Here is a 71,388-nt window from a genome sequence, read left to right on the forward strand (position 1 = left end):
CTCCAAACTTTTGTCATTGCACCAACAATGACTTGGAATCCCTAAACATTTAGAAACCCAAAGATTTGAAGTTTAGAGGTTTAAGTATCAATATTTGAAGGTAAACTTCAACCTAAACTCCAATTTAATGTTCCTTAACCATTTATCCTTATTTTCATCATGAAAACTACCCTTAAATATATATAAATATATTCTAAAGGGTTAAGAGTGGTTAAGGAAACTAAAAATAACTTAAAGTGTTGAAATTAGACTTTTTCAACCAAAATCAGCCTTTTCAATCAATTGGGTTGGGACTCAATCGATTGCCGCTTGCTCAATCAATCCACTGATCGATTCAGCGAGGTGTTGTTCGCGAAAAAAGTGCTTGAATTGATCAACTGATTGATTCAGTCGAGGTTGAATCAATCAGCTGATCGATTCAGCGAGCTTCTGCTCATAGCAATTCCCTTCTCAATCGATTGGCTGATCGATTGAGCATGCCCAATCAATCGGCTGATCGATTGGGTTTATGAATTTCTGAAATACACTTTCAGCCGAAATTCAGAAATACTCTAAAAATTCTATAAAATATGAAACTTCTTGTAGACATTATTTAAGGCATATACTATCACGGAAAAATAGTTTTCTAAGAAAATACTTCCTTTGTTTTCAAAGATTGACACAAATTTGAAAACTTTTGAAAACTTCAATGTTTTCTTCTAGTTTGTGTCTAACTTTTCAATGATGATTACTATCAAAAGATAGCCTTCACCAAGGTTTCCAAAAGTATTTTGAAATCATTTTCAAAACCAATTTCCAACCATATTCTTTGGGCTCAATGCACATGACTTGTACATTAGCTTTCTCAATGATTGGAATACTCATAACTATGTGTTTTGAAGAAATCAAAACTTAAATAGATGCACTAAATCAATATCTTAACTCTTGTTCATCATCCTAACATCTCACTTGTATCTAATGTGTACTAAAACACATACAAGTCAACTTATAGTCTTTATGATATGTAGATTTTGATTTTTCCTTAAACTAGGAATCATGCATATCTATCTAGGCATTTTAGGAATTAAGAACATACACCTAAGATGTCACTTGTTAGTAAATGTCATTGTCCTTAATTACAAGGAAATTAAAATAATACATGATGAGTTATGACATACCTCAAAAAGAAATAATTTTCAAAAGAAAATATACTATTGCTACATGATGTATGTATGACATGACATGGTATTTTTTTTTATTTTTCATAGTAAGCATAAATGCAAAGTATGATGGCATGACATATGATGAGCAAACAAGGCATGTCAATTTAGCATAATTAAAATATACCTAGATATTCTATCTAAGTATCTTTAATCCTTAGCTAAACCTAAAATTGATCCTAGATTTGCCCTGATTTTCTCAATAAAATGTCAAACCCCAACTTGACATTTCTTTTACTCTTGATTTGTTGTGCCAATTACAATTAAGTCCAATTCCTCAAATTTTAGCACCTTTTACTCTTCCAAAGAGTAAGTAATTAATCCTTTTCATTTTCAAAGGTTAACACAAATCTTTAAAATTCCTCCAAGTGTCAACTTTATCAAGGTTAGGTTAACCACCCTTCCCATTTAGAGTTGACACTTGCTAAACCCATCTAGGGTGTAGAGAATATGCTCTTCGGAACCCAGAACCTATTGGTGCTCCTTGGATACTCTAGGTATTCGTTAGGGATAACTTCTCTAGATACATTCTTAATGACCTTTCTAGGCTTCTTAAAAACCTTGGTCACTTCCTTTAGGTTAACTCTAGGGAAAGCTTCCCTTGTGACATTCTTGGTGACTTTCTTTGACTTCTTAGAAGTCTTAGTCACATTGGTCTTGGCAAAAATACTCCTAGGGATATTTCTTTGACTTTTTAGAAGTCTTAGTCATGTTGGTCTTGGCAAAAATACTTCTTGTCTAACTCTCTCTAGGTTGTTATGCTCATTTTGACCCTTAATAACATTTTCTATTTTCTTTAGGGTATTTTCTAATTTATCAAGACTTGACCTCAAGGCTTGGTTTTCCAACCTTAAATCCTTAGATTTTGATTTTCCTTTATTTCTATGAGCATTTCTATTTTTAGGCGTATAACTAAAATTCTTAGAGTTATTGCCTAATATGTCTACCTTCCTAGCCTTAGGTGTGGTAGTCTTAGCATGATAGGCCACATAATTTTCCTTAATTCTATCATGCTTCCTATTTTCATGATAAATAACATTAAAATGATATAAATTATTTCTAGCATGCTTTTTATCATGGGGCAAAGGAATAAGTTCAATGAATGATACCTCAGATTTTGCCTTAGAATCTCCCCCTTGACTTGCGCTTCCTCCTTTGACTTTGGTCGGCTTATTCCGTTTAGGGCATTGACTCCTATAATGTCCTATTTGATTGCAAGAGAAGCACACAATGTGCTCCTTATCCTTGCGTTCCATGGGATCGACTCTCTTGGGCTTCTCCTTGCCCTGGGGTGCCACTTGGCCCTTCTTCTTGGCCAATTTTGGACACTTACTCTTATAGTGTCCTTTTTCCCTACACTCAAAGAAAATAATGTGATTTTTATTATTTAAACTTGGAATTGTTATACCTTTGCTTGTAGGAGTAGCACATGATCCTCCATTTGATTTTTTTTTTAATTTGTGGAGGTGACACCATCTTCTTCTTCTTCATTTGACCCGGAAGTGGAAGCCTCTTTTTGCTCCGATGTCAATACATGACGCTCCCCCTCAATCCTAGAGGTAGAGGCTTCTTTATCTTCATCCTCTTGCTCATTGAACAAAGAATATGCTCCCTCTTTGCCCTTTTCCATTGAGGATGAAGCTTCTTGTTCTTCTCCTTCGGAAGTTGAGCATCTCTCAACTTCGAAGTCATCTTCCTCTTGATCTTGATCCAATGACTCGCCCTCTTTGGATTCTTCTTGATTTGGTACAGTGAAGGGGACCTCATGGAGTTTAGCCAATTTACTCCATAGCTCCTTGACATCTTCAAATTCTCTTATTTGCTTCAAAATGATGCTCAACAATATGTTGACCAATACTTTGGTCACTTTGTCATTGACCTTGCTTCTTTGAATTTTCTCTTGGCTCCACTTGCTCTTCTTGAGAATTTTTCCTTTTGAATTTGTTGGAGCTTGGAAACCTTCCATTAGAGAAAACTATTGCTCTATGTTCACCATGAAGAAATTTTTCAATCATTGATTTCCAAAGATCGAAACTTGTTGATGTGTACGGTGGAGGCACCCTCGTGTCGAATTCGAATCCATCTCAGAATTCCATTTGAAGTTGAGCCTTGATGAAATTTTTGACTTGTTGAATTTGTTGCTTCAACTTCTTCTCCCTCTAGCTTGTTGCCCTTTCCGGCGACGATTCTGGTGAAGAGCGACCTCGCTCTGATACCACTTGTTAGGGTTGATTGATGCTAGAGGGGGGTGAATAGCTCGTCGTGCTCCGTTGGCTTGCTTCTGTGTTGTTGATATGCAACAGAAAGAACTCGAAACAAGACTCACAATGCTAACACGTAGATTTACTTGGTATCCACCTCAAGAAGAGGTGACTAATCCAATGATCCACACATGACACACTCTACTAATAAAAATGCTCCTTCTTGGTGACTACCGGAAGTGGAGAAACCTCGTACAAGACTCACACAACAAGATATACAAGAAGAACAAAATATAAGCTAATACAATAGCAAATCTTACAAGATTTACAATGTAGAAACCCTAGCTTGCTCTTCTTATAACTTGAATATACCTCTCAACTTGTTTGGAAGTGCAACAACATTCCTCTCTAAACCTCCAAGATCTGGTGTGTGTGTGTGTATATATGTAAGCTCAGTGGAGAAGAATGCCTGAATATCAGGATGGAGCTGGCGAAGAAGTAACGAAGAAATCGCTTGCCAACGACTTTAATCTACACAACAATCAGATCCCAATCGATTGACTAATCGATTCGGGAGACTTGAATCGATCGGTTGATCAATTTAGAGCGCCTCTGTGCTCTGCTGGAAAAGTCCTGAATCGATCGCTAGATCGATTCAGCCTTTATCGCATCGCGCACGATTTCCAGCTGTCAATCGATCGGTCGATCAATTAGCGGTGCCCAATTGATCAACCGATCGATTGGGGAGGCTTCTGTGTGTGTGATATAAGCTCCCAATCGATCGGCTAATCAATTGGGTTGTTGTTTATCGCAGCACTCTCCCAATTGATCGGCTGATCGATTGAGTTTCGATTCAATAGATCGGCTGATCGATTGACCAGTCTTGACTTGCTTAACTTAATCTCAAGGGCTCCCAATTCCAACATCCGGTCAACTGTGACCTGTTGGAAATCCTCATGTCTAACATCCGGTCAGCATTGACCTGCTAGGACTTTTTCATCAAGTGTCCGGTCAATCCTTTGACTCACTTGGACTTTTCTCCTTGTGCCAAGTGTCCGGTCAACCTTGACCCACTTGGACTTACCGTCTCATGCCAAGTGTCCGGTCATCCAAGACTCACTTGGACTTCCTCCCACCAAATGTCCGGTCACCCTTAACCCATTTGGATTTCCTTGTGCTAAGTATTCGGTCACTCCTTTGACCTACTTGGACTTCCCAACATCATGTGTTCGGTCAATCTTAACCCACCTAGATTTTCACTTGTCTGGCTTCACTCATCAGGTCTTTACATCTACTTAGCTTCACTCACTAGGACTTTCTATCTGCCCGGTTTCACTCACCAGGACTTTTTATCTGCCTAGCTTCACTCACCAGGACTTTCTTACTGCTTGGCTTCACTCACCAGGACTTTCCTTCTGCCTAGCTTCACTCACTAGGGCTTTTCATCTGCCTGGCTTTACTCACTATGACTTTTCATCTACCTGGTTTTCACTCACCGGGACTTTTCATCTGCCTGACTTCACTCACCAGTACTTTCACACTGTCTGGCTTCACTCACAAGATTTTCAACTGCCTAACCTTCAGTTAGGACTTTCTTAGTCAAGAATTCGGTCACTTTTTTGACCTACTTGACTCTTCTTCACATAAACCTAGTCAGCCCTTAACCAGAGGGGAATTGCATCAACAATCTCCCCAATCGGACGATTGCTCCTGTAATCTCCATATATTATCAAACATCAAAACTCAAACATCGAGACTCAAACTTGAGCCAACCTAAGCTTAGTCAACCTTGATCCAGGTGATATTGCACCAATAATTATTAGACACCCTAAATATATACCCCGTGAGTACTTATTTTTTTTTAGTTTTATTTTTTTTTAGCTTGAATGTTGTAACTTAATCCATAAATCCTAAAGACAAAATCTAATTGACTTAACCGGAGATAAAAAAAAATAAACAAAAAATATATATTGTATTGAATTAAGGCACCTGGATTTGATCCAGATGCTTAAAAAAAATTGACGAAGGAGCCTCCAATACATTTTGGAGACGCCTCGAGTTAGGTTCGGAAGAGTCTACAGCAGAAGATCCACAACATAACAACTATATATATATATATATATATATATATATACATGGACTTGTCCGGACTTCACTCGGAGCGCCTGGAATTAATCCAGGCACCCATGAGTGAACTTGTACAGGTATCTATATTCATCTCAGTATTTTCTTTTTTGTTTTTTAATTTTTTTAGGATATATTATATATATTTAAGGTTCAAAATTTTAAAATTTAAGAGTTGAGTTATAATGAGTTTGAGCTAATAAGATTTTTGTTTAGGGTTCAGACTTCCCTTTTGGTTATAATGTTTAAAATTAAAAATTTTAGATGTTCACGGATATATTATATATATTTAGAATTTAAGATTTTAAGATTTAAGGATTGAATTATAATAAATTTAAATTAATAAGATTTTTTGTTTGTTTTTTTTTATAGTTAATCATGGGATAATATATATATATATATATATATATATATATAGAGGATATTTTAAATAATTATATATATATATATATATATATATATATATAGAGGATATTTTAAATAATTATATATATATATATATATATATATATATATATATATATTTAGGATATTTTAAATAATTTTTGTTTTTAAAAATGTAAAAAAATAAAAAAAAAATTAAGGTGCCTGGTAAATCCAGACATCCTTGACTAAATTTTTTTTAAAAAAATTCCTATGCGGCGAATGCCGTTTTCTTTGAAACCAATCATTACTTGATAATAAGCACCAACAATTAAGAGTTTGATCGTTTTTTTTGTTTTATGCTCTGTTCTGTTCTGTTCTGTTCCCAGTGAGCGTAACTCTCACACGCCTCTCACGTCCACTGTTCTACTCGCTCGTCCGTGCCCTACCCTACCCTGGTGCCGAGGGAGCAGCAGCCTCATCGGCTCGATCCCCGTCTCCAGAGAACCCAAGGAAACTCTAGAAGACGTTCTCCCCCTCCCCGATCCATCATCTTCCCTTCCAAAGCGGCGTCTGCGTCGCCTTCCACCTCGCCTCCGATGCGCGCCTGCGAGGGGGAGATCTCAGTGTACTCGATTGAGCCGCGGCAACCTGGGAGTCCGGGATCTTCCCCTCGGTGAGCCATGGGTTGCGCCTGGGGCAAGCCCTTACCCGTCGAGGACAGCCGAAGGAGGAGCCCACCGGAGAGGTCGCCCCTCCCACCTCTGCCGGCGGCGGGGGCCTTGCAGGTTGATGCGCCGGCCAAGAGGACGGCAGTGACTGCTTTAGCCGCTTCGTCCTTGAGGCGCGAGGAGGCGATCTATGTCAGAACAGAGGCGGGCGTGGAGGTGGCGGCGGCGGCGGCGGGGAAGAAGGTAGTGAATAAGCCGGCTCGGGCTAATTGGCCAGATGCGGAGAGGAGGAGAGTCGCAGAGAGACAGGCGCAACGGAAACATCCGATGCAGGTGTTCGGGAGTGTTCCCAAGGCTGTCGAAGGAGAGCAAGTGGCGGCTGGGTGGCCGGCGTGGTTGGCTACGGTGGCTGGAGAGGCCATTATGGGTTGGGTGCCACGAAAGGCAGATTCCTTTGAGAAGCTCGATAAAGTAAGTTCTATAATTTGACCCTGGCATCTCTTCCCGTTGCTATTTTCGGGCGGCCTGGGTGATAACTGCTCATGTTTGACTTTCGAATATAATAGTCATTCATCAATTTTTGTTACTGGAGTTAAGTTGCAAGGCAGTCTGGAAGCTTGAATATGTGCAACAATTGACTATGATCTGATGGAGTTACTTTGGTTGAATGTTGTAGTATGTTCTTTACTGACTTGGAATCTGCTGAGGTCGTACTTCAATAATTAGTTGATTGCTTAGTTGTCCAAGTCAAAGTGGAGCTCCTTTAAAATTGTAGGAGGATTAATTTGATGTATCAATAGTTCGATAACTAAATGAATGCAAGTTCAATCATATATTACAAATTTATATGATTTATTTCAACAAGAGATATACTATATCCTGCACATTGCCCTGCTTTGCTTTTAAATGGAGTTATGGTCTTATGGAGATGATTTCAGATGTCATTTTTGTCACCCACTTCTATTGTATTGGATATTCTTGTCATTGTATGACTTGTCAAAATTAAAGAAAAAGCATCACGATCGATGGAGGGAAAGGAATGCATATAAAATAGATAATTATCAAGCCGGCATACTTGTTAATCCTTTTCATATTGTGTTCAAGAAGACCATCTGGTTTTGCTTGTAACTTGTCATGAGTAGTTTAGTTCTACCTGTTTCATTCTTCAAACAATCAACATTTGTATTCTAACCTTACATTTTTGGGAAGTCTCATCTCTCCTCTACATAATCATAGATATCAAGCAGCCAGTTAACTGAAAAATTATGCAAAATGCCTTGTTGCTTTCTATTCACCATCTGGGCATTGGGCCCATTCTACCCTCAAAGAAGATGATGGCTTATGTTACTGACACATGAAACTTGGACTCACGAGATCTAGAGTCAAAATTAGGACAGAATCATGGTGACATCACTCCTTGAAGATTCATCACAATGTAGGACTTTAACCTTTATTTCGTCTTGTGATCCTAGACTTCCAAACACCAAGCATTAAATCACGTAGATCACTTCATTCCCCATGTCATCATCGGTACAGTAGTCACTCCATTTTAGTGCATATGACTTAATTAATTCCACTTGGAGGAGTTTTATTTTTTTATTTCTTATATTTTAATATTTATTTTTTACGAGTTTGGTTCTTTCTACTACATGTTTATGGTTATGATCATAATTCTAGAAGGTTTTTCTTGTTCTTGACTGAAAATAATTCTAACAAGTATGTGAACCCTGCAAATTGTTCTATAATTCATGCGCTTCCATAAATTTGATAATCATATATGTCTAGCACATTGTATAAATTACTTGCTAGTATTTGCCAATAGCAAGATACCATGTTGGTTGAGAATCAACTTCATTAGACACCAAAGTTGAGTCATCAGTAACGACTATGATAATTAGAGTATTCCATGTGGAATAGAGACACATAATGAAATGATAATGATAGTATAATATGAGGGATGAACTACCATGTATCTCTGACAACAGAAATGATGTAGCCAACTTATGCTGTCTCAAAGCCTATAAATGCTTTCTCAAATAGATGGGAATTGGTTATACTTGGCGGCAACTGGTCCATCGACATCTCTACTACTTCATATGTTTGAAGGCCATTATAACACTTCCATGAGACCTGGAGACGTTTCAGGAATTCTATGAGGATCTAGAAGTTAGAACATTTTGACCCTTCATCCTGACAATCTAGTTTTCTTTGGCTTAGATTCCTTTCAATAAAACTCACCTTTGATCCTTTCAAGCAGATCCATTTGACAATTTGACTGTTGTTTTAATTCCACAACAATGCAATTGAATTTAAGTATCTGATTTTTTGAGGCTTATGTTATAAATAATATGCTAAATTTACTGACTATTCGTGTTGACTAAGGCTTTAAGTTGGGTTGGGTTTGAAGTTATGCTATTTACTGACCAAGTAATTAATATTGTTAAGACCACAATGCACCATAGTTTGTCTTTTTCATGGCTGCTATCTAATCTAATGAGGTTGAGAAATCTTATAGAGTAACATTAATACAAGTGGAACTTAAGGAAATTGGTGGTGTGGAATTTTGACATCTTTGTACTATGTATGCTTAAGCACAAATTTGCTAAAGGTATATTAGGTACTGCTAGATATACACTGCGCCTGAAGTGTAGTGCAGAGTTGCGGTAGTTAATTTTGGAATTTCCTTTGTCAACGCATTTCAGATTAAGAGAAAAAAGCTGTCTTCAAACTTAAGATTTACTGCATGTTGTAAAGAGGAAATGGACTTGGCAAAATTCAGTAAAATCATTTTGATTATAAAGTTGGACTAGTAAAGTCGGCTTGGCTTAGTTTTCCCACTAACTTTGAATGTTTATCCAACTATTTCAGTGAACAGAAAAGGTGAATGATAAATATATTTTTACTTTCCTTTTCAAGCTCATTGCAAGTTTTCCCACTAACTTTGGATGTTTATCCAACTATTTCAGTGAACAGAAAAGGTGAATGATAAATATATTTTTACTTTCCTTTTCAAGCTCATTGCATTTCAAACAATGACAATGACAGTTTAAAGACTGGGAATTTCCTTTTCCTACCAAGCGCCATGCATGCACGTCAAATGATGGAAAATACTTTGATTTTTTTTGTGATTACTTGGAATAGGGTGAACATAGATTTAGTTTATGTGCAGTTGTATGGTTATTCGACGGAATCAGTTGTTGATTATCAAATCTGTGTGTGCTTGTTAGCTGTAAGATGAATCAGTATGAGGATCTGGTTTCCAGATATCTTTCTTAAATGGTATTGGTTCTTTTGATTTATTTTTTCTGAAAAAATTCAATATGTCATTTGTTAATCTTAACTTCTAAAAATACATGCTGGATGCTGGGAGCCATTTTTTTTACCATACAACACATCTTATTTCAGTGAGAAAGAGTATCCAGCTGTGCTTCAACTTTAAGAAGATTGAAAGCTTAACAAGAGAAACAAAAGATAAGAGTGCTCCATGTTATCACACCATTCATTCTATTTATGGTTGATGCCAGTTAAAGAAATCAATGTGTATGATTAATGCTCTCTACTGATAAACCATTAAACTGAAACTGCTTGTTTTATCTGGTGTAATATTAATCTTTGGGTTATTAGGTTGGTAAAGTGACAATCTTTTCCTTCCTGTTTAAGTTCCTCAAATTGACAAGCATTGGCTTCTACTTTTTCTCTTGCTCTTTTGTACTGGTTTGATCTACCAATGGGCATCTTAGTTCCCTCAGCTATTGGCCTCAACATCCTCTCACTGGATATTAGGGATACTGATGATGATGAACTTTATATTTCCAATTCTAGATTCCTCATATTACAACTCTTGGTAACTTGCCGAGTTCCCCTCTTAGGAATTGGTCAAGGTGCCTACATTTTTCCTATACTCTTCACACTTTTGTTTTCCTTTCTTTCAGATCTTTCACACTCTTGTTTACATTTTTCCTATATCCTTCACACTTTGTTTTTCTTTCTTTCCGATATTTCACACAAAACATGTGTGCCTGTCATAAACTGGATTTCCTTGTATTGTAATACTTAACTGTTTCTTTGGTTGATTCCCTTGGGTACAATATGATGTTATAACGCAAATGGAAGTGTCGCTATCTAGCCATTTGTGAGTCATTTTAGCTTATTTTTTTTCCTACAGGGAAGGAAAATAGCTGTAGAAAACAGGCAGGTAAGGGAAAAAATTGACATTAATGGATAGGTAAAGAATCCCGCTGTTTGTTATTCTATGGAAGGAAAGAAAAAGAATGAAAGTTTTAATTTTTTTAATAAGATATTTAAAAATATAAGAAAAATCATTTTTTATCCTGAAACTATTTTTTTTCATATGGATGTTGACCAGAATTTCCAGTCAAACTTGTGCAAAGCAGTTCTTTCACCTGATTTGGGCTGAAGCAAAATGTGGATTGGCACAAATATTGGAGATCGAAGATCTTATACATTATAAATTAGTATGTAAAAGCGAAAAATATTAACAACATATGGCAAAACACGTCCATTGAATTTCTTGAGGACAGCATCCCATTTCCACCATTCTGACATTCTACATGCAATTTATGTTGATTAAGCAGCCATGTGTACATTAACATTGCTCATAACAAACTTCCAACCATAGATTGATTGTCTGAGTGATATTGTTTATAAGTTAATGATATCATATTATTTGGTTAAGTTGATTTTCAGATTTGTATACTTGTACCTTTTAAGTTTATTACCTTGACACAGCATTGTTAGAACTTCTTTGATATTTTCCACAAAAATGAGTATCAGTGGATGTAAACTTGTCTGTCTATCAACCCCATGCGAGCTATGTGATAAAAGAAGCCATGACTGAGAAATAACAGGCTAATTACACAGGAATAAACTATGATTGACCTTTATTATTATGTATTTTTATTTCTGTTTAGTTGTTTGACTACTTTATTATTGGATAGTTGTGACGTCTTATTATTGTTGCAGTGTCATACTATCCTATCTTATTAACTGATGATTTTGGTCTCATATGTTTTATATTTGTAGCAATGATGCATTTCACTGTTGTAGATTGGCCAAGGAACATACAGCAGTGTATACAGAGCACGGGATCTTGACAATAAAAAGATTGTTGCTTTAAAGAAAGTGCGTTTTGACAATTTGGAGCCTGAAAGTGTAAAGTTTATGGCTAGGGAGATTCTCATTTTGCGCAGACTTGATCATCCAAATATAGTGAAGCTGGAAGGTTTGGTAACATCGCGTATGTCTTGCAGTTTATACCTTGTTTTTGAGTATATGGAACATGACCTTGCTGGCCTGGCTTCTTCCCCTGGGCTGAAGTTCAGTGAACCCCAGGTGACTCAGAGTTAATTTATTATCTATTAGATACTTGATTTGGATGTGTGCAATGAAGTGTTAATGTTCGGTCAGTCAATCTATTTAGTTCATCAATATGTGAATATTAAAAGTACATACAAAAGAATATCTCAATCTAAGGTCATATCATTTGGCTGTTTGAAACTTGCTAGTCATTCTCATTTTCTTTTGTTTATTCCAGGTTAAATGTTACATGCAGCAACTTTTACATGGTCTTGGTCATTGTCACAATCGTGAAATTCTGCATCGGGATATCAAGGGTTCCAATCTCTTAATAGACGACAGTGGCATTTTAAAGATTGCAGATTTTGGCTTGGCAAGTTTCTTTGATCCTGAGCAACGACTTCCATTAACTAGTCGTGTAGTTACCCTTTGGTATAGACCACCAGAACTTTTGCTAGGAGCGACTAATTATGGGGTTTCTGTTGACTTATGGAGTGCTGGATGCATTCTTGCAGAATTATATGCAGGCAAACCTATAATGCCAGGACGAACAGAGGCAAGTAACTTTGTGGCTCATTCTGCCTTAATAGCTGAGTTATTATGTTGTCATCCTCCTAGCCTAATGAAACTGGATTTTTTTTGGATAATTATTCTGTCTTCCATGATACTCTACTACTGCATTATTGTCAAACACCATTATTATGTGCTGTTTGGCAAAGAAAAATATTCCTTCTTGCTCTTTTGTGAATTGTGGTAAATATGCCTCAACATACAAACATTGTTTTAAAAGCCAGGCGCTTAGATTGCCTATGTGGTTTTGGCAATGAACTGCCTCGTGTAGTTGCTAAGCAATTTCTATTTTGCAACCCTTTTAATAAACGGCCTATGTTCTCCCGCCCGCCTAGATGATCCTAACATGTCTAAGGAAAAAATTAGTTTTTTTTTTTAATTTTCTAGATTGTTGGGTCATTTGATATTAGAAAGTAATCCCACCTAATGCTAACACCCCTTGTTCACTTGAACCTCCCAACCCATGTGACTTCTACCTCCCTTATTGTCTCTGGCTTGCATTGATTTTTTTACCATTTTAAAGCTTCTTTTCTTCTTTCTCTTGGTATGTTCTCCCTTTTCTCTTGTCTCTTTTTCTAATTCATTGTTAATATTTTTATCATTTAATCTCAAGAGGTTTTTGTTTTTCTAGATTGTGGGATTGTTTTATGAAATGTTTAGGTGTTGTTACTTGTATAGTTCGTACTTATATTAAAGATATAGTTGTTTACTTGTATTAAAGATATAGTTGTTATATATAGATCCATTAATATTAGTTATTCTTAGTGTAATATATTTCCCTTTCTTATTTTAATATTATTTTAATGCCAACTATCTAGGCTCCAACCTAGGCACTTGGTAGTGGGTACAGCACCTACTGCTTGAAATCATGATTAAATACATTGCTGAGAAACTAAAGGCTTTTAAAAAAATAGAATAAAAACTGAATGTACAAAATATAATTTTTATCTACAGAAAGAACATTGATGGAATAATTGAAATGGATGGACATAAAATTCCTATAATTACTTTAGGGCTTTTAGATCTATTATTCAATAAGAAGGAAATATTGACCAAGAATTTCCTATACTACTTGAATTGAAGCTCTACTTCTACCATAAGAGGTTATAAAAAAAGTTCCATGTTGTTAACTCTAACTCATCAGTAGCTGAGAATAGATGAAAAGTTCATTAGGGGGCAATATGAATACAATAACTAGCTCCAATAAATGATAAAATTATAAAAAATAAATTGAGTTGACATGAACATGTTCGAAGATGTTGACTGCATTATCATCAGATGAGTTGAATATATTAGATTAGGTGTACGAAATAGAGAGAGATCCATGAAATAATTAGTCAATATAGGTATTGAGATTGCCTAAAATGGAGCTTCATAGATGTATAAGATTCATGTAGCCGAATTTGAATTGGTGGGACAGACACAGCTTGCTGCTGTTGCTGGTTCGTCTTTTATATCAGACATAAGTTCTTCCTACTTTCTAGTGAAGTTAGACTTGACAAAAAAACTCATAAACTTGATAGCAAACTTAGAACATTTCAAACTCATCCAACCAACTTAAAGCATGTTGCTTGCTTCGATTACATACCTGTAACATGGTTCACTACAAAATATATTGTCTTTATACCTGAGAATAGTTAGACTTAGCAAACTTGATAAGAATTTCCATTGAGGATGTAACATGCATCTTCTTGATTTGCTATAACTTAATCTGATTGGCCAAAACATGGTCAAGTAATGGTGGTGGTTGGTTAGATGGACTGCATGTTTGCTTGGATACATTTTAATAATTACAAATCTGAAGGTTTTTTAGGGAAATCACCACTAGTCACCATGGTCAATTCTATGGTGGAAAGACATGATACAGGTTTCTCATAGATCCAAGAAAAAAACAAGGCAACCCGGTGCACGAAGCTCCTGCTATGCGGGGTCCCGGGGAAGGATCCATTGTACGCAGCCTTACCCCGCTTTTTGCAAGAGGCTGTTTCTCGGATTCGAACCGGTGACCTTTTACCAAATCAAAATGATGCTTCCTTTCTCCCATAAACAAGTTACAGCAACTTAAGCGAAAGATCCAAACATTCCAGAATTCACTACCATTTGCTAACTTTGCAAAACTTCAATCTGGTTTGCAAGCAATTCTTGATGAATAGAGTCAAATATTTGCAATTTCATTTAGCAAAAGAAAGAATGAAAAGCTTGAAGTGTTCAAAGGAGGAGGGGATTGAAATCAGTGCAGATCTCTATATACTATCAAGATAATGCAAGCCATGACACTATAAACAGTGGATCTATTACACAACCTCATTGGTTATATTGTTCATGAAAATCTTACTTGATTTATCACATTTGTGGAAGAAATGCTCTTGTTAAAGTTCTGAACACCTGAAAGTCTAGCTTGTTATGTGATAGGTGATGAGGATAGACATCCTTTTCCTTATTCTTATATATAATGTTTCCAAGATATATTTTTCTTGAAAAATTATGTTCTGCAAAACATTTTCTGTGAATCAGGAGCTATACCTGATGTTATATGATCAGGATGAAATAATAGGAATATAGCTGTCAGTGTCTTGAGTTTTGTTAGATCATCTTAAATTAAACATTGACCTGTTGATTAAAAAACCAAGAGTATAACATGGTCCTTTAGTATTTTCTTAGCATTAGAGAGTCCTAACTGAATGAAAGAAAATATCTTATTTGATCAGCAAGGTGTCAACTTCAATTCCCTATATATCTAGTACCTTTGCTAAAGAGAGCACATAGTTAAACCAAATTATATATTGCAGCGGCACCTAACATCAGCTGCTGTATAAGCGTGTATTTTTGCCTGATAATTGGATCCTTTTTGCTATTTGATAGAAAACTTCTTTATCCATGAAATCTTCGTGTTAAATGATAATTGCATTTTCCTGAAGAGTTTTAATTTGTTCTGACATATTGATTTTAAAGTTGCTGTGGGTTTTAATTGATCATTTCTTGTAGGTAGAACAGTTGCACAAAATATTTAAACTTTGTGGTTCACCTTCTGAAGAGTATTGGAGGAAATCTAGATTGCCCCATGCTACCATTTTTAAACCACAACAACCTTATAGACGATGTGTTGCTGAAGCATTTAAGGACTTTCCTCCATCAGCTCTTACATTACTTGAAGTTCTTCTTTCAGTGGATCCTGCAGACCGTGGAACTGCAGCTTCTGCCCTAAAGAATGAGGTACTTTGTCACTCAAAAGGATTTGTCATTAAGTATGGTATTGTTTAGAACAAGTTAGTATTTATTATTTTGATTTTAGTTTTTTTTTAAAAAAAAATTGTTTACACATTACAACTATTTGGTTAATGTAGATTCTTTCATAAATCATCCTCTTCTGGATTTTAGATTGCATGGATGTAGTTTTTTTTTTTTTTGCAACATACCCTGAATTGTCATGGGAATTGAGTGCCTTTCTTTGTCGGACCACGCACACTTCAAAAAGTTGTCCTTGCAATTCATGTAGCCATGGGTTTGGAGTTTGTCAAATGTTTATGATCGGTCTAATTGAGGGACATGTAAGTCATATAGTTGTATATTATTTGACTACACTCTTGCCCAACCTGAACCCATATGGCTAAAGTTTAAAGTATCATTTTTGCCCTTCAATTGAGAAGGTGCATTTTTGGTATTATGGCGTTCTGATAAGCATGCTTTAACTTGCTTCAAAGTGTGTAGAGATTGACTCATGAGTTAGTTTTAATCTTATAATACCCTTTCACTTAGCTTCTTTACCTCTAAATATAAGCCTATAATAATTATGAAGTTAATTGAATAAAAAATTTAAAGCAATAAATTATAAAAAAAACTAACATAATCAGTACACTTTAGTATAAAAATTCAACTCTTGTAAGATCATATGGAGATCAACTCTAGATTTTTCCAAGTTTAAGATTAAATAATGCTTCTAAGACATCTGATATTAGAACTTGGTTCTCTGCTTCTGTAAATGTATCTTGGTTAAATACTCCAGTTGGACATGGGCAGATAACTGACATTGGAGCATGTGCTACTACATGATATGTATACATCTTGGCTTCTTTGATTCCAACGTCACTCCTCTTTGCTATTGTTGGTGCGGTGTTTGTTACTTCCTCTCTTCCTCCCTGTTAAAGTGTTTCATATCCCTGTGATCAACAAACGGAATTAAAGAAATAAGCATGGAAAGAGAATCTTAACGCATTGTTTGGTTTTTGAAGGTACCAATAAAGATAGACCTATCTCGACATTTATTCATGGTGACATATACATTGCTGGCTCACTGACTGATATGATTGACACTTGAAACTATGCATATCACAAATGTAGATAATTTTGAAAGGAGATAGGAAATACTTGCTTTTCATAGGACAGGACTATATTGATTGTTGTTGATAGAATATACGGGGTAATAGTATTGTATTTGATATCTTGGAAAATGATACATCAAGCCTATTTTATAGGAGTGATAATATAATGATAATGATAGAAAATGCAAAAGGCTAATAAGTATTTGATAGGAAATAATGTGCTAGGATAGTAACATATAACAACCAATATAGGAGGTAGCAAGGTCAATTATTAAGAAATAAGGGGAGAATTTGTGCAAATCAGATAATGAGATCAAAGGATAATCTCCTTTAAAAAGCTCAAACAAAAGGTGTTGATGCAAGTATCTTCAGTTTGTACCAAATAAGATGATGATGATCAGACATTACAGGTGTACTAATTATTGACAGAAATTGATTGGATGATACGCTTAGCACAAAGAATGGTCTACATAAGCTTTGAGTTGATGGAATATCTACAACACATCCAATACTGGAATTCTTGATTATTGCCTAATGCCAAATTAATCGACGCACCTAAACTTATTGATAAGCTGCACCTTGATGATGGGATGGCTACCAAGAATTGTCTAATGATGCGGTTGATAATGTGCATTGCTTTAGTTTGAGAGGAGCAATGATGACATGGCAGATTGATGGCTAAATGATGTTGAATCCAAAATCTGCAAAGAAACAGATTTCTAAATCAGATCATTCTACTAGATCAATTTTGAATGGCTTGCTCCTTATTCATGGTGATCTTCTGCTAGATCAGGTTGTGCACCTCCTTGTGCAAAATAGGGATTAGAGGTTGGGGTGGGGTAGCTCTCCCAGCAGTGAGCTTGGTGCATTCAAGTAGGCTTCTCCTGGACAAAGTTGTTCGAAGGAGAAGGCTTTCAGTCAAAGAGCTTTGGTGGATCATAGGTGAGTAGGATTTATCGTTCTAAGCAGATGACATAAGACGAGAGAGGTGGACGACTCTATGGAGGAGGATGGCACTGACAGTGATTTGCCTTGGTGCGGATATTTGGATTTTGGAGGAGTTCAACCTCAAAAACTTGGAAGTAGGAGTTACAAATCTGTGGAGTGCTAGCATGGTGAAATTTTGGCACTTGATTTTAGGGAGGAGGATAGTTTGTGAGCGGAAGGGCAAGTTGTGGTACATGCAAATTGAAGTCTGCAGTTCGATGGCCAACCAAGAGTCAGATGTGATCGTTTCTGTTGAATGTAGCAATGTAGGGTTTTCCCAACTAAGATATCTAATTGAATCACTTTGATTTCTGGGGAAGGGGGTTGGTCAGATTTGTGAACTTCTATATGGAATAAATGTGGCATAGATCTTGTTGGCTAGAGTTGTGGCATTACAAGGGATGAGATCATGGGTGGCTCATCATGGTGAGGGACCATGATGGACAACAGAATGTACTGAGAAGGAGATGACAAGACTGAGGAAGGTCTGGTGGGAGGAACCAAGGTCAAAGAGCACCATTGGAGGAGCAACTGTAGTCAATTTAGAGTTGAGAGAATGGAGAAGTGAATGGTAAAATCAGTATCAAGCGAAATCAATGTTGGCAACAAGGAAGCTAGGTCACAATCTCCATGGAAGTGCCCCTCCTTGAGCTTAGGAACAACTCCAGGATCAAAGAGATATTGGGGAATTAGTGCTCTATTATTTTCTTAGACAATGATACTTTAGCCCTATTTTACAGGGATGATAACAAAACAATAATGGTAGAAAACAGAAAAGGAAAAGACATCTGGTAGAAAATAATTCGATAATATGGTAACATATCACGGAGAATACTGAAGATAGTGAAGGTCAATCCAAAAGAGATCAGGGGTAAATCTGTGTGAATCGTGTAGGAGATCAAGTGATAATATTCTTCATTTACATTTTCTATGATAGATTTTTATTTTGTGGTATGCATGTTGGGAATAACCTACTAGTTACAATACCACTTATCAAACTTGAAAAATAGATTTTGTGGATAAGTGTGTTAATATTTTTCTCTTATTTTTTTTTTGGAATTGGTGCTGGTGGTTAGAGAGCACAGATCTGTATGCACTTTCCAATGGCAACACTTTTATTTTCCATTCTGAGTGATTGTTGCATAAATTTCCTTTTACTTGCTAGGTGCATTATTTTCTCAAATGTTAATTCTGATATCTGAATGAATTGTTGCATAAACTCTGTGTTGCTAGGTGTATTATTTTCTTGAATGATGTCTATAAGCTCATAATATCTTTTTGTAGTCAATTTGTATTATGCAAGTTTGTTATGGAGGGATAAGATCCATGTAGTTAGGCCAAATAGTTTGGAGTAATGCATTGATGATGTTGCTGCTTGTTTTGCAGTTTTTTACAAGGAAGCCTCTTGCTTGTGATCCTTCAAGCTTGCCCAAATATCCTCCAAGTAAAGAGTTTGATTCAAAAAGAAGGGAGGAGGAAGCTCGAAGGTCTGTACCCCTTGCTGATATAGATCTTATATGTTGCCATATTCTTTTGATATTTACACCTTGACTTTTGCACTATTTAATCTCTTAGTAAGTTTGTATAATTTGAGTCTGAAAGAGACTGCCCACGTCCAGAATTTCAATAGGTGGAAAGTTGGGTGATGGAAAGTGCTGTAAACGAACTGTGATTAAATTAGACCTTTCAATACTACTGTACGTCTGCATCTAATATCTTGATACAGTTAGCAGCTTACTTATGGTGTAAGATTTTCATATGATATTTGCAATATACAACACTGCTGATACTTTTATATGGAGTGAGGGGTATGCTAGGGCTTTGGGATGATAGTTAGGTCCATACGGTATGAAATAATAAACTTCAGGTATACATGTACTTTTAGAAGGGTTTTACTTGTACAGTATATATAGATAATGTCTCCTCTTGTATTATATGGTTTTATATTGTACAAGCTGCATGAGTCCTTTCTCTCTTCACCACCCTATTTTTAGTATGTGCACGTGGTGAATTATATTTTTGATTAATTTTGTTCCTTATCCTCACTGTCATAATTGCATTTTGTTTTGCCACATATTGTCTTCTAATTCTTAGCCAATCATGTTCAACATGGATAATTTAAGACAATGATTTCCTGATTCCCTTTCCTGCCCATTTCAATATGACTAAGATAGTAGTAGTATGTCCTGAAGATATTCTATCTGTGATTCTGTATTAGTTATATCATATATATGAACTCTTGATATGTGTTTTACTAATATTGATTTTATTAGGGTTGCATAAGTAACTGGTCTAATATTGGTGAGTGCTTTTATTTGGCAGTTCTCAGGTTCTGCATTACTTAGTATTATATTTAAATGCAAAATTCCTTCGGTATTTGTTGACAAGATGCAAGTTCATGTAGTTATACGCTAAGTTTTGAATCCTTCAATTTTACATTTGTCAATTATCCCACATTCCACCTTCAACTCTCTGAGTCAGACACTAGCATCCTCATTGATCTTATGCAATTTATTATTATTTTATTTTAATAAAATGGAGGCATCGGCCAGATTCCTATCTATTAGATATATAGAGTGTGAATAATATATGATATTCCCCTTCCTTTGTCTTTGAAAGCTCATGGCTTCTCTTTGCAGGCAAGGTGCTACTGGGGGCAATGTACATAAACTTGTTGCTGAAAAGGGTGTCCAGAGGGAGTCCAAAGCTATTCCTGCTCCCGATGCCAATGCTGAATTAACAACATCACTGCAGGTTCACTCTTAAGCTCTCTTTATGTTAACATTAAACAGTTATTCTTCATAGCAAGCGTTATTCTACCTGATGTCTCTTTCCCACTTCCTGGATGCAAGATATTGGATTTGGATTTAGGTTTACTGGGTCTGTTCCAAGGTTTTTTCCTTTCCCTTTTCTGTTGTATCTTCTATTTTTTAGTTTTCCCATTTCTTTATGGGTAATCACTAGCAACTTCTCAATAACTTTTATGCTCTCATGTGAGGTTATGATCTTTCATGAAATAGGTATTCTCAATATATAAAAATCTTCGGATTTTTCAAGCTTATTTCTTATAGATCATTATTTTCATTTCATGTTTCTTTTGTCCATTTCAGTCAGTGTCGTAGATATGTTCATTTTTACCCCTATGAGATTGGTTGTGTTGCGGCCTGTGACAATTCTATTGAATTTATTGTATTCTTCCCTAACACTGTTGGTTTATGGGAATAGCTATTTTGTTTCCCATTGAGTAACTGTTTTGTATTGAGTTGTAAAAGTGATCATGAATACCTATTTGAATATTCCCATAAATAGTTATTCCATATTGATAAGAAATGATTATTGAATATTTCTTGTCTATTCCATAGTCCAATCGCTCTTACTAGGCTGGTAGTAGGTGGGCTGGTCTTTCTGTAATGATCAGTTCTGTTGAGCCGGACATCCTAGTTGGACTCTTCGGGATGCTCGAGTGGGTCAGTCCAATCATGCCTATTGACATCTTGGTTGGACTGGTCAGTATGTTCATGCAGGTCAGTTTGATTAGGCTTGTTGGGCCACATGGACCATGGGGAATCTGGCAGGTCAGTCCGAACAAGATGGCCAAGTCGGTTGGTTTGGACAAGTAGAATGGATTTGTTGTGCCAGTCTAGTTAGATGAATTGGCAGTTGATTGCCCTGGTCGGTTTTGACAGGTTGGTCATGCTTGTTATCCTAAACTGACAGGTCACTCCGGTTGATTGATTTGGCTGTGCGGTCTGGTTTGGTTAGGCAAGACAAACTGGACAGCCTATGCAGGTTAGGTTGGCCTGATGAGTTGATTGAGCTGGACAGACAGAATAGTGCAAGTTGTTCGGCCAGATGGGCTTTTCGTGCATATCATGCTAGTTTGATGAGTTAAAAAAATTGTGTAGGAATATATTTTTGCTAGTTTGATGAGTTAGAAAAATTCTGTTTAGGAATATATTTTTGCATTGTGGCCTTGTGTATTTCTTATAGCATTCCTACTGACAAAAGATATGACTAATTATTCTGTCTATTTCATTTAGTGAAAGAAACTAAGGAATATTTATTCCTTATGTGTTCTTTGTCAATTTAATTATTTAGAAATAATTATTTTATTCCTTATCTATTCTATTTTATGAACCAAACACCCAATGTATGTGAAATGGTTTGTTTTGTAATGTGTGATTACTTAAGTGATCATTATTTTCTAACAGACACTGGCCCAATTTTTTCCCCGTAGTTCTTTGGGCCTTTTATGTATTTTGTGTTTTAAAAGCAACTTAAACAGTTTCTCCAAGATTATGTCCTAGACTCCTAGTGAGGCCTATTTTTGTGAATATGATTCTGTAAGTAGTCCTTATGTAAAGCATCATAAATGGAGGAATTGTGTAGCATGTGTTTAATGCAGGTTCATCTGTCTGCTTTAGAATTCAATTAGTGAATACTGATGCTTTCAACCACTAGAATTTCATTGCATGGGAATATATCATGAATTTATGTTTCTTGTGGCATTAGCTATGATTGGCAATATCTGCATTAGTTTGGGTATTGAATGTTCCATAAAATTAGGTATTGGTATCATATCAGTAGGATCAAACTTGACAAGACAAAATTTTAAAATAGAGTAAAAATGTTTAAAATAATAATAATAATAGCAAATATTCTTTTAAATAATTTGATATTTTATAGATTGACAAGTACTTGTGACATGTATATATATTGTGTATATGATTGATATGTGTTAATATAGGACACAATTCATTCTTACACATTAATTTCTAAATGTTTCGCATTTCTATCTTATTAGCAGCCGACTTCTCAAAAAGGTTGCATATTTAGTTTATTTAAATTCTGATTTATTACTTAATTATACCAGAAGAGACAAGCCCAAGCTAATTCCAGAAGTCGAAGTGAGAAGTTCGATCCACGTCAGGAAGATATTGCTTCTGGTTTTCCAATCGAACCTCCTCAAGTAGCTCCAGTGCTGGAAGTAGCTGAAGAACCTCAGAAACAACTTTGTAATAGGTCCTTCCATTCAGGGCCTCTGGTTCATCGTAGTCAATTGCCAAAAGCGTGGAAAAATGCGGAAAATCTACCTAAGATTTTTGCTGCTGCAGACTTATCAGGGTTGCCAGAACCAGCAACTGGAAGGAGGAAAGTTTTATCAGATGATGGTGATAATGATCTGATCACTCATTTAGGAGGTTCTCCAGCAGGTAGGTTATCTGAATCTGGTAATAAATCTTCAAATAATAGAAAGCGTGATCAGATTTATCATCAGAGAGAGGATGAGAGCAGCTACAAGATAGATCAACAAACTGTAAGTATCTAATGTGCTTCACTAAGATCCAAGTATTTCATCTATTTCTATTCAAATACATTTTTGACAAAGCAGTTCGTTTGCATAGTATAATTGCTTAGCGAGTTGATAGAATATTAGAGGGTTCTAAATTAAAATAGTTTATTCTGAGTTCATTGTGTTTGTAATTATAGAATTAATGAAGGGCTAGCTGTTAATATCTGATGATTGATCCTTTTAACTGCCGTGATTCAAGTTCTTTCTACAAATAGATCATATGTCTTAGATAACTGATGGTCCAGCAAGTAATTATTTCTACTATAGTGATTTATCCCAGAAGCTGATTACTTTTACTATCACAGCTCTACACTGCCCAATACATATTAAGTAAAACACCATCTTTTTGTTGGATATTCTCCATTCTAATTGGATGCTTGATAGTTGGATGCATCTTTAATCAAGGATAAATTGTGAAGACAAAGATTAAAAAGTGCATATCAACAATATTCGGACAATCAATTGCATAGTTGGTGCATATGCGTAATGTTGGAATAAATGCGGTTAATATTAGAAAATAAAAATATGTAATAAAAAAAAGGGCAGCCGGTGCACGAAGCTCCCGCCATGCGGGGTCCCGGGGAAACGGTAAAGTTGTTGTCATATGATCAAAAGGTCACGGGTTCGAATCCTGGAAACAGCCTCTTGCAAAAAGTAAGGTAAGACTGCATACAATGAATCCTTCCCCAGAAAATAAAAATATGTAACTGATAAAAATGATTTGAGATATATACAGAGTATATAAATCAATATATCCAATTTATACATCATGATCACCTTCATCAAGCCATGGTCCCTTCGTGTGTGAGTATACTTGACTATTCAAACTCAATGAATGAATTGGTGGGACAATGCAGCAAATCAGATGATTAGCTAACAATTTATTTCAAAAGCTCTAGTGGTTAGAATAGAAATCAATTTATACATTTAAATTCTTGATAGCCAGCAAAAGAGATTATTAGACGAAATGTCTAGTAAAATATAAATGTCATTGTAGCTGTGAACTACCTGTTTAACACTATGACTATAACTAGCTGTGCACAACTGATTTTCGTTCTTTATACAAGATAGGTTGTAGACAATATGTTGGTGAATGAATTTTCACTTCAAACTCCTTTGTTTACTATGATCATTAATTCGAAGATATTTTGAAAAAAAAAAACATCTACAGCAGCAGGGTTACAGGCCAAAAGGAAACAAGATACATTACTCTGGGCCGCTGCTGCGCCCATCCGGGAATGTTGATCAGATGCTCAAGGATCATGACCGTCAAATTCAAGAGGTATTCCGACGCTCTCGAATTAACAAGACAAAGATCAGGAAACATCAAGGTGACGGAAACCAGTTTGGAGTGAAGCCTGATGATTTCATTCCCATGCCATTATATCCTTCTACCCGTGGCTCATCCATTCCGGTTTTCACATCAAGCCATGGATCTGCACGGTAAAATCTCACTGAGAAGGCACTATGGAAACGAGTAATTGGTTGGCAAGTTGGAACACACCCGTCTATTTTTTTATTGCTTCTGGATATTCTGTATTATTCTGTTTTGGTGGATGGGGTTTGGTGATACATTCTGACCCAATAGTTAGGAAGAATACAAGATTTATGATGTAGATGAGGACGACAATGATGAGGTTAGGTGATGTGTAGATTTCTTTGTATTGCTCGTAGGTACAAGAACTGAGCTGTTGATTGAGTCGACGACCCATTGTAGTGCAGATCTTGTAAACTTATGAGCTTCCCAAAGTTTCCATTATTGGCCGCCCACCACATGACTCTCTGACTTGATACAGATTAGAATGCCTACAATGTGCAAATGCTGTGGTTGCGCATTGAACGCCTTGTGGCTTGCCATGTCAGAGCTGATGAATGTGAGACTGATGAGTGCACCAGGAGGGTACCTCAAAATTGGGTGACATAAATATCGTATTTATCTTGTCAATTGCATTTTCTTTGGTAATCATCTAAAGCAATTATGTTTCACTTTTAACTTTTGTTTGTTTATTTTGTTATTTATGGCAGCAGCTATTTTTTTTTTTTACTTTTAGCAAGAGTGTCAAGAAACCTAAGCAGCATCAAACTTGGGAAGAATACCAAAATCTTCCACGTTGTTGCACTTATTTATGCTTTAAAAAGAGGAGTTAAAAAAACTACTAAATTCTAGATCATGCTGTTAGATTCTCTTGATGACAAGGGGCAACTAAATTCTAGATCGGACTAAACAGAAGTAGACAGATGTGATTTCTATATCATTGAAATGGATAAAGTTTTTTAAGTAGCTGTTGACTGATAAAGTTTGATGGCTTCACCTTATCATCATCATTATTATTGTTATTATTATTTTCTAGGTGATCACTTAGCCTAGCTTGTTGGTATAAACATGGCATAGATTCGTCCTTTTTGTTTTTTTAGGCAACATTGATCTTCAGAATCGTTTTGTTATAGACCATCCATTTGTTGATAAAAAGCAAACAAAAAGAATTAAAGAAGAAGATACATAATATAAGACTACATTTTCCCTTAGCATTATAAGGTTGATGACCCCTGTATATGTGCGATCCGAGGGGAGGAGATCAAGGTCGAGAAAGGTGGTGGCTGTGGTGGGGTTGGAGGAGACCCCGCTTGATCAAGGTCGAGTGCCACATTCATGGAGCCTCGGATGGTAAATGAACCGAATGTTCGATATTTGATTTGGTAAGAGCTTGTTTATATTCACTTAATACATATAATATGGTAGCAGACTTGTTACAATGGGGTAATGAATTAATTTCTGACGGGTAGGATTATAAATAAACTAAGCGTTCACGAACAAACTTGATGTTCAGCTTAGTAAGAGTTTATTTATGTTCGTTTAATGTAAACAAGATCAATTAAATAAATAAGCTTGAACAGCTCATTAAACTAAACAAACAAGTTTGAACACATATGTGTTCAACTCGTTAACGTTCGTAAATAATGTTCATGAACTATATTTATTAATAAAACTCTTATCAATATACTAAATAAACAATAAAATAAATATATAAGTTTGAATTATCAAGCTTAATAACCAATTAAACAACTAAAAGTTTCAAACAAGCTTAAATTGAAAGCTCGATAACACCTAAACGAACCAAGTTTAAGTCAAGCTTGAATTGAGAGCTTGATAACATCTAAATGAACAAGCTTAAACCAAGCTCTAAACAAGTTCAAGCTCATAAAAAATAAACTAAGTCAAATTTGAACAATCATTTCAAAAGTTTTGTTCATTTTAAGCTAGACTCAGTTACCTTATCAAACAAGCTCGAGCACTCTAAAGCTCAACTTGGCTCGGCTCATTTATAGCCCTACTGGTGGGCATATGTCCTTGGGAAAAAAACTACTCCTAGCCCCTAGCTAACTTGACAGTCGATTATAAGTTGATCTCGTGATTTACCTTCCTTCACATAACTTGGGAACTAAGGGGCACTTAGGATGAGTGTAATTATCTTTTATTATATTACAGAATATCAATTAAATGAATAATTTATTAAACTAAATGAATAAATTTGAATATATGTGTTAAATTTGTTAGTGTTTGTGTTAGGTTTGTTCGAGTTCGTGAATAATATTTATTAATAAATTTTTTATTAATATATTAAATAAATAACTAAAAATCTTTAAAATGAATAAATAAATTTATATTATTAAACTCAACAATCAAACTTAAAATATAAATATTTTAAATAATCAAATAATATCATCTAAATGAATAAAATTCAAATTAAATTTAAGTTTATAAAAAGAAATCCAGTTAAACTTAAGTAATCATTCTAACTGCTTTAAATTCGGATTTGATTTCACTAGATTATTTTATCAAACTCGAACACCTTAACTCATTTACCGCCCCATTTGGAATCATACGACGCTTGTGAGTGAAGCCACCGCCACCTTTCAGCAAAGTGAAACTGCCCAGGCTACCAGAAGACGATAATTTAAATATATGGAATGTGATTATATATCAGTTTAATAGTTTAAATTTTAGTATTTGAAATTAATTTATTGCACATTTAACATTCACAAATAAAGTTGATATTTGGCTTGTCTCAGCTAGCCATCAATGTCATTTATTCTATAGTTAAAAAATTTATCAACTAAATAAGTTTGAATATTAATGAGTTCAATTCGTTTTGTACAAAATTTATGACAATTTATAAATATTTTTATTGATTAACTTGCTTAAAATTTTAATAATAATTTTTATATATATTAAAACACACAAACACTATATAGTCAATCCACTACTAAGTTCTCATGACAAGCGCGGAATATGGATCAAGAATCAACCGCGGAAGGCAGAGCTAATGACAAATTTTAAAAAAAAAATTGAGAAGAGCAAGAGAGTACTCGACAAGGATAGCTGAACCCAACGCTAAAATTTAAGTTGTTCAGATGTTTTTGATAAGATAATCGAGCAAAATCAAACTGAATCTAAAATGAATAAAACTGACTCCACCACAAGAGAGGGAGATCGATAGTCTAGAAAGATGGTATTCTCTAAAAGAAAAGTTTTTGGCTCAGGAAAAATTGTACAAAAGGTTTTTGCCACTCTGATTAATCATCATTCAAGATAATAACCAAGGGGCCTTGTTTTCATAAATGGATGATGATGACGACGACCCATCTTTAAAACTTGTCTGTGGAACTTGCTCATTGATTCGTACTCAATTTGTGGAGCCTTTTGAAGCATCTAAAGAGGGACAAAGGCACCGGTTTTGTCACCTTCCTATTTTTCTTCGATAGCGAGTGAATTGCTGGGAGGAGGATGATTTGCATCGTTCTCTCGTCCGGTTTGTGTAATTGTTGTGCAAGTGTCACACGCATCAACCTTCTCCCTATCGTTTCAATTTTATCGGATGTCGATGTTTTTAAAGAGACCGATCGATCATATGGTTCCTTTTCTTTCTTTCTTTCTTTTGCAAAGATATATAGGTTGCTTCTTTATTGGATATTCAAAATTGAGCTGAAAGAAAAAGCTAAGTTTATGAATCTTAAACAGAGTTCCAAGAATTTGGATTGCCCGCCATTTTCTCAGGCAATGCTGCAGATAATTCAGAGCTGAAATCAGTGGCAAACACTTGGAACATTGAGAGAAGGCCAGAAGTTTTAGAAATCGAAGAAGCATGTACTGATCGTTTGATGCTCAATCTATACCTCAAAACTCTGCCAAAAATCAAAGAAATAAAACAAGAACAAAATTCGAGATGCGAGGAATTAAAAAGGAGGCCTTATTTCATCGGAGAGCAGGTTTGCCTCCTCCCTTCCTCCTTAATTTACAGGCCAGGCAGGCGCAGCAGGTGGCGGTGCGGCGCGCTGTGCCCTCTGTTGCTAGGGCCCGACGGCGGGACGCGCCTAGTGGCAAACACATGGTAGGCAGCAGCTGCCTTGCCCTCGAGTGGCTGAGCCCGAACAGCTTGTCCAGCAGGGAAGGAGGAAGCGGGGTGTGGCCTGCTGGAGGAGACACCGCCGGTACTGATCAGGACAAAGAGGAGGAGCAGGGCCAGTTTGGTGGTGGCCATGTCATGACCGTGGCTTGAAGGAAAGGCAGGCCTGCGAGAGGAGAGGGGCGATGAATGGCCGTGCAGTGCACCGCCCCGAGGCTTAAATACGAGAGGGGGAGGGAGATCTCTAGCCAACAATTTGAATACAACTAGCATCGGTCAAATATCAAGGGGGGCGTTAGGTCCGATCACATCGTGACTAATTCCTAATCATCACAAACAATTAGATTCTATCTATCTCTAAAGAATTAGAGAATTGGAAGGAAGACCCGCTGGTCAATTCATGGAGCTATCAACACGATTAATTGCCAAGTTCTTTCATTGGACAACATAAGTCAAAACCATGTTTTTCTCGAGTTAAAATTATGAACCTTCCGGTGGGCTTTACAGCAGAACACGAGAGAAGTGCTCGAGTGGGCGTGGCTCTTCGCCAAGCCACTCTGAGGTCCATACGCAGCGGGAACTATTGAATGGTTGGTTCGAACATGAATATCGAAAATAATCTTCTAAAACTTAATATTCCACAAATTGGACTCAACTACATTCTCTCTTAGTCCTAATTAAGTTGCAGGCTAGCTGCATCTCCATATCCATCTAAAGCCAAATGACAATGCATTAGGAAGGCTAAAGTCGATCGGTCGGTCACAAGCTTATCGATGATCGTTCGCCGTCGTCGTCGTTGCTGACGCTGCTGCTTACTAGTCACCACTTCAGCGTGGCCGTGGCCGGCCAGGTCGTCGTCCGACGCTTTACGACTTTCAGATAACCCATCACCCGTCATTACCACCCCATCACACAACTGGTCCACATCAACCAATTGTGAGTGAACAAAACTATATAAACAAATGGCGATCCAACTAAAAGATATTCCACTAGCAAAATAAGTGGATAAAGGAGCCCCAGAAATGCAGCATAGCTTGGTTCGATTGGGTTGCGTTGCGACCCAAAGCTCGCCTAATATTTTTGTGGACAAGGACCAGAAAACTCGACAGCAACGCGGCCAAAAGTTGCATGGGATAGTGGAGTGCATTGTTGAGCAGCCTGTAAATCGCATGGATAAGTGCTGTGCAATATTGAAACCCAAAGCAATTGATATTTATATATGATATACATAGTAGATCATCTAATCCTATGCAAACGGTCGTTATGCTAAATAAATTTTTCATAATTTATCTCCCTTCTAAATCGTATGAAATAACAATCTCCGAGATAAGAATTATCATCTTTTGCTTAAAAAAACAAAAAGGTGAGGATGGATGAGAAAAGTCTTTACGTTGACGATTGGAGCAAGCTATACGCGTCTCATCTTATCTTTGCTTTTCGAAATGGAGACTTCTGCCACAAATAATGTAATGGTTCATTATTTCGAAGCTTGGTTTTAAAATGTTTTGCTCTTCTTTTTTAGTTTTTCTTTTCTTTTGAGTTTGCTGTCGTTTGGTATCTTTTTCTGCTTTTTCTTTTTAGGATAATGCAGTCGAAAGGATTTTTATACGCTAACGCTGTCATGACTCACCATTGATGGAACACTTCGCCCTCTGTTCGCACAGTGCTGAATTGAGAGGAGTGAAACAACGGCCCTCGTTGGTATGATGAAGACGAGTCCAAGCAGCCATCCTCAATTTCAATATAATTTATGATTTTCTTTATATGTAGTGTACTTGTTGCCCTTTGTTTGGATGGAAAAGATTTTATTTTAAAGCTCAATATAATTTATGATTTTCTTTATATGTAGTGTACTTGTTGGCCTTTGTTTGGAGGGAAAAGATGAAGAATCCATTTCATGTACCTGATGCTGATGGGACTTTATGCCGCACTGTCATGGCTGTTTAAGGCCACTGCAACAAGACAATCCCAGTTTGGATCTTTGATTTTTGGCTAAAGGTGCGGTAGTGAATGCTTCAATCCTGGGGCATGCAAACAACAGCAAAAGTATTCCAAGTGAGACACCACTTTACAATATAGCACCGTCCAAATGCTGCTTTTTAACAACAGATGTGGAACTGAAGGCTCCTCGCACAACTGGTGTCAACTCGGCTAAAGGTTAGGGCTCACTGTCGCCCTTGTTTGAAACTTGTCTCTGCACAATTAGTAAACAACCAAGAACATTACTCCATTAAACCAGCTATGATGCTGTTTGCACATGCTATATGAGTTGTGTTTACTGAAAAACTAATCATCAGTTGTTAGTGTTCCGATAACATGTGTTTTCAATAGAGGATGGAATTCGCCATCTTACACAAATTTGTAGATTCAAATATAATGTCTATTGAATGCATAAGAACCTCCACCACAAGTCTACAGAATGAAATATTTATCTCCCTTGAGAACAACAGAAGCACAAAGATGAATTATTTTGTGGTTTATAGACTTGCATCCACGGAGAGAATCTAAATCTATTTAGTTTAAGACAAAATTATATTTGAAATCCATACTATGCATAATATATCTCAAGCTAATTTGTATTCTTTTCTTTCTCAGCACCAATAGAGGAAAGTAGAAAATCTCTTTGTAAAAAGAAAGCTCTCTTATCTACAAGCATGTTATTTTTTTTAAATCTCCAAATGGACCCACAAAATCTTGTATGCTTTTGAATACTCCGGTGAAAATTCCTAACACTAAGAAGTCAAGCTAACACAGCCGAAAATCTGATAGAATCAAATCAGATTTTCCCATCCACACTGCAACTGGTCCAATACCAAGCGACTAAACTTAGACACACAGTGGCGGTGGTGCAGCATCCCATCCACTATCTCATTGACCTACAAATCTCTGTCTCAGTGAGATGTTGCTCCACTATCCATCTGACAATCCAAGGTCAAACTACAACGTAGTTCTCCTTTGTAGACTTGCTCCACAAATATGCACGAGTCAAAGTAAGCTAATCAATATTTCTAACTTCATCTTAGTAAACCCATGCATAGTTGACCTGATAGAGGTGACTACAAAAGGAGATCCTCTAGATGCCTCCACTTACAAATGACAGAAAAATCTACTCTTTTGCCAATCTAATATCTTGAAATGCATCACACAATCTAAATGTCTCTAAATGACATAGGTCTTTTTGTAACTTTATTATGTGTATCCAGAACTCCACTACTAGCTGGCTAGTAGTCATATTCCTATGAAGTTGACCAGCTCAAGCAATCAGATTTTTTTTTCCCCCCTAGCGCTTCTAGGTTATCTGTTATCTCCAAAACTTATAGTTTTAGTCATACTTACATCAAATATGTCAAATAACTTCCTCCTAGTACAGTATCATACAAGTTAGACTTGAACCTATAGACTATAGAAGGAGCATGTTTTCCCTTAACATGATAAAAACAACAACAACAACAACATCTTCTTCCTCTATTATTTGCACACTCCTTCAAGTTTCTACCTTTCTCTTTGGATAATGCCTTTTGATGTGACCATATGTTTTCACCTGTAATATGAATTTAGTCCCTTCCTACTCCTACTTTAAGCAATTAGTGCATCATTCAAATCTAAAATAGCAACTATAACCTTCCTTTGGTTGGCATATGCAATAGACACCAGCCACACACAAAAAAAAAAATCAGATGAATCAAATTGTGAAGAAATGAATGTCTATGTCAAGTTACCATTTAAGAAGTTCTCGACCTTGGTTAACTCATCCATAAGGCGACCAAGAGATGGAAGCAAGATTTAAAACTTTGACCCGTGCTGAGGCTTCGGTCCCTGACCGGAACGATACGGTTTCAGTATCGTATCTTGCCGTGCCGATACAGTTTTGATTTTTTTTATTTATATATAATAATTATTAGATAAATATGTTTATTGTGTATAATTTAAAAATAAGTTGTATATTGATTTTATATAAGTTGTTTGAACTGTTAGAAAAAATAATTAAATATAGTTTTCTTTAAAGATGTATTAATTACTCGAATTAAAATTGATACATCATAATTATATAAATTAATTGTTTATTCATTTAATTAATTATTAGTTTAAATCTTATATATTTAAAATAGTAAAAAAATCAAAATATCAATTAAATAGCAAATAAAATAAAATAATAATAATAAAATTATCAGAATATAAATATGATTTATTAGAAATTTTTATTTTTTTAGAATTTTTAAATAAATTAACCGTAAAAAAGAATTTTTTTATAATATCAATTAATAATTTTTAAAAAAAAAATTAAATATATTTTTATATATTTTATAGGAATAATTTAATTAGAGTTTATAAAAGCTTATTCAAAATATCACACTCTAGTTGGGAATTATTTAATTAATTAAATCTTTTTTCTTTTGCAACAGTGATCTCGTGATCCTGCTAGTCGCAAGTCCCACGAGCAACACTCGTGCGACACTTCCGTCGGCGGCGGAGGCGTCACGCGATGTTTTTGGAGGGTCGTGGGACGCTTTTGGAGGGTCGTGGGACGCTTCTGGAGGGTCGCGATGCCTCCGCCACCACCGGAAGCGTCTTGCGATGCTTCCGGCGGCACAGAGGCGTCGATCACGGGCGGATGACGAAGGCGAAATTTGTCCACCTATTGTGCCGGTTTCGCTTCCTCACCGGAACGATCAATTTCGACAGTTTTGGGCGGCACGGCTTGGCACTTCAAAACCTGGATGGGAGAGGAGGGGAATAAGGCGATGGAGAGATTGAAGAATGTGTGATGCTGAGGCTGAAGGCGAGACATGCTCTTGCAACAAAATTGCAACATCCAAGACATTTTTTAAATAATATAGTGAAATAATACTGGTATGTAAATTCATATAATGCATGAGAATTCAATTTATATCCAATTTACATTTCTTCTGAATCAAGTTTATTCAACATAGAATCACACAAGTAAAAATACATCTAAAATTATGAATTAAAGATGCACAGGATTGTTTGGGTCCATTCTCTTTCAATCTTTCTTGTGCACAAACATGCAAATTAATCTTCATGATGAAAGAAGGTTCAATTAAACTCAACTAAATTATCTTGAGCCCAAATGAAAAGCCTTCCTCCAGGCCCAATTTTAGAGGATTTAAGACTCTCTCCATCTCTTAGTCCACCTGACCAGAAGCAAGATTTTGAAGCAATCTCTGTCAAATTTAACCTACACAATCAAGGTGGAAGAGGCCGAGGGCAAGGATGAGTACGAGATTGAGAATGTTGTCAAATTTATTTGAGGCCGAGGTTGTTGTCAAATTTATTTTCTCTGCAAGACATTTTGCCTATGAATGCCGCAAGAGGTATGACTAAAATTTTAATGGTGGTTTAGCATACTCGTCTTGACCTTCACTCTCCCCCTCATGGCAATAGATTACTACAACAACTTATCTGGGAACACTCTTTGTCATAATCACCCTTTATATATAGGGCCCTAGAGTCCTCAACTACAGAAGGTACTAAAATTTTGGAACTACAACTCTATAGAAGCAATGGCTTACAACAAGTCTGGCGTTATACAAATAGATAATGTCTTAGATTTACAAATAAACACATAGTTCTATTCATCCAATCAAACTTTTTGACACACATAGTACTCTTTATATCTTTTCTATTACTAAAAAATTTACTCTGGATTAGTCAATTTGCCATTTATAATGATATTTTTTTTAATTCCACTGACATCATCTTATAAAAGATTGTGCAACATGAACTACTCTGCTCCAAGAAGAAACTATATGTGGTTTTTATTATCTTCAATCTTCTCCAGTACAACTCACATTAGTGAATGCACAAATAAATTTTTTTAGCATGCTCAATTTGGTTATCCCTCTCCATGCCTTGTTTAGGTGGTCATTAATTATTTTTGTTTACTTTTCTTCATCTGTCTCTTCCTCTCGTTATGTCAAGAATGTGTGACATGGTTAGACCCTCCAATGGATAACCAAGGTATCTAAGGTTCGAGTCTTAACTAAGGATTTTCCCTCCGGTGAGAAGCGGATCTAAGAATGCTAGCCATTTGAATCAGCTTCCATAAATGCTTCCTGATTTACCATATTGGTCACTAGTCATCTATCCGTCCCACTACTATATAAAAAATATCCTATGGAAGCCTCATGACAATGGTGCAGCGGTAGGACGCTTCCCCAATTTTAGACATCTAAGAATCGAGTCCTAACTTTGACGAATTATTAATTAGAAAAAATGACTGAAACTTTGTCTCCGTCGTTGTATTGTAGTCGCCAACATCTCATCGACAAAGAAAACGACGACCCACCCACCAAAAAAACAATGTGCTAATTAATTAATTCATCTAATTCAGACCATAATTATTACTTACCTTCGCACGCTCCTCCGCCACCGATGCCACTAATTCCCTCCACGATGGAGGACGCCGCCGCGCACGTGCTCCACCTCCTCGATCTCTACTGGTTCCGCCAACAAATCCTCCTCCCACCTCCTCCTCCGCCGCCGCCTCCGCCACCGGCAGATCCGCGGCCTCGTCAGCCTCTCCGCCTCCGCCGCACTCTCAGCCACGAGTCCGCCCCCGCCCCTTCCGCCTCCCTCGCCATCCAACCGCCCCAGCTGAGGGCCATCCTGTCCAGGAAGGAGGCCCCGCCGGAGGCCCTCTTCCCCGCGCCCCCTGCCGCCCACGCGAAGGGCAACGGCGACCGGAGGCAGAAGAGGAGGAGGTTGAGGAGGACGAAGAGCAAGAGCTTGACGGACCTGGAGTTCGAGGAGCTCAAGGGGCTCATCGATCTGGGCTTCGCCTTCTCCCACGAGGAGGCCGACCCCCGGTTGCTGGAGATCGTGCCGGGGCTCCGGAGGAACAAGGCTGGGGACGCACCGGGCTCCGTCTCCGTCGCCAGGCCCTACCTATCGGAGGCGTGGGAGACGAGACCGGAGGCGGATCTCCTGAACAATTGGCGGTTCCAAGCCGCCGCCGCCGGCGGCGGGGTGAACTTGAAGGACCAGCTGAAGAGTTGGGCGCACGCGGTCGCATCCGCCATCGTACGATGAAAGTTCTCTAGCCATCAGGACCGTTCAAATTCAGTTCGGATCTATTCCTCCATGTCCGTACCGCCGCAAGTTTTGAAATTGGAATAAGAAATTGAGATAATATTGTAATTAAGAATCAAGTGTGCATAATGCTGGATTTTATTCTCTTCCCTTGTTAATTAATAATTGTAGGGTTTTCGGAATTATTAATAACTGTGTTAGCAAATGCAGGTCGCATAGTTTAATTTAATTAGTTTGCAAGTTGATCCGGTTGAGATCAAGGGTTGGATCTCAAGAGGATTGAAACAAAACACCGCTAGTAGGTTAGATATGAGTTGAGTGAGCTCCTATCGGATCGGCTCCGGTTAGATCGACTTCAGTTGGATAGGCTCTTGTTGGGTTGGCTCCTAGAGGTCGAGCAATGAGGAACCTTGGGGGATCCCGCTAAAAATCATGTCCGGTTTCGATGAAGATGGTAGGCAATGACAAATACATTAAGAAAATTATGAACATCGAAAAGAATTAAAAGGGAGGTTAAGATGAACTTTGACGTAACTTCTCCAACATGCAAGTCAATCCTTGAGAAAAAGAAGAAGATGATGAAAAGAAATGAGTTAGCCTAGTCAAGTCTCCTATCGAACTTAATTCGGATCAGATTGGAGTTGCATGCCTCCACTTTTTAGGTCAATCGGTTTAATCTGAACTCAATTCTGAGTTTGATTGATCTGACTCTATGTTGATCGAGTTAAGTGACGTCTCTGCCACATCATATGTTAATCTTTTTTGGCCATTAAAAGATTAGATATTGCTTATTTAGTTGGATTTGTAAAGAGCATCTTAATTATCAGCTCTTACATATTGGCCTAGTTAGTACATGTATGGTAGTTGCTAGCATCTCCAATAATTAAATATTTCCATAAATATTTTTGTAATTTCTAATATATCATACCAATGTCACATCAAAAATTTAAAAATTATTATTCTCTTCATAATTAAAAAAAACCTAAGTACAATTTTTTTAATGAGTTCTACGTATATTTTTATTTATTATTTTTTTATTTAATATCTCTATATAATTTCTACTTAAAATTAAAATTAATTTTGATCTTTAATTTAATTTATAATTTTTATTTATATTTAATTATAAATTTTAATTTAATTATAGTATTTGTATTTTTTTAACTTATGGATATTTTTTCCAAATATAACTTTCACTATTAACTAAAATATTTTAATTATTTAAAAAGTCAAACATATAATATTATTTTTTTAATGATTAATAACTCCATCTTTCAAAAAAAAAAAAAAATCTCAAAACTCATTTTCACACTCATTAAAGTTTTTTTATTGAGCATTCTTAATTTTACAAACCTTTAAAAATACAAGCTTGTATTGGAGATATTCTCATAGATCTTGAGATGAATTTTTAATAGGTATAAAATACATTATTAGTTATTTGATCTCTCTCTTGCAAAGGCCAGCTACATTAGGATAAATCTCCCATTATTTATCCTCTTTCAAAAAAAAAATAAATAAATAAATAAATATTGGCCCACCCTCAAGGCGTCACTTTTTTGCTCCAATTAATTACCACGTCGAGGAATTTGGAAGATGATAATTAAATCATTTAAATGTAGATTTAGATGATCAAAGATCTATCTTATCTATTTGTTCGGTGACACTTGTTTTTCGATGCAGTAAGAAGTAAGATTCAGGAGACGTTTGGTTCTTTCTTAGGAATATGAATCGAAATGAGAATTATAGTATTGTGGAATGGAATGAGTATGAATATGGATATCACTCTTAGAAGTAATGTTTGGTTAGTTGAATATTTTCTATCGGAATAAATCAAATTTTTTTACCCTTAAAAGAAAATAAAAGAAAAAATTAAATGTGAAAGAAAAATATGATGAGAGAGAAAGTATGATCAAAGAGAAAGTGTGATGAGAAAAAATGAAGAGAAGGAAAGTGTGATGAGAAAAATGAGAAAAAAGAGTGTAATGAGAGACAACATGATGAGAGAAGATAGAGAGAAAATATAATGAAAGAGAAAGTATGATGGGAGAGGATGAAGAGAGAGAAAGTGTAATGAGAAAAAATGAGGAGAAAGAGTATGATAGAAAAGATTGAGGGGAAAAAGTATGATGAGAGAGAAAATATGATGAGAGAGAAAGTGTGATGAGAAAAAAGGAAGCGAGTGCGATGGGAGAGATTGATGAGAGAGAAAGTGTGTTAAGAAAAAAGAAGAGAGTGTGATAGGAGAGATTGAGGAGAAAGAAAGTATGATGAAAGAGAAAGCATGATGAGAGAAAGTGCGATGAGAAAAAAAGAAAAAAAGAGAGTCTGATTGGAGAGATTGAGGGAAGAGAAACTATGATGAGAAAAAAAGTGTAATGAGAAAAAAAGGATGAAAGAGAGTGTGATGGAAGAGATTGAGGAGAGAGAAAGTATGCGATAAAATAAGGAGAGAGAAAATATGATGAGAGAGAACAAGAAGAGAGAAAATGATATGAAAGATGATCCTGTTCGAGAATCGGGGCGATGGACGCTGGGGGGCGTGGCGCTCTTGTTGACTCTTAACGGACTCCGAGTTGAAGGAACCTACAACCACAGCAACGTCAGTGTCAAGCTAGGGTGGGGTTCCTCGGCGATGGCTCTCCGACGCTCAAGTCAGTCTCCGGCAGTGTATAAGCGAGGAAACAAAGAAGCAGAATAACAGTAGCTACAGTAAAGTGTGCATCATTGTTATATACTGTTACTCTGCTTCTTTGTTTCATCGCTTATACATCATCGGAGACTGACTTGAGCATCGGAAGGCTATCGCCGGGGAATCCCACCCTGGCTCGACACTGACGCTGCTGTGGTTGCAGGTTCCTTCAATTCGGAGTCCGTCAAGAGTCAACAAGAATGTCACGTCCCCAGCTTTCATCGCCTCGATTCTCGAATAGAATCAAAAGATAAATTAAATAAATATATTTTGATATTTGATATTAATGGGAAATTTTAATTTTAGGTCAAGGCTATTTTTACAATAAGAGAATATTTTGATTGTTGAAAATAGAGTAATGACTCATTGAAGGAGGCATGAGAATGAGTCATTATCCAATTATAAGGATTCATTTCCTTATTTATATTTCCATTCATATAATCCAAATATTAACAATGACAATCAATAATTACTATTCTCATTCAACATTCTTATTTCCCTAAATCAAACACCCCTCGATCTCTCTTTCAATCACCAACGTTGATCATGATCAAATTCCTTCACCTGTGAATCGAGAATGCAGTTGACCCACGCAAGTGGTCTATGAGGTAGTGCCAATATTCTTCATTATGCCATCCAATTTGTCATGCACAAGAAAAACAATTCATCCCTCAAATAATCTTTTTAATAAATAAATAAAAGTTCAGTGATTTTGTAGTTGTCAAGCACCAGAAGGCCTAGCTATCAAGGTTTCCCATTAATTACTTCCACGCTAAGTGTGCTCTCTCTTGACAGAGTGCTATATAGCTGGGATTCATCTTTCCGGTTGCTTTCTTGATTTGATCGGTTGCTTGAGAAAATCACTTTCCGTCTAATGCCTCTAATTATCTGTTCCAAAACTCTACCTGCTGTTAGATTTCCTCTCTTAGCATGATGATCCTCTGGATCGATAGAATGTATTTATTACTACTGTTTGAAATCGGACAAGTTGACGTACTCACTAGGTGACTTTGAGATTGACCACAGGAAGACTCCAAGCATGAGGAATCTCGTGCCATGTGCAAGCATGTGTGTTAAGAAGAATGAAAAAGGGAGAAAACGTTACTAACTGTATCAGCGAGTGATCCTGACGCGGACACTCTGATACTCTAAGTCAGATAAGGAGTTACATAAGAGAATGAAAAATGGTGATGATAAACAGTGAATTCTGATAACATTGCCCTCTCTTGCACATGTAGATGGAGACCTCTTATTAGAGGGTGTAAATGAATCAAACCGCATGATCTCGTCAGGAAACTGAGTCAGACGGACCGTCGGGTGAGGTGGTGAGAATATTGACGAAGTCGCGACGTCCCGGAGGGGGTGTGCTGAGATGGTTTCTGTATTGACCAAGTATTCAAAAGTCCTCTGGTCAACACTACCTGCAGCCAGCGACCGGATTGACCCGGCCCCCGGTACCCCAATAGTCGAGGCAGATCCAACGAATATATGAGTACCAGACTAAGCCATAAAATAATGAAATGTGCATAGAATATGAACAGAAAACGTACCCTGGCCCAGGGGGCGCCCTCGGATGGGAGGCGGCTAGAATTGTCGTGACCTGGAAGAGTAGATGATTCTGAGCAGGCTGGCGAACTGGATCTGACGACGAGAAGTCGGACACGGCATGAGACCGGAAGACGAGCTGCAGGTCGTGATAAAACACCGCCACGCAGGTCGGGAGATATTAGCGGCACGTAGGCCGGGACATGAAATCGGCACGCAGACCGGGACACAAGATCAGCACACAGGCGGGGACATGAATTCGACACGCAGGGCGGGACACGAGATTGGCACGCAGGCCGGGATAAGACACTGATACTCAGACCGGGATAAGACACTTGTACGTAGACCGGGATAAGACATCGACACGCAGACCGGGAAACGAGACAGGCACGCAAGCCAGGATATGAAATCAGCACAGACCGAGAAACGAGATCGGCACGCAGGTCAGGACAAAAATATCAGCACGTGAGCCGAGATACAATGGCGGCACGAAGGTCGGAACATAAAAGCATCACACCAGTCCAATCAGAACATAATGACAAGGGCTCAGGCCCCAATCGACATCGGAGGCTTACGACACTGTGGGTCAAGCGTCGGAAAACTAGAACGACCGATCTGAGGTGCCGACAACAGCGCCGACGGTCGGTGAAGAGGCGGCCAGTGACGAGGCGACAGCGAGATGGCGTCAAGCGATGGTCGATGCGAGGAGGACGTGGTTGTCATTCGCAAGGCTGTTCGGTAGCTACATCGCGAGGAGAGGAAAAGAGGTGGCAGCCGGCGGTGAGGGAGAAGGCAGCAGCAGCGCCTATCTTGTCCAGCGACGGCATCACGACGAGGACGAGGGGAGCAGATGGCGGCAAACCGCCCAGTGGCCGCGTTGCAAGGCGAAGGGGGACAAGAAGGCTATCGTTGCTGCGAGGAGGAGGAAGAAGCGCTGCGAGGAGGAGGAAGAAGAGAGGGTTGTCGTCGCTATGGCCGGCGCTGCGAGGAGGAAGAAGGAGCGCTGCGAGGACGAGAAAGAAGAGAGGGTTGTCGCCGGCGTTGTGAGGGTGAAGAAGAAGAGGTGCGTCGGCTCGAAGAAAATGAAGCGTCCAGAGCTCGGCGGGAAGGGGAATCAGGGCATGCCTCATCGGCGGTGATGGTTGGTCGCTGCGACAAGGAGGCAAGTAGGAGTGTGGTCGGAGCGCAGCTGTGTATGCTGGTGTCGGTCCCTCGCGCTGGCAGCGTGCTCCCGTGCGATGGCAGCAACACAGGAGGTGGAGAGAAGGGAGGACGAGTGACTAGAGAAGAAAAGGGGAGCAGCCGGAGCCTAGCCTCTCATCGGCGAGGAGCGTCCCCCGGGAAGAAGAAGTCCTTGGCGGCTGGGTCTAAACGCTCGAAGAGAGCCCCTCCTCATGTTGTGAACAGTATCCTAAAAATGGGTTGCTACAGTAAATTGACCAAAATACCCCTACTCTCCATTAATCACTCCTCTGCCCTTGATACCTATCCACATCACCGCATATGAGCTATTTGAAGCTTGATTTGATAAAAACTTGTTTGAGCTCGTTTAATGAGACTCGTTAAGATAAATAAATCAAGTTCAAGCTTTATAATACTCGCTCATTAGCTCGTGAATATGTTTATTAGTAAGTTCAATCAATTTTTAAATAAAAAAATAATAATTTTGATATTAAATTTATAAATTTTACACTCTATTTATGAAAAATATAGATAATTATATTAAATTTATTTATTAGAATAAAATTTTAATAAAGATAATTATCTTAAATTTATTTATTAGAATAAAATTATAAATTTTAATAAGAATATTAATTTTCTCTAAATACATAATTTATTTTTTAATCAATATTTAAATTTATAATTTATATTTATTAATCTTGTTTAGACTCGATAAAAGCTCGTGAGCTATGAATATATTCGTTGAATAAAGTTCTAACTCGACTTGATTATAAATTAATCAAATTCAAGCATTCAAGAGTTCGGCTTAGTTCGGTTCGATTATACTCCTACCCGTTATATAATGTTGTTTTCTCTATGTATGAATATCAATGCATTCTAAAATAGGACCAATCAATCTAGCATACCGTGGTTTTTTTATAAATTATGTTTGTCACCTCTGTGTCTACATGATGGAAACTTTCGTTGTACAAATCATACAGGGAATATTTCAATGATTTTTTGACAACTGCCATGCAAGACGACAAAATAAGATATTGGGCTATTGGTTGATATACTTTAACGATGGTCCAGCTTAGTTTCTTCTATTCTTCGATCGAGCGTCATTCCTTAACGAGGTCTGATCGACTACGGAAGGTTAGACATCTTGGGGATTCGACATTCGATCGAATAAGGAGTCTAGTGCGGGTGGGTTGTAGATCTAGAGGGTCCAATTAACCCAGGAGGAATTGAGATCCGATTGGATGAGGGGTTCGATCAGATAAAATATTTGATCGTGCCCTGAGACTTGTGATAGCTTATCCAGGACAAACGTCCGTTCAGAATCCGTCAGCCGACCTTATCCTATTTTTATGGGAGGACTCAGATAACATGATTACCTCTTATTATTGACTAATGCGGTGATGAGGGATCCACCTTAAGAAATGTCTCCGTCATAATGGAGGTCAAAGTCAAGACGGTCAACACCCCATTATCACTGGTCGGGCGGGCGAGTGATTCTCCCACCGAGATATAAAAGGTCCGATCCGACATCATCACTAGCTCGGGCACCAATTGAGCTAAGACGCTCAAGACAGGAATGCGCGCCAAGTGTTCGCGGAAGCATGCCGAGTGGCCACCCCACTCGACCTTACAACAATACTCAGAACATCAACAGAATAGAGTCATAACCAAGCAGACCACATACGAACAACACTACTAAAGCCGAGCGCCTACCCCGCTCAGTCAAGGTACACGTGCAGGCAATTAGACAGTGAAAGTATTGGCCGAACAGCTATCCTGTTCAGTCAAGTAGTAGATTCATCAGCTAGATAACGGAGACTCTAGCCGAGTGACCATCCCGTTCGGCCCAGTAACGGACGACACTAGGATAGGGAACTCTCAGCCGAGCGGTCACCCCGTTCGGCTGAGCAACAGACACTGCAGGATATCCTTCGACATCCTTTTGGGAGTTAGTGTCGCACGGGCGGCATGGTCAGACAGAAGATCGTACAACGGAAGCTTCCATTATCACTTCAGATATATGCTCGACTCGTTAAGGTACTGTGTCAGGGGCACTTCATTGACATGTCTCTTAAAGAAGGTTTAGTGCAGCATGCCCGTTTTGAGAAGCATGCACACATGTTACAGGAGCCTTATATATCCAAGCATCGGCGGATGTATGTTTTTCTCGCGATCTCTACTATTGCGCTACAGTTCTTTGCTTCTTACTTCGCCGGAGACTTGACTTGAGCGTCGGAGGGTTATCGCCGGAGATCCCTTCCCTGATCCGGCACTGACGTTGCTTATGTTATGGGCAAGAGCGAAGTTCATCGAAGGTCAACAGGAGTGTCACGTCTCCAACACCCGTCTCCTCAACTTTCAGATAAGATCATTGACTATTTTTTAATTTTAACCATTGTATCAATCGACCTTCTTCACTTCGACCCTTAACTCTGGATCCTATCTTATTTATTAGAAGATTCATCGACATTGTATCTGATCGACTACGAAAGGTTAGATATCTTGAGGATTCGATATTCGATCGAATAAAGAGTCCAATCCGATCGGGTTGTAGATCTAGAGGGTCTAATTAATCTAGGAGGAATTGAGATCCATCGGATGAGGGATTCAATCGGAAAAAACATTCGATCGTGTCTTGAGACTTATGATAGCTGATGCAGGACAAACGTCCGCTCGGAGTCAGATAACATGATTACCTCTTATTATTGATTATTTCTTAACTTTAACCATTGTATCAATCGACCTTCTCCACTTCGATCCTTAACTCTGGATCCTATCTTATTTTTTAGCCGTATCATTTATAATGAGACAAACTTGAAGAAAAACTATCTTCAAATGAAGGCCACCGCCTCTGCTTGACCACCGTCTCCGGCTCTTCGTACTAAGCAGTCAATTAAGGGAACAAAACGACGTCTACGAACACATCGAATCCGTAGCCACCTTTAATTAATTACTGTCATTTTCGCTAATTCATCATCTTCATCACGTGGACCGATCGCCTCCATTCAACGCGTGAACTGAGGATTTCGGCAACTCTTAGTAATTATCTATTCATTCGGCGGATTAATCGGAATAGATCTGGTGGTCGTCGGTCCTCACGTGGCGATGGCGTTAGGCGGCCGTGTCCATTTCTTTTATAACTAAAACCGCTTTGAGCTGTTCTATCTTGTGCGTTGTCACGACGCTAGATATAAAGCAAGCAGAGCCGCACTGCGCTAGACACTTCACGATCATGTCATCCCGGGCCGCCGCCGCCTTCCTCGTCCTCCTAGTCGTCTCCGCGGCCGCCGCCGCCTCCCGGCTCTCCCATAAATACTACTCCACCTCCTGCCCCGGCCTTCAACCCCTCGTCCGCCGCATCGTGGACCAAGCGCTGTCTCAGGATCCGGCGTTGGGCGCCGCTCTGCTTCGCCTCTTCTTCCATGATTGCTTCGTGAATGTGCATTTCTTTCCTTGAGTCGCCGTTGGTTTTGTTGGCAAACGAGAGATAGATATCAAAGAAGAAAAAAAAAACGGTGATTGATTAATATAATGAATTCAGGGCTGCGACGCTTCGGTTCTCCTCGACGACACCGCGAGCTTCACCGGCGAGAAGAACGCCGCCCCCAACGTGAACTCCCTCCGGGGATTCGAGGTCATCGACGCCATCAAATCCAGCGTCGAAGCAAAGTGCAGCCGGACCGTGTCTTGCGCCGATATCGTCGCCCTCGCCGCTAGAGACAGCGTTGCCGTGGTAATTAAATTGATTAATTAGTTCGTCACATGGTTAGATTTTTGGTTGGATTCTTTTTGATCAAATCGCAGCTGGGAGGCCCATACTGGGCGGTGTACCTGGGCCGGCGGGATGCGCGGACGGCTAGCCAGAGGGCGGCGGTGGAGAACCTGCCGCCGCCCGGCGCGAGCCTTTCGACTCTGTTGTCTTCCTTTGGGGCGAAGGGGCTGGCGGCGGGGGACATGATCGCGCTCTCCGGGGCCCACACCATCGGCCAGGCGCGCTGCGCCAACTTCCGCCAGCACATCTACAACGACACCGACGTCGACCCCGGGTTCGCCGCAGTCCGCCAGCTGGGCTGCGAGGCCTCCGGCGGCGACTCCTTAACGGCGCCGCTGGACGTGAGGACGCCGCTGGTCTTCGACAACGAGTACTACCGGAACCTGGTGGCGCGCAAGGGGCTGCTGCACTCCGACCAGCAGCTGTTCGACGGCTGCCAGTACGACTACCTGGTGCGCCGCTACAGCGTCAGCCAGACGGCCTTCTTCACCGACTTCGCCGCCGCCATGGTCAAGATGGGCGACATGAGCCCCCTCACCGGCTCCAGTGGAGAGATCAGGACGAACTGCCGGAGGTGGAACTGATCGATTCCTTCATCCACCTTGAGATGAGATCTTACGCTGCTTACTTTGGGATCGGGAATTGGGTTCGGATTTAATTTAATTTTGTATAATTCAATCAAAAATAGATCAGATTCATCATTTTGGCAAGGCTGAAACTCTCGAAGCAACTAATTAAATAATGCTGAGAATATTAAAAGTGATCAAACTTTATAGAAATACGATGGAGGAATAAAGGGAGTGTAATGAGAATAAAATGCTTCGCTCTCAATCAAAGATGATTTCTTCGAGTTCTTTTGATATATTTTTTTGGAAGTTAAAAAGGAAAGCAGTATAGTAAGATTTCTACTCTTTTTGCTTCCTTAACTATCAAGAATCTATGGAAATAATATATTAAAAGAAATTTTAAATAAAAGGATTTTTGACAATTTACTAAAGGACGCACGTGGAAATCTAAATTTATCAAAAGGCGTATATTACTTTGATATTTGTCAAAGAGGGCACTTTTTAAAAGCATTTCCTATTTTACCCTCCTGATAATTTGACTTTTCTACTATTTTTCTTTTCTTCACTATATTTCTCTCTCTTCTCTCTCTTCTCTGTCGTAGAAGATAGGAATAACATTAGTCAATTTTTAATCACATTTTAATACATTTGAAGAAGGAAAATAAATAATGGACACCATATTTGGACTCCTTGGAATTTTAGAAATCCACAGGAATTGAAATGGGTGCAATCGGAGCTTTCTAGGTCGATCCGTGGGTTTCGGTCAAAACCCACTGATGGACCTAGAGAACTCCGATTGCACTCATTTCAGTTCCTATGGATTTCTAAAATTGCAAGAAGTTCAAATATGGTGTACATTATTTATTTTGGCTTTTTATAGATGTTAACAAGCAAAATCAAAGAATCGGCATAAAAGCCCACATTGGGCCTGATATTGAATCATATCAGGCCCAACGTGGGCCTGATATCATTCCATATCAGCCCCAACGTGGGCCTGATATCATTTCATATCAGACCCACATTGGGCCTGATTTGAGTCCAAATCAGGCTCAACGTGGGCTTTTTTGCCGATTCTTTGATTTTGCTTGTTAACATCTATAAAAAAAGCCAAAATAAATAATGGACACCATATTTGAACTCCTTGCAATTTTAGAAATCCATAGAAACTGAAATGAGTGCAATCGGAGCTCTCTAGGTCCATCAGTGGATTTTGACCGAAACCTACTGATCGATCTAGAAAGCTCCGATTGCACTCATTTCAGTTTCTATGAATTTCTAAAATTAAAAGGAGTAAAAATATGGTGTCCATTATTATTTTTGGCACTCCTAGTGGTGGACCAGAGGTTTTGAAAAACCCTAAATCTCTTTTTTTTTTTTTTAAATTTTTTTTTGTTACTAGGCTTGATATCTCCCATATCAAGCCCATATTGGGCCTGATATGGGCATGATATCTCTTCATATCAGGCCTAAACAAAAAAAAAAGGAAAAAAAAAAGAGATTTAGGGTTTTTCAAAACCTCTGGTCCACCACTAGGAATGCCAAAAATAATAATGGGCACCATATTTGGATTCCTTGCAATTTTAGAAATCCACATAAACTGAAATGGGTGCAATCGGAGCTTTCTAGGTCGATCAGTGGGTTTCGGTCAAAACCCACTGATGGACCTAGAGAGTTCCGATTGCACCCATTTCAGTTTCTATGGATTTCTAAAATTGCAAGAAGTTCAAATATGGTGTCCATTATTTATTTCGACTTTTTATAGATGTTAACAAGCAAAATCAAAGAATCGGCATAAAAGCCCACGTTGGGCCTGATATCATTCCATATCAGGCCCAACGTGGGCCTAATATCATTTCATATCAGACCCACGTTGGGCCTGATTTGAGTCCTTATCAGGCCCAACGTGGGCTTTTTTGTTGATTATTTGATTTTGTTTGTTAACATCTATAAAAAGCCAAAATAAATAATGGACACTATATTTGAACTCGTTGCAATTTTAGAAATCCATAGAAACTTAAATGGGTGCAATCGGAACTCTCTAGGTCCATCAGTGGGTTTTGACCGAAACCTACTGATCGATCTAGAAAGCTCTGATTGCACCCATTTCAGTTTTTATGAATTTCTAAAATTACAAGGAGTGAAAATATGGTGTCCATTATTATTTTGGCACTCCTAGTGGTGGACCAGAGGTTTTGAAAAACCCTAAATCTCTTTTTTTATTATTTTTTTATTTTTTGTTGTTACTAGGCTTGATATCTCCCATATCAAGCACAATACTGGAAGCTAGACATCAGATTGCACTACAAAAAGAGATATCAGGCCCAACGTGGGCATGATGTTCTTCATATCAGGCTTAACGAAAAGGGAAAAAGAGATTCTTTATTCTTCTTTAACATCTCTAAAAGTCAAAATAATAATGGGCACCATATTTGGACTCCTTGCAATTTTAGAAATTCACAGGAACTGAAATGGGAGCAATCGGAGCTTTCTAGGTCGATCAGTGGGTTTCGGTCAAAATCCACTGATGGACCTAGAGAGCTCCGATTGCACCCATTTCAGTTTCTATGATTTCTAAAATTGCAAGAAGTTCAAATATGATGTCCATTATTTATTTTGGCTTTTTATAGATGTTAATAAGCAAAATCAAAGAATCGGTATAAAAGCCCACGTTGGGCCTGATATGGAATCATATCAGGCCCAACGTGGGCCTGATATCATTCCATATCAGGTCCACGTTGGGCCTGATTTGAGTCCATATCAGACCCAATGTGGACTTTTTTGCCGATTCTTTGATTTTGTTTGTTAACATCTATAAAAAGCCAAAATAAATAATGGACACCATATTTGAACTTTTTGCAATTTTAGAAATCCATAGAAACTGAAATGAGTGTAATCGGAGCTCTCTAGGTCCATCAGTGGGTTTTGACCGAAATCCACTTATCGATCTAGAAAGCTCCGATTGCACCCATTTCAGTTTCTATGAATTTCTAAAATTACAAGGAGTGAAAATATGATGTCCATTATTATTTTTGGCACTCCAAGTGGTGGACCAGAGGTTTTGAAAATCCTAAATCTTTCTTTATTTCTTTTTTTTTTAATTATTTTTTTTATTTTTTGTTGTTACTAGGCTTGATATCTCGCATATCAGGCCTAAACAAAAAAAAGGAAAAAAGAAAGAAAGAGAGATTTAGGGTTTTTCAAAACCTCTAGTCCACCACTAGGAGTGACAAAAATAATAATAGACACCATATTTTCACTCCTTGTAATTTTAGAAATTCATAGAAACTGAAATGGGTGCAATCGGAGCTTTCTAAATCGATCAGTGGATTTTGTTCAATACCCACTGATGGACCTAGAGAGCTCTGATTGCACCCATTTCAGTTTCTATGGATTTCAAAAATTGCAAGGAGTTCAAATATGATGTCTATTATTTATTTTGGTTTTTTTTATAGATGTTAACAAGCAAAATCAAAGAATCGACAAAAAAACCCACATTGGGCCTGATATGGACTCAAATCAGGCCCAACGTGGGCCTGATATGGAATGATATCAGGCCCACGTTGGGCCTGATATGATTCCATATCAGGTCCAACGTGAGTTTTTATGCCGATTTTTTGATTTTGCTTATTAACATCTATAAAAAGCCAAAATAAATAATGTACACTATATTTGAACTCCTTGCAATTTTAGAAATCCATAGAAACTGAAATGAGTGCAATCGGAGCTCTCTAGGTCCATCAGTGGGTTTTGACCGAAACCCACTAATCGACCTAGAAAGCTTCGATTGTACCCATTTCAGTTCCTGTGGATTTCTAAAATTGCAAGGAGTCCAAATATGGTGTCCATTATTTATTTTGGCTTCTTCAAATGTATTAAAATGTGATTAAAAATTGACTAATGTTAATCCTATCTTATGTCGACAGAGAAGAGAGAGAAGAGAGAGAAATATAGTGAAGAAAAGAAAAACAGTAGAAAAAGTTAAATTATCAAAAGGGTAAAATAGGAAATGCTTTTAAAAAAGTGTGCTCTTTGGTAAATATCAAAGTAGTGTACGCCTTTTGGTAAATTTAGATTTCCACGTGCGCCCTTTGGTAAATTGCCGAAGGATTTTTGTTTGGGCTATGATTCCGTCCGAAAGTCGAAGAGAGGGAAAGGTAGAGATGTGCTTTTATTGACCGTTTGTAGACTCCGCTCTGACCTGCAACACAGATGACGTCAGTGTCGAGCAAGGGAAGGGGTCTCCTGGGTTGACCCTCCGATGCTCAAGTCAGTCACCCGTGATGAAGTATAAGATGGAGCAACAAGTAGATTGTAACACAAACAGTAAATATTGGATATTGCATACCTCCGCTGATGCCGGAATTCCTCTTTATATAAAGCTCCTACAGTGCGTGTCAACGCTCCCTAAGATGAGCACGCTTCTCAAAGTTTCTCCTGAAAAGACTTATTAGTAAAATGTCTCTGATACAGTACCTTAACGAGTCGAACATATCTATGAAGTGACAATAGATGCTTCTGCCGTACGATCTTCTGGTTGTCCACACCCTGTGTCGGCGGCACTAACTCCCAAAAGGATGTCGATGGATACCAGAGAGAATATGCTGCTAGGCCGAGCGGGTTAGCCGATTGACCGGAACTTCACTGTTCCTGTGTCATGTCCACTCGGTCGGAATTCCACTCTGCCACTGTCGAGACTTGCTGCCAGGCTGAGTGGGGTGGTCGCTCGACCGAAGTCGAACTATGCCATTGCCAAAACTTGCTGCCTGGCCGGTAGCCGCTTGATCGAAGTTCCACTCTATCAATGTTGAGCTCTACTGCTTGGCCGAGCGAGTTAGCCGCTCGGTCAAAGTTTCGCTCTGCCAATGTTGAGCTTTGCTGTCTAGCCGGTGAGGTAGCCGCTCGGTCGAAGTTCCGCTCTGCCAATGTCGAGCTCTGCTGCCTGGCCGAGCGAGGTAGCCGCTCGACCAAAGTTCCGCTCTGCCAATGTTGAGCTCTGCTATCTGGCTGAGCGGGATAACCGCTCTACCCGGCTTCTGCACATCGCCTCTTCCTCTGTCCGACATCCAATACTCCATTAAGTGTCAGTCATTTGATCTCCCCATGTCAAAGGTAGAATCAGACCGAAACTTTTTGCCCTCCAGTCGGACATGCTCGCCCGATCAACCAGTGCTATCTACGTATTGACCGTCTTAATTTTAATTTTTACCGTAATCGTTATCCTTAGTGGGGTAGGACCCTCATCAGGCTCCTTTGAGCTTTTTTTTTTTTTTTTTTTTTTTTTTTTAAGGATGCATGATTGAGGGTAGAGGCTTTTCCCGTAGCATTAGTTTGTTTATATTTTAATTAAATAAATAGTGTCCACTTACTCACGGAAAAGGTTGTTAATACAGTTAAAATGCTTTTGTTTTAAGTTAATTGAAAAAATGGAAAAAAAAACTCAATTTATATCTGCAGGATTTCCTTTACTTGGGCTTCGGCCCGTTGTAGAAATCAAGGATCACAACCGTCAGATGGAATTCATGGAGGCCGTTGGATCTAGGTCATGGCCTTGGCGAAGCCAATCTTCCCTTTTATAAGCACATCGTACTGCGCCGTTGGGACTTCTTTGAGATCGGGAGAGCCGGCGAAATGGTGCAAAGGTTAACCTACCGGAAGAGGCATAGCTATGCCACCAAATCGAATCAGACCCGTGTCGTCAAAACCCCTGGTAACGATCCATTCTTTTCTCCTTTCTAAGTCCTGGATTTCTGTTGGTTATCCAAATTTCCTTCAGATTCATTCAATTTTTCGTTTTGTTTTTGTTCTTTCTGTCCCTTGTAAATTTATGGCAGTTTTGGTTGTGATAATCTAGCATATGTGTATTTCTGGTGTATTTAGTACTCTTCATCATAGATCGCTTCTTTTTAATTGTGTTTGATTTCTTGATGTAGGTGGGAAGTTGGTGTACCAGTATACACACAAAAGAGCCAGTGGACCCAAATGCCCCGTGACTGGAAAGAGAATCCAAGGGGTATGTACTTAGGCTGCTTCTGGTTTGCCTTCAAATTTTATTTGACTTGATAAGTTTCACGCTTGATTTTCTAGGTTACTAATGCAATGCTTCATAGCAGCAAATTTTTTTTTTTTAATTTTATGAAGTGTAAATTACAATACATACTGTTCTACAACTTTTTCTTCCCAACAATTACCGCATGCTACAATTCACCTAGCCATGGTTTAACGAATATGCTCTTAGTATATAGTTTTTGTATTCAATTCTGAAGTCTGAAATAATACAACTCAAACTTAACTCAAGTAGCATACATTTATAATTTAAATATGGAAGTAAAAAAGTTAGATCCTGCTGGCTGATAAAAAAACAACATTAATCAGCATACTTCTCTGATTATTTTACTAAATAATTTATATTTATATTTTTTGTGTTGATTAAAAGGCACTTGCATTGTATGTTTTTTGTGCAAGATTAACTATTTAAGATCAGTTGGCTGAAAAAAATGCGTGTGTTTTTTTAAGATCAATATATTTTAGAAATGTGTTTTTTCCCTGTACTTCAATTCCTAACTTCTATTTGTTTCTCTAATTTTGTGGGCATGTATATGCCATTTCCTTGATCTTAGGATCTTTAGGAGCTTACAAATGTTGTTTCTTATAAGATCAGTGAATCATTGTGAATGATCATTTACTGTTTCTATGTTTTTTTTTTTTTTTTGCCTCCAACATGATGTAATTTTTAGCTTAGGAATAGTAATTATATCTCTAAAGAGTTTTCTTGTTTTTAGGCATTCAAACAGAATTGTGAACATCTCTCCTCTTTGTCAAATCTAAACTTTGATAACACTGTGTAGATGATGTAATTTTTAGCTTAGGAATAGTAATTATATCTCTAAAGAGTTTTCTTGTTTTTAGGCATTCAAACAGAATTGTGAACATCTCTCCTCTTTGTCAAATCTAAACTTTGATAACACTGTGTGGACTTTGAAGGATGTCTAGCCTTTGATAATTGTGTGCTGGTGGTCATTTGTAAGGATGCCTTATTTTCTGTCCTAGTGATGGGTACAATTTACAATGTGTTTGCCATACCTTTGAGTGTGAACTACTTTTGGCTTCCAATGTAATTCTAAGTTGTTGAATTTATTGTTATTCCATGGGTGTGTTGTCTTCATAGTGTAGATGCTCACTGAAAAATTGTAGTGCCAACTTTATTGTACATTTTATGTTCTATTATGCATATAAACATTACACTATATTAATTATGTAACTGCAAAAGTTAGTTTACAAGTTCTCCTTTATAGTTTTAAGTGACAAAAGTTCTTGTAGAAAAATCATTTCGGGTGTTTCGCCAATTGGAATTATATCTGCATTGTAATGATTTGTTGATGTGCAGATAATGCTTTCAGGTATTTATTTTCCTTTGACTATCGTATGGTGCTCATCTTGTGTACTGTACATCTTGTCTATCATTGGTGCATTATTGTGTTTAAGTTATTGGTGTTCTTGTTTCATTTCAAAACATCTGGTGGTTTGCCTGATGGGTTTTTTCTATTGTTGATCAAATGGTCTTTTTTTGTTGAGGTCCTTTTTTTCTCGCTTGAAAAACGGATTGACTCTTTGCTTTTGTTTGTGTCCAGATTCCTCACTTGAGACCCACACAGTACAGAAGATCTAGATTGTCTAGAAACCGGAGGACTGTGAACCGAGCTTATGGTGGGGTCTTATCTGGAGGTGCTGTCAGAGAGAGGTGGGTAGCTTCGGCTTCTGGATGCTCGTAATCATAATAATTTTTTTTTCCAGATTGCATGCATCTTATAATATATTTGTTGGATCTCCAGGATTATCCGAGCTTTCTTGGTCGAAGAGCAAAAGATCGTGAAGAAAGTTTTGAAGATCCAGAAGGCTAAAGAGAAGCAAAGCACCAAGAGCTAAGGCATCAAACTAAACAAAAGTTATGTCCGGAGCCTTTTAATCTAGAAATTTTTGTTTGACTCGGTGAACTTTGTCGGGCGGTGTTTATACATTGCTTCAATATGCTTTACTAGAAAGTCTAGAATCATGAGGACAAGCCAGTTCCGTCGTTGCTTAATATGGCGGCAATGTTCGTTGTGCTTCGATTAATTTTCTCCTATTGCATTGTGTTCTTTCCATGCTTAGTTGCAGTTATGGATTGACAGTGCCCTGCATACCACGGCTTATTGCCTATTCGCATATACTTTACTTGACATCCCTCCGCGGACCCCAAGCCAACGGTGAACGGAATCTCAGTACCTTGCTGAAAAAGAAAAAGTGGAAGATTAGCATCAAATGAAATGCAAGAGACCAGCGGCAAGAAATCCTTATTCCTTCGCCTTTCACAAGCCATTTATACCATTTTGCACGATCGCCATGTTCGTTAATTCATGGAGTGCCTCAGGATCAGCGCACGGAGTACCCTGCCCCGTCACCACCCGGCAATTAGGCGCATCGGTCTTGCGCCTGCTGGCCGGCGACTCCACCTTCCCCAGCCGTCGGTGCCCCGGCATCGCTCCGTACGCTGCTCCCATGCAGTGCCCCTGCCGAAGGAGCGCGAGGGGAACAAGAAAGGCCGGTGGAAGAAGGTGGCGGCTGGGACGGCCGTCGCCGTAGCTTGCGTGCTGGGTGCAGTCTACTTGTCACCCGCCGTATCGGCCCCCCCTGCGAAGCCGACCGAATCAGGATTCATCTGTGTAGAAATCGAAAGTTGTGAAAATAACGTGCTGGACAGAACGCGGGACGAAGTGCGCGAAATCTTGTTCAAGAAGGTGGTCCGTCCGTTCGTTGCTAAACTTTATTTGACAGACATCTTATTTTCTAGCTCCTCTCTATGCTTTCCAACTGCATTCAGGGAACGTGCGGCGTGCCTAAGATGGAGTCCTGGATGGATGACCCGATGATGTTCGATGCTACTCTGAAGGTGGTGCAGTGGCACATCGCGAAGGTGATCGAATCGCTTTCCTAGTTAGCTCCCCATGCCATCGGCAAAATTCCAGCGTACCTTCTAACTAAATGAGTTATGCAGAAAGACTATCACGCGGCGGAAGAAATCTGCAAACAAACCATAAAAATCGGACCGGAGTCTGATGCACGTCCTCGTCTTCTCATGGTCCTCCCCTCCCAGATAATATATATATATTCTCATACAGTCGATTATTTACAAATTATATTACTCAGTACTGAATAAGATGAATATATATAATTGTGTAGGCTGTGATTAGGATGATTCTGGCAGTGGAAGTGATGCTGGAACCAGAGACAGGAGAACAGGAGCCGGAAGCGTACGTCAAGAGCGCGATGGAGTCGTGGAAAGAGTTCTACGGAAGCGTCGGTAGGAAGGTACCGACATTGGACTAGTCAGAGTTCGTCAACCCCTTTATTTTTTTATTTTTCCTTTTTATTTTAATTTGTCGAATAAAGCTGTCGAATGAGATTGATCGTGATATTATTGTGAGGTGTCCCATTATATATTGTACGTTTATTGTTTTATTTTACTTGAATTTACCATGCCAACTATTCGTATATTTAGAGATTTAAAAATGAAGAAATAAATTTATTTCTAAATTTTATGTTTAATTGATAAAAATGAAATTAAAATTTAAGAATCAAATTTAAAAATTTGGGTATTGATGAAATCTATCAACTCCCTTAAGTTTTAATGAGAATGAAAATGAGAATTAAATTTTGGACAAAAATATTCTTAATATATTTATTCAATTTTTCTTTCATTACTTTCTCTCTTATCATACTTCTCTTTTCTCAATCTCTTTCATCATATACTCTCTTTTCTCATTTTCTCTTAACACATTTTCTCTCTTTTCATTATCTTACATTATACTTTCTTTCTCATCTCACTTCCTCTCTCCTCATCCTTACTCATCATACTTTCTCTCTCATCATACGTTCTCTCCTCATTATCTCTCATTATGTTCTCTTTCATCATGTTTATTTCTAATCCCTCCATATCCGTGGGACCGACTCTAAGGGCTGCTGATGTAGTAGTTCCACATATTTTCTTTCTCATTATATTCTTTTTTTTTTCTCATCACACTTTCTTTCTCATCATGTTTTCTTTCTCATTATACTTGTTCTCTCTTCAATCTCTCCCATCATACTCTCTCTCCTTATTTTCTCGCATCACACTTTCTCTCTTTTCATTTTCTCCCATCACAATTTCTTTCTCATCACACTTTCTCTCTCTTCATACTCTCTACCATACTTTTTCTCCCATCACACTATACTTTTTTTTTCATCACACTTTCTCTCTCAGTATTCTCTCTCATCACATTTTCTCATATCATACTTTCTCTCTCCTTATTTTCTCCCATCACACACTCTCTTCTTATTATCTCTCATCACACTTTCTCTCTCTTTTCTTTTTCTTACATTATACTTTCTCTCTCATTATATTTTCTCTCTCATCCTCTTTCATCATGCTCTCTTCCATCAAACTTTCTCTCTCTTGATTCTTTCCCATCACACTTTCTCTCATCATATTTTTTTCTTCTCATATTCAACTTTATCTCACATTTAATTTTTTCCTTATTTTCCTCTAAGGGTAAAAAAGGAAATTTTAATTTATTTCGATAGAAAATATTCAACTAAACAAATATTATTTTTAAGAGTGATATTCATTTCCATACTTATTCTTATTACATAATACTATGATTCTCATTTCTATTCTGATTTTAGTGAAAGAACTAAACACCACCTTTTTGTTCACCGCAAGGATATTTGTTTCAAAAAAAAAAAAAAAAATAGAATTAACAAAGGATAAAAATAAAAAGGAATTAAATTACTCTTTTAGGATTTTGAGTATGAGAAGGGGGACTACACCAACAAAGAATCCTAAGATACATTTTCGATCGGAATACAAATGAGATCATAACTACAACATAAAAGAAAAAGATCAAACGAAAGGGTTAAGTAAAGAAGTGAATAGTGAATAGAAAGATTGAAGAGAGATTTAATTGTCTTTTGGATCACAGAGGCAAACTTTCTTATCAGAGCCCACAAAAAAATTCTGATCGTGATAACAGATAAGTGGTTCATCATGGGTCCTATAGAAGAATCCATAGTTCCCATCAGACTGAGATCCAGCAATAGCTTATAGATATCTTTCTGGTCGAAGATTTCTTTCTCATTAGAAAAACAGATAGACCTCGTTCTGGAATCGCAAAAATTGGATTCCTGAAATTGATTAGGGAAAAAAACGATCGAAAGTCTATATCAGAAGTAAAACAGATATAGCCTATATCAGAATCCAACTGCGGAAGCGAACAAAAAATCCACAGCACTAGAATGTCCAGTACGGGTCAAAAAACAAAGGAGCTTTGAACAACGTGGGCTGCACTACGAGTCCTAGAAGATTGGGCCTAAACATTTTATTACACTCTTCGTAATTAGACGAGATTTTTTGATCCGTAATTTATGCATCAGTAGAAGATGATCTATAAAATATGATTAATAATTATGATAGACTCTACCTGTTAAACAAGTGGAGTCCATCAAATTCAACTAATCTATACTATAGATCATCCTCTGATAAATTTACGGATCAGAGAATCCATCCTCTTTCATAATTTACTCATCAGTTGACTTTCTAAAAGGCTAAAAGCCAAAGACAGGCGTTTAAGATGACACAATCTGCCCGTTCAAACATACTTATAAGACTAGTTTTAGTAAAAAAAATATAATTTTTAAAAAGTATATTAAAGATTATAAAATTGAAATTTAAAAATATACTGATATTAATTCTATTATAAATTTAAAAAAAACTATTATGTGAATTATAAATTAATACATGAATTTAAATTTTTTACATTTTTATGATATTCATTTTAATTTTGTAATTTTTGAAAAAATTAATTTGTAATCTATATAATAATTTTATTAAAAAAAATATGATAGAATTTGTATTACTTTTTTTCTACCTATGTTTTTAAAATATAATTTATAATATTTAATAAAAAATATAATTAAGTAATAATTTTGAATAAAACTATCATATGAGTCTACTCAGACAAGTACTAATCAATTTATTTTTTAAGGAGGCGAGTGAGAATATAACAATTTAGGTGAATTTAAAAGGATAATTTTGATAATAAATAAGTAAATGACACACCATTTTAATGTAAACCAAAATGTCATGTATTTGATTATTTTAAAAAAGAACAACCTTTTGAGGCAATATGTTATATTTGTTCATGTTATCTATTAGATGGTTAACTTTGGTATGGTAGGATGGACTAGAGTATAACATTGTTGAATGACTTTTCAAATATAGATTATTATAGTTCATGTTTTATCATGCATGGATCTCTTCGGGATATTCTAGTAGTTAACATATGAAGTGTTATCATCATGAGATCTGAGATTTGAATAATGTCTCCCTTATGTGCTAGTCACTATTCTAAAGGCTAGTAATTGTCCGTAATTTATCTCGTGTTGGATTGGGACGGATTGACGAAAACGCTACAAGTCAACGTATTCATCTTTTGTTATTATGTTTCATCATGGATGGGCCATCAACCCATTAGGAAGTTGGTAGATCATTAGTAATTTAGATTAATTTCACCTCGAACATATTTTGCCTTACCAACAAGAGTGATGTGTTTTATATGATAGGTAGAAAGTTTTCCCCTAACCACATATCGAGTAAATTTAAAGCCCAACTAATACGTATTAAAAAATCGACTTGTAAACTATTCATCGGTATTAGGATTTAATTAAACCATGATTTTCTTAGTTTTTCCTCCGTGTACTTTTTATAGATGCATATGCATTGACAAGAGCACAAACATCATTTTTATAAAAAAAAAAAAGTGCATAGGCTCACACTAGTTTGTACTTTATATGTGGATCACAAGTTGAAGCTAAGCTAATCCGGTTGGATTAAGATATAATCACATGTAAGTGGTAGTTAAGGATGCTTGGTAGTTGATACGGTGAATACAGAGGGATTCTCATGTAGATAAAATGGTTAAGTCTCTTAGTTGATATGGAGGTTAAAGTCAGGGTCCACAGAAGTAGGCCACTGATCGGGTCATCTGATAAACTCCCGAGCAGATTCTCGGAGTCACTGGGTTATACTCCTTTAAGACTCTCGACCGGATTTCTTAAGTCACTGGGCTTTGCTCTCTTAAGACTCTTGAACGGATTCCCCGAGTCATTGAGATCTGCTTCCTTAAGACTTCCATCTGGATTCCTCGAGTCACTAGATTGTGCTCTCTTAAGACTCTCAACTCCCAAACAAAGACTCCCCACTCCTGGGTCCAGTATCCCTTGGCTCCTTATAGACTAAATAGGTGATACTTTTAGGTCTGCTAACCCGTTATCCAAAACTTATCGATCAACTATTCTCTTAGTTGAGTTGAGCCCAATGTGCCTTGCCAACTATGGCTAAATTCCATAATTAATGTTGTGTATGATGCTATCAGAGGTCGTGGGATATTATATTGATATAGATATGGAATAATAATAATATATGACCATTGAGATTACTCAATATTATAAAAACACACATATAAGATATTTTCTTTACTTTGATATGACATTTAATTGTAACATTAATTTATTTAACATGAGAATTATAAAATGCTAAAAAAGGGTCACACCCTCGCAGGTGCATATACACTTTCTCATCGTGATAAACTTATTCGCTTTTATTGTTTTTCTTACACATTTCCTCCACTTCACTAACTTGAGCATTGGAGTGGGTTGCACCAGGGACCCCCCTTGACCTGCTTGCTGATGCTTCTTCTTCCTCCCCCTTTAGTGTTTTCTGTAGGACCCTTGGTTCGAGGTCTTCTTCCGGTCAACATTCTGGCCAGCTCACCGGTGCTCCAGCCCTCATCGATTTTAGACGGGCTTAAATTCGATGACGTCTATGGGAACATATACTTGATTTGAAACATGAAAATGAATGATGCCGGAAGGTTCACAACTTTCACCTTGTCACAAGAAGACCTTTATTTGCCGGTGATGGCAAAAGCGCAACCACTTGCACAAAAGCAACAAACAACTAATCATTGTTCCTCAAAGGCATTTGCAGTATCCGCTGAAGAGGCATAGGCCACTAATCGAAGATCCAAGTCGATTCCATCGACTAAATTCCCTTGTGCTTTGATATGGACGCCCGTGGTAGAATCCAAGAGATTTGAACTGTCTTAAGGATCCTCTTCACCTCCCCAAGACCCGAAGCGAGGCAAGGCCCCTATTACCAGCCATTTACCTAATCGACCCATTACTTCCTTCTCTTGGGATGTTCTAAAGGACCCATTGTCCCACCGATTTTGACCCTCGTAGGTCAGAGAATATGGAGGCTCAACCAACCCAGAAGCCCATCTTTGTAAAGTTAAACATGCCATTCTACTACACCAATATACTGATGGTGTAAAGTGGAAGTGTTTTTGACAACATTCTCAGGCTTGGTGCAAGGTGGTTCAATCGACTTCCTCCGGATTCTATTTTATGCTTTTAAGGATTTCAAGATCATATTACTAGCAGTCGAAAATATCACAAGACTACCTTGAACTTGTTCGCCCTCAAACAAGGACAAAAGATTTACTGAAGTCATACATTAAGTGATTCAATCAGGTTGTTATAGACTCTCAGCTACTTCTGAGATATTGGTGAGTACCTTTTATGAAGGGCTCCTCGATGGGGTCTTTTTCCATTCCTTGGTGAAGAAACCCCCCAAAGATTTTGATAGCCTATTGGACTGATTTATCAAGTATGTTAATGTTGAAGAAATCTAAGTAGATTAAAATAAGGATGTCGTTGCTACAATTCCCTCCTCTCCAGCAGAACATAAGACACCCCCCTCCTCTTCATCACCAAGAACAGTGGCCATATCATCCTCCTTTGGCCCATAAAGGAGCGGTTCAACATGTTGAAGTCGCTTGGACCTCATTCGCCGAGCATCGATGATGGATACCCACATTTTGCACTTATCACAAATCTAAATTGCATATCACTCAAAATTGTTATCAATATGCCTAAGCGATTCGCTAAGTTGTTGCCTAGCAATCTCAAAATCAGCAATCTCCAATGATCTCTTAACAGTAAATCAACAATCTCCCATGATCTCTCAACAGTCGAGCGAATCTTTGGTGCCAGCTGTAAGACCGTTAGCGGTCGGCTAGAGGGGGTGAATAGCCTTGATAAATAAAAAGAACCTTTCTTGAATTTACGACTTAATTAATCTAACACTTGCATAAATAAAATAAATGACTGAAAGAAAAGAGGCATGAAAGGGTTACTTGGTTACAACCGGGGAGATTGTTAATCCAAGGAAGTTGGTAAACAATCTTCTTCAGGTAGAGAAGTCTCTTACAACAGTTGAAGTACTCAATTATAGAACAAAACAAAACTAGAATAAATCATAAGTGTTGTTCTGAACCTCTTGGACCAGAGCTATATTTATAGTCCTAGTTGGGGTGCCTGGAAGGGTTCCAGGCGCCTAGAATGGGATAGAATTCTATCCTTGACACAACGGTTAAACGCTAGGTCAATTTGGGTAAAGGTTAGATTCCGAGCGCCCGGATGGTCCGGGCGCCCCGAACTAGTTCCAAGTGCCCCAACCTGGTCAGGGCGCCCGGACTAGAAAAGTCAACATAATTGACTTTTTTTATCTAAGTCTTCCGCTCCGGTTCCGCTCGCCTTGGTCCGGGTCTTCTGCTCTTGCTCCGCTCGCTTGGGTGATTTCAACCATCCGAAGTAGAGCTCATCCGAACCCAACTTTCGCCTTCTCGAGCAACCTTCTGCTTCGACTTCTCATCCCTCAGAAACGCTGCACGCCTCCTTCTCATTCGCCCGCTTACTCTTCCGTAATACCTCGTCCCTCAGACGTACCGAGCCCATCAACTCTCTCCCGTGCTGTCCTTCTCGATACCTACATCTTTTGCTCGACTTCCTGTGCTTCTAAGTTCCTGCACACTTAGACACAAGGTTAAACCTAACAGGACCTAACCTAACTTATTTGATCACATCAAAACTATCTTGGGTTTCCAACAATCTCTCCCTTTTTGATGTGAGCAACCCAAGTTAAGTTAGGGTAAACCAACATAAGGTAAAAGTAATAAATTTGCTATTAAGTGTAAAAAGTAAAAAATTTAAGAGTAAAAAAAAAAATTAAGCTACCTCCCTATAGACTTAATTTTTCATTCTCTCCCTTTGATCATATAAAAAAATGGGGCACCTCAAAAGTCTAAGGAGAAAAAAATTGAGTTGATAAAGTTTTAAAAAACTTTGAGATAGATAACTTTTAAAAACTTTAAGTTTTGTAAAAAACAAATTCTAAGTTAAAAAAAAAGCAAGAAAAAAATGTTTAAGTAATTTTGACAACTATTTAAAGCATTATTAATCACAAGTAAATGTTTTATCAGTTAGTCAATTAAATATTTTATTTTATTAATTTGCTTCCAGGTTGTGGCGAGGCATTAGTGTTGGTGTGGGAAGCATCCGACGGTCGAACCCAAGTTTTGATAATGGCAAAGGGTTCAAAGTTAAGTCGTGTTGTTATCTAACATGTTGAATGAGTGTTTCAGGAAAGTCCTAACTGCGGTTAGGCAGGTGAAAACCCTAGGAGGTGGTAACCCTAGGTCCCAGGGGGCGGTAACCCTAGGTGGAGAAAAGTTCTAGCTGCGGTTAGGCAAAAGGAAAAACCCTAGGGGGCGGTAACCCTAGGTCATAGGGGGTGGTAACCCTATGCGGAAAGTCCTGGCAGGTCGATGGCTTCAGGCAAAAGTCCTAGGGGGTGGTAACCCTAGGTGGAAAGTCCTGGTGTCACGAACCAGGTGAAAGACTGGACTGGCCGGGAAGCGGATGTCCAGCAGAAAGTCCGGAAGCGTTGAGTGCTGAGCAAAAGTCCAGTCGATCTGGAGGATTGACTGGCAACAGGTAAATCTCCTGAGTGGAGTAGGTGAGGACGCGTTCCCCGTAGAGGGAACAGTAGGCGTCGGGTCGACCTAGGGTTTCCGGTCGGAAACCCGAAGTCAGACTCGGACAGTCCGGAGACTGTCTATACTATATTTATCATATTTATTGTGCTAACTTTGTGTTGCAGGGTAGTGTTTGGACTAACGTATCTTGCAGGTGCAAAGGAGCGACCTAAAGCCTTGGATGAATAGTGTCCGAGGCGCCTCGGGTGCAAGGCTGGAGCTGGCTGCGAGAAGCTGTTCAAGGCGCCTTGATGAACAGTGGAAGGCGCCTTGAACAGATGAAGGCGCCCTGGTGAACAGTGGAAGGCGCCTTGAATCTGTGATAAGGTTCAACCAGTTCGCCCCTTATCTCCACGGCTGACTCGGCTTATTCAAGGCGCCTTGGTGAACAGTAGAAGGCGCCTTGAGCAGCCTTTATAAGAGGTCTCGACCAGCAGCTCATATAATCAATTTTCAAGTCTTCTGTCTCCAACGTGCTGCTCTAAAATACATCCGGAAGTGTTGCTACAAGTCTCCGACGACCCGAAGCTCCAAGATTCTGTTCTTGTCGTCGGTACCATTAGTTTTCTTTATTTACTTGTACTTCAAAGCTGTAACTCTTTTTCGTACTTATAGTTGTTGCCCACGGAAAGCGATCAAGGATCGCGGGCCTTCGAGTAGGAGTCGCCACAGGCTCCGAACGAAGTAAATCTTTCGTGTCTTTGTTTGTACTTGTTTCTATTTCTTTCCGCTGCGCTTATACTCGAACGACTTACTCGATACGATTCCGATAATCGAAAAATGAAATAGCCACGAGCGCTATTCACCCCCCTCTAGCGCATCTCGATCCAACAATTAGACTTTCTTGGTTATTGAAGCAACAACCACTTTCTAGACAAAGTCTTTTAAGGAAATTAAACATTTAATCTACTATCTGAAAGCCCTAAATTTAAATATCTAATTCAAATACGATTTTAGAACCCAATATAGGTTTCTTCTAACTGAGTTAATAAGAAATTTCTTAGATATATATTTTCTTGATAGTTTTCTGATTTGACCCCTATGAAATCTAAGGTGGCAATTTAAATCATTATATCTTTTAATATGTGTGCATGTACAATTTTTCAACTCTTCTATTTCTGTTTTCAATTTTTCATTTTCCAATTTCACTTTTTCAAAATCTTCTAATCGAGAAGAAATAACTAATATTAATTTTAACTCCTTATTTTCTACTTCTAATTTATGAGATGTTTTAGTCAGAAACTTTATAAATTTAAATAACTTATCAGGTGGTAAGGATCGTACCTGACTTACCTGATCGATTTCATTGACAACCATGATTTTACTATACTATTCTCATTCATATAATCATGGTTTGATGTAGTTTTCATATATAGAACCCATATTTACATTGCATTTTTATACTTTGTATCAGTTTTGGACTCTATTGCAAATTAGTATATTTTCATGATATTTTGATGCTGATATTTGTTTATTATTTTGTAGACATCAAAAGGGTTATGACCTGATCAGATCAAGTTGAATTCGGGCTCAAATCTAGGGTTTAACGGAGCGATCAAACCTTGGATTGATTTGGGCCGTCCATTGAAGATTTGGGGAGATCTGGGCCATCTGACAAGCATCTGGTTCATCTGACTTGATGGGGAGCAGATCTCATCCGTTGATGAAGATCCGGAGATTTTGATCCAGATCTGAGCTCATTTCAACCTTTGATCAAGCTTGGATTGTTTTGGACCGTTGGATCAGATAAGGAGAGGTTTAAAAACGTTGAGAAGCTACACTAGCTCCTGTTCTCGGCTTCGTGATTACAGCTACAGTATCTTCGTCTTCCTAACAGCGACGGCCGAGTTCCCTTCCACAATTCCAGATCCAAGAGCTGAGCGTCTTCACCGACGGCGATTGCAAGCTACCGGCGTCCATTTTCCGACGATCAGAGAGCAGTTGAGGGAGGTTCCTCAGCCGCAATTCGGGTTCTGTTCCGTCGCTGAAAACCTGATCGGGGAGGTTTCCGATCAGTGATCTCAGCATCCATCAGATCTACGAGGAAGATTCCTTGGAGTTCTGAGCCATTTCCGATCTTCATTCCATAGAGAAGTTAAGTAGATCTTATCAATTGAGTTAGCTTCATGATTTTCAGAATTCGTGGCTCTGTTCTACGGATGATGAGATTTTCAGTCGTCGGGAGCTTGAGGGGAGGTTTCTAAAAGCTGTGAACGTCTACTGGAAATAGTGTAAGCTTGTTTATAGTTGTCGGTTGTTCGATGGAGGTTTCAGAGATCATCTCTGTTTCGGCAGAGTGGAGAGGTTTTGATCTGGGTTTTGGTTTGTGGAATGCTTAGGTTTAGATTAGGTTTTCTTTACCTTTGTCTTAGAATGGTCTCAACTCGCTCAGATCTTTAGATATGATTTTCTTTACCTTGCAATTTCATTGTTGTTTCAGTTTTGTTACAATCCTGTTTCTGTTTCTTTCTTTTCAATCCTGAATTCCGTTGATAGTTTTGTTTTGTTGAATCTGCAATTCCAAATATGTTAAAATTGATTATAGTTTAGTTAATTGCTAACCATTTTCTTGCAGGTTGTTTAGTTAATTGTTGTAGTTTTGTTCCGTTCATAATTTCTTGTTCAATACAATTGATCTTGTGATGGTTAACTCGCTTGTAGGTTGGATGTTAAACATGAGCTCTAGAATGATGTCCTTGTTTAACAGAATTGTGGCTAAGATTTTGAGTTTAATTGTTGCTGTAATTTAGTTATTGGTGGAAAGCTTCACTTGAGGTTTTGATTGTTTATCTTTAAACAATATATTGTGAGTGAGCAATTGAGTGTAATTGTGACTTTGATTACGAAGGTAAATGGAAAACAAATTTGGTTTCTATAAGTTTGATTGGTGATTCTATATGCTGTGATTGAATTATGAATGGGAAAACGATAGATTATGCTTAGACCTTGTTGATGTTATAACTTCTTTTGAATCAATGCTAAAATTCACACATTTCGCTAGTTACCCTTGAGAAAAAAAAATGACTTGGGACTCCTTACTACGACACTTGTCTTAATTTTAATCAGTTTCAATTTTAATTAATTTGATGTGCCACGTGACATACAAATGGCTATTATCAAATTTTGGCGCCGTTGCCGGGGAAATAGTGGTGTTCGTTTGTTTTTAGACTGTAGATAGTTTTATATTTATCTTGTTCTTGCTTTTCTACTTTGTTATTTTATTTTTCTTTAGACTTAGCTGTTAGTATCTCCTTTTGCTCTGGAACTTTGTAGGTTGAAGGAAAGGAGTGAGAGAAGTAATACTACAGTATGTCGTGAATAAAGACCTATTTTGGTCAATTTCATCATTTAGACCACCGTTTTAATGTTTCTATACTTTGCATTTCATTTTTTTTCCCGATTTTATTCTCTCTCATTTCTATTTCTTTGGTGGTTGCAAAAATTAAAAAAATGTTGTTAGAGCTTCATTATTCATTGCTTGTATGTATGCGTGATATCTCGTATATTTTCCTGTGTCTTTTGATATTATTTGCATGAGTGTTTCAGGTTAGACCAATGAATCTTTTTTGTGTCATCAGTTTCAGCGTGTGCAGGACTTCAGATCTGTTAAGTAATATGGAGAACAACACTGAAAAGACTCTGAGAGACCTTTGGGCACCAGATTTGTCAGAGGATTCTTTTTGCATTCATCATTCTGATTTGGACGTAGACTTCGAGTTATGGAAAATTGCACATTTATTACCGAAGTTTCATGGGCTATCTGGTGAAGATCCCAACAGGCATCTACATGAATTGGATATGGTGTGCTCTTCATGGAATCCACATGGCGTATCAAGTGAAGATGTCAGACTTAGAGCATTTCCATTCTCAGTAGCAGATTCAGCAAAAGATTGGCTGTATTGTCTCCCACCCAATTCTATTACCAGCTGGTTCGAGATGAAGAGATTATTTCTGGCAAGGTTCTTTCCTGCTTCTAGGATTGCAGCTATTCAGATGAGTATTTATGGAATCCAGCAATTCACAGGAGAACCATTTCAAAATTATTGGGATAGATTTAAAAGACTTGTTGCTAGTTGCCCTCAGCACCAGATAAGCGATCAACTTCTTATTATATACTTCTATGAGGGATTGTGTCCCATGGATAGAAGTATGGTTGATGCAGCTAGTGGAGGGGCTTTAGTTAACAAGACCTCTACTCAGGCTAAAGAACTTATTGAGATTATGTCTGCAAATTATCAGCAGTATGGGACTAGACCGATGATTACCGAGGATGTTCATTCCTTTGCTAGTGTACTCCCTACCAGGATCCAATATTATCAGCCTGATCCTCAGCTTTATCAGATCCATCAGCAGGATAGGTATAATTCAATTGCAGGATTCGAGTATAGGAGCACACAACAAAGGAATTCTGAGTGGTCTCAACATTATCAGTCATATCTTCATCATCAGCCTGAGCAGCATTTTAGGGAGCAGTTACAACAATTCGGACAACATCGAGAAACACAATTCCAGGAAAGATGACAATTATCAACACAGTTACAGTTGCAATCAGATCAACCTACTGCATCGATTTTGAAGGAGATGAGTTGTAGAGTTTGTGATTTGCCTTATCTTAATTCTGCTTCTCTGCATGATTCTTCTAGCTTTTTAAATTGTGATGTTGTAGTTGATCCTGATAATATTTTTGTTGATGATATTGTTGTTCCAGATAGTCTTGATGTTGCAGGTGTTGCTTTTGATGATGGAAGTGTAGGGGAGACCCAAGAATCACTTCCTTTGACTATTCCACCACCAGTTGAGTCAGTTGAGTCTGTAGATGTACCTTGTGACGATGGAAGTGTAGGGAAAACTCAAGAATCACTTCCATTGGTTGTACCTGATCCAGAGACAGTTCTTTCACCTGATCGAGATGATGTCACATTCACTATACTAGAGACTCCAGGTATCTTTCAGGATGGTAAGGATAATATTTCTTCTGAATCTTTAGGAAATACCATGGAGGTAGTTCATTTTGATTGTAGTGGATGTAACATGTCTTTTGATTCATGCTCTGTTGATTTTGATATTGTTTCTGGTACATCTTACACAGCATGCGTGCAGGAAATGCATCTTTTTCTTTTTAGTGTGCAGAATTTCTTCAGATATTTTATTTGTAGTCAATCATGCAAGGATGCATTCTACCACTTGAAGAAAGCTCTAACTCTCTATGCAATAAGCAAGCTTCTGGAGTGGATATTTCAAATGAACCATCTTTTACCACTTCCAGAATGGCTTCTGGAACTGAATCGACTCCGACCGCCAGAAATTAGGGGAGTTGGTTCCATCTCACTTCTATTTTTCTTTCTACTTCTATATATTTGGTTGCTTTATTTGCTTTATTTGCTTTTGCTTAGTAGTTCATTGTTAGTTTGCTTTGTCGGTTTTCATAATAAATTCCCAATGCATTCTTTTTATCATCTTAGAAATTGTGAAAGTTAGTTAAATTTGATTGTCGAGTTTGATGATTTATTGTCATGATTGGATTCTTGGATTACATGTGATTACAATTTGATAATGGATTTCATGTTGGTAGATTGAGATGATAATTTTTTATATACCTAGTGAGGATATTTTTGAGCCTATTATTCCTATTGATGTGTGATGCACTTGTGGTTAATGCTACTCTAGAACTTGCTTAATTCTTTCAAGACCACATTATCATAGGTTTGCATGATTTTTATGAAGGCTATCTCACTTTCTTTCATTCATTCCTTTTGTTATCACATGTTTCTTGAATAAAATCCATATCATTTTTCATATCATTCTTTTCTCTCTTCCATTTATTTCCATTTATTTCACTCTTACCTTCTTATGGATGTGGATATTTCTGGATGTACATGATGTGTATTTTGCCCGGGACGGTCAAAAGTTTAAGTATGGGGGAGAGAAATAGCTTAGTAGAATTTAAGAGAGGCATAGGTGAACCATGCTCGATCACCATAGGTAAACCATGCTTTGTATCTTTTTGTTGAGCTATTGATGATGTTGTATAATGTTGCATAGCATGTTGAAAAAAAAAAAGGAAAAAAAAAAAAGAAAAGTAAATCAGAAAAAAAAGCAAATGAAAAATAAAAAAAAGAGAACAGCAAAAGAAAGAAAAAAAAAAGTGAAAAGAAAAAAAAATTGAAAAAAGAAAAAGCTTTAACATGTTGTGCCCTTTTGTATTTGTGTGTGGTAGAACTTTTTAGAGAGACAATCTTTATTGTAGCAATATTTAGATTTTATTGTATATCATGAGTAGTGATTTTTATTGGAAAGCTATAGTAGAGGTTGTCTACATGTTTATTGGAGTTGTGAAAAATGTTGACATGTGTCATTTTTATTCATTTGTGGTAGAATTTTTGTGAGTGACAATTTTTACTTTAGCGATATTGAGATATTATCGCATATCATGTGTAGATTTTAGTGTGAAATGCTAGAGTAGGAGTTGTTCACATTTTTATTGTATTGGTGAAAGGTGGTAGAACTTTTTGTTAGTGACAATCTTTATTGTAGCAAAATTTAGATTTTATTGTATATCATGAGCGGATGTTTATTGTAAAAGCTATAATAGAGGTTGTTCACATTTTTATTGAGTTTTTAGAGCTAGCTTGGAAGTTTGGATGAGATATATTTTTGGGCATTATTCTCTTGTACTCATCTATGTAATATTCCATTATGTCCATGTCTTCCACCAATAACTTGTTTTATCTTCTTCATCTCTTTTCTTATCCTATTATTTGCTTTGATTCATGTTTCCCTTACATAAATAAGCCTTCATTATTTTATTGTGCATTCTTATGTATATGGTGGTGAAGATTAGAAGAAGAGCAAGCATATGGTAGTGCATTTATCATGAGTAGCTTGAGTGAGCTCCACTATTGCATGTATATGAGAGGAGAGTCATCATCATTTTCCTTGTGAGGTTATTTTATTATCATTTTCAATTTATCTATTATGGATGGAAGTTATCATGATTGTTAATTAGTGTATGAATTGAATCCATGATTGCTTTAGTCATTTGAATTTGACAAACCTAGATAACTCTCTTTTCACTATTTTCTATGTATGGTTGAGAATTGCTAGGGGAAGACATCTTAGTTATTTTCTTTTTCTATTTTACTTGCTCGAGGCGAGCAAGAATAAGTGTGGGGGAGTTGATAACTAGCATTTTTATATGTTATTTTGGATCTTGGACTTGATATTTTTATCCTCTCATATGCTTAATTCTGTATTTATATCATGTTTTATGAGTTGAGATTTATTTAGAGCGTTGATCTAATTTTTCCTATATTTTTCTAATATTTTATCTAAAATTTGCATCTTGTTTTGTAGGGAAGTAATCTGGACCATTGATCAAGATCCATGATCAAGACATCAAGGACATCCAAAGAAGTAAAGCCTCATCTCAAACCCATTCCTTAAGCCCAATTATAAAAGCCCAATTTCACTTCTCATAATGGATCTGGATTTAATCTTTAATGGATCTGCTTTCTTAATCCGGATCCGGCAACCCATTAAGAAACATTCTCTTCTCCTCCTCACAAGATGGACGGTCGGATCTTCATCCATCTCATCGGACGACTGAGATTAAAGGAGGAGAAACCTTCTCCTTTAACCCTCACGCGGATGCACAGTAGCACTCGGCTCGGGTTAGGGCTTGCGATTTCTTCTCCCCGACGCCCCCGTTCCTTTCTCCCAATCGAAGACAACGAAGCCGACGGCGATTCCAGCGGATCCCCGGCAACGGCGCCAAAATTTGACAGTGAGTCTGTCACTCTCACAAATCAAATTAATTAATTTATACTCAACCGACACCCTTAACCTACACTAAGGTAGTATAGTAGAGGACCGGATCGTCTCTCTCGCGGAACCAGTGATAGGACGTTTGTTTTCAGACAAGATCGAACCCAGGGGTTTGTTTGGGGGTTTTGTTCTCTAAACCTAATGCAATAATTGAAATCCTAACTAACCAGCAAAGATGAACCTATAACGCAGTGTCACTCTACGCTACAAGCTACACCTTCTACAGGTATAACAAACAAACATAACAGATAGTAAAACAAGCATAACTAAAACTAACCTACAATTCTATCTAACCATTGAAGAATATACTTACATCTCATTGTCACACTACGACACAAGCATAATCATCAACAGAACTAACATGAAGACATACCAAAGAACACAAACAAACATAAATGAAGCAACAAGACAGTAATTAAGTAAATTCAACAGAATTAACCAAACAAAGCAAGTAAATCCTAATTAACCAATCCACTTCTCCACAGTCAAACACGCACAAAGTACTCTGTCTGTCACTACAGAATCACCGAGGAAGAAGACCGTTGTCACTTGGAAAACTCCTGAATCCGGTGGACGACTGACGTTACTGGTCGGAAGTACAATTTGCGACGGTGGAAGCGCGAAATCCTCGAAGAAACCTCTCCGGTAGAAATCTGCTGAATGAAGGAAATCTTCCAAGGGCTGTCAACCCTACGCTGCCTTCTTCACCGTGTCCGGCGGTGGCGAGTTCTGGGTTCTTCTCCGGCGTCACTCCATTTCTCACATCAGCATCGGAATCCTGAGTTTCTTTGCTGGAAACGGTGAAGAAGGCAGGAGCTCAGATTCCAGCAGCGCCGTTTCCCCTTCGTCGGAGAATTTCCAGCCGGACTTCTTCCAAGCTCTGGTACCACACAACTCGAATCCGCCGGACACGATGAAGAAGGCAGCGTAGGGTTGACAGCCCTTGGAAGATTTCCTTCATTCAGCAGATTTCTACCGGAGAGGTTTCTTCGAGGATTTCGCGCTTCCACCGTCGCAAATTGTACTTCCGACCAGTAACGTCAGTCGTCCACCGGATTCAGGAGTTTTCCGAGTGACAGCGGTCTTCCTCGGTGATTCTGTAGTGACAGACAGAGTACTTTGTGCGTGTTTGACTGTGGAGAAGTGGATTGGTTAATTAGGATTTACTTGCTTTGTTTGGTTAATTCTGTTGAATTTACTTAATTACTGTCTTGTTGCTTCATTTATGTTTGTTTGTGTTCTTTGGTATGTCTTCATGTTAGTTCTGTTGATGATTATGCTTGTGTCGTAGTGTGACAATGCGATG

General features: G+C 37.9%; 6 protein-coding genes across 8 annotated transcripts; all 6 read left to right on the forward strand.

Moving 5' to 3' along the window:
• Positions 1–6,246: 6,246 nt before the first annotated feature.
• LOC122045332 (probable serine/threonine-protein kinase At1g54610) lies at positions 6,247–24,873 on the forward strand. Of its 2 annotated transcripts, none has more exons than XM_042605510.1 (8): positions 6,247–7,029; positions 11,626–11,910; positions 12,113–12,430; positions 15,430–15,657; positions 19,137–19,237; positions 20,390–20,504; positions 22,624–23,067; positions 24,278–24,873. In XM_042605510.1, exons 1-8 carry the CDS (start codon positions 6,571–6,573, stop codon positions 24,548–24,550), a joined length of 2,223 nt encoding a protein of 740 aa, XP_042461444.1. In that variant the 5' UTR covers positions 6,247–6,570; the 3' UTR covers positions 24,551–24,873. The 2 variants fall into 2 exon arrangements, with proteins under 2 accessions (XP_042461444.1, XP_042461443.1); XM_042605509.1 differs by having other exon boundaries at positions 6,248–7,029; positions 24,275–24,873.
• A 10,025-nt stretch (positions 24,874–34,898) lies between these two features.
• On the forward strand, positions 34,899–35,763 carry LOC122045333. The gene has a single exon (XM_042605511.1). The coding sequence runs from the start codon at positions 34,902–34,904 to the stop codon at positions 35,556–35,558; it is 657 nt and encodes a 218-aa protein (XP_042461445.1). The 5' UTR covers positions 34,899–34,901; the 3' UTR covers positions 35,559–35,763.
• An 8,377-nt stretch (positions 35,764–44,140) lies between these two features.
• LOC122045334 (peroxidase P7-like) lies at positions 44,141–45,607 on the forward strand. The gene is made up of 3 exons (XM_042605513.1): positions 44,141–44,410; positions 44,513–44,704; positions 44,776–45,607. Exons 1-3 carry the CDS (start codon positions 44,204–44,206, stop codon positions 45,325–45,327), a joined length of 951 nt encoding a protein of 316 aa, XP_042461447.1. The 5' UTR covers positions 44,141–44,203; the 3' UTR covers positions 45,328–45,607.
• Positions 45,608–50,869: 5,262 nt separating this feature from the next.
• On the forward strand, positions 50,870–53,450 carry LOC122045336 (60S ribosomal protein L34-like). Its single transcript, XM_042605515.1, has 4 exons — positions 50,870–51,016; positions 51,240–51,319; positions 52,938–53,047; positions 53,139–53,450. The coding sequence occupies exons 1-4, from the start codon at positions 50,938–50,940 to the stop codon at positions 53,230–53,232; spliced, it is 363 nt and encodes a 120-aa protein (XP_042461449.1). The 5' UTR covers positions 50,870–50,937; the 3' UTR covers positions 53,233–53,450.
• A 217-nt stretch (positions 53,451–53,667) lies between these two features.
• Positions 53,668–54,758, forward strand: LOC122045335. Its single transcript, XM_042605514.1, has 4 exons — positions 53,668–54,083; positions 54,167–54,259; positions 54,341–54,424; positions 54,526–54,758. Exons 1-4 carry the CDS (start codon positions 53,703–53,705, stop codon positions 54,670–54,672), a joined length of 705 nt encoding a protein of 234 aa, XP_042461448.1. The 5' UTR covers positions 53,668–53,702; the 3' UTR covers positions 54,673–54,758.
• A 9,295-nt stretch (positions 54,759–64,053) lies between these two features.
• On the forward strand, positions 64,054–67,583 carry LOC122045337. 2 transcript variants are annotated; one of them, XM_042605516.1, is made up of 2 exons: positions 64,054–64,489; positions 65,837–67,583. In XM_042605516.1, the coding sequence occupies exon 2, from the start codon at positions 65,874–65,876 to the stop codon at positions 66,777–66,779; it is 906 nt and encodes a 301-aa protein (XP_042461450.1). In that variant the 5' UTR covers positions 64,054–64,489; positions 65,837–65,873; the 3' UTR covers positions 66,780–67,583. The 2 variants fall into 2 exon arrangements, with proteins under 2 accessions (XP_042461450.1, XP_042461451.1); XM_042605517.1 differs by having other exon boundaries at positions 64,054–64,353.
• The last annotated feature ends 3,805 nt before the right edge of the window (positions 67,584–71,388 follow it).

Source organism: Zingiber officinale, chromosome 2B (assembly GCF_018446385.1).
Source record: "Zingiber officinale cultivar Zhangliang chromosome 2B, Zo_v1.1, whole genome shotgun sequence".
Lineage (NCBI taxonomy): Eukaryota > Viridiplantae > Streptophyta > Magnoliopsida > Zingiberales > Zingiberaceae > Zingiber > Zingiber officinale.

Bases quoted from the DNA above. Each gene is read 5' to 3' on its own strand.
- LOC122045337 (XM_042605516.1), top strand. From the start codon at position 65,874: ATGGAGAACAACACTGAAAAGACTCTGAGAGACCTTTGGGCACCAGAT.
- LOC122045332 (XM_042605509.1), top strand. From the start codon at position 6,571: ATGGGTTGCGCCTGGGGCAAGCCCTTACCCGTCGAGGACAGCCGAAGG. The intron at 7,030-11,625 runs GTAAGTTCTATA...TCACTGTTGTAG, and splicing joins CCTTTGAGAAGCTCGATAAA to ATTGGCCAAGGAACATACAG. The intron at 15,658-19,136 runs GTACTTTGTCAC...CTTGTTTTGCAG, and splicing joins CTTCTGCCCTAAAGAATGAG to TTTTTTACAAGGAAGCCTCT.
- LOC122045334 (XM_042605513.1), top strand. From the start codon at position 44,204: ATGTCATCCCGGGCCGCCGCCGCCTTCCTCGTCCTCCTAGTCGTCTCC. The intron at 44,411-44,512 runs GTGCATTTCTTT...TAATGAATTCAG, and splicing joins TCCATGATTGCTTCGTGAAT to GGCTGCGACGCTTCGGTTCT. The intron at 44,705-44,775 runs GTAATTAAATTG...ATCAAATCGCAG, and splicing joins CTAGAGACAGCGTTGCCGTG to CTGGGAGGCCCATACTGGGC.
- LOC122045333 (XM_042605511.1), top strand. From the start codon at position 34,902: ATGCCACTAATTCCCTCCACGATGGAGGACGCCGCCGCGCACGTGCTC.
- LOC122045335 (XM_042605514.1), top strand. From the start codon at position 53,703: ATGGAGTGCCTCAGGATCAGCGCACGGAGTACCCTGCCCCGTCACCAC. The intron at 54,084-54,166 runs GTGGTCCGTCCG...AACTGCATTCAG, and splicing joins GCGAAATCTTGTTCAAGAAG to GGAACGTGCGGCGTGCCTAA. The intron at 54,260-54,340 runs GTGATCGAATCG...TGAGTTATGCAG, and splicing joins TGCAGTGGCACATCGCGAAG to AAAGACTATCACGCGGCGGA.
- LOC122045336 (XM_042605515.1), top strand. From the start codon at position 50,938: ATGGTGCAAAGGTTAACCTACCGGAAGAGGCATAGCTATGCCACCAAA. The intron at 51,017-51,239 runs GTAACGATCCAT...TTCTTGATGTAG, and splicing joins CCGTGTCGTCAAAACCCCTG to GTGGGAAGTTGGTGTACCAG. The intron at 51,320-52,937 runs GTATGTACTTAG...GTTTGTGTCCAG, and splicing joins CTGGAAAGAGAATCCAAGGG to ATTCCTCACTTGAGACCCAC.